General features: G+C 46.5%; 2 protein-coding genes across 8 annotated transcripts in view; both read right to left on the reverse strand.

Annotated features, from left to right (window-relative positions):
• Positions 1–305: 305 nt before the first annotated feature.
• Vash2 (vasohibin 2) lies at positions 306–38,990 on the reverse strand. Of its 5 annotated transcripts, none has more exons than XM_076941616.1 (10): positions 38,886–38,990; positions 30,920–31,319; positions 23,405–23,493; positions 19,443–19,499; positions 18,722–18,796; positions 12,640–13,021; positions 11,021–11,136; positions 7,589–7,645; positions 6,841–6,897; positions 306–2,834 (listed from the first exon to the last, which is right to left on the reverse strand). In XM_076941616.1, the coding sequence occupies exons 2-10, from the start codon at positions 31,193–31,195 to the stop codon at positions 2,765–2,767; spliced, it is 1,179 nt and encodes a 392-aa protein (XP_076797731.1). In that variant the 5' UTR covers positions 31,196–31,319; positions 38,886–38,990; the 3' UTR covers positions 306–2,764. The 5 variants fall into 5 exon arrangements, with proteins under 5 accessions (XP_076797731.1, XP_076797730.1, XP_076797729.1 ...); XM_076941615.1 differs by lacking the exon at positions 38,886–38,990 and adding an exon at positions 31,885–32,045; XM_076941614.1 differs by lacking the exon at positions 38,886–38,990 and adding an exon at positions 31,453–32,014.
• A 13,140-nt stretch (positions 38,991–52,130) lies between these two features.
• The window catches only part of Flvcr1 (FLVCR choline and heme transporter 1), a 22,583-nt gene continuing 3,678 nt past the window's right edge, over positions 52,131–71,035 (reverse strand). Inside the window, exons 2-11 of one of the 3 annotated variants that reach the window (XR_004607749.2) lie at positions 70,292–70,442; positions 65,175–65,315; positions 62,858–62,925; positions 62,297–62,400; positions 61,660–61,770; positions 61,316–61,421; positions 60,839–60,950; positions 60,066–60,133; positions 59,771–59,900; positions 52,131–54,955 (exon numbers count right to left, since the gene is read on the reverse strand). Coding sequence is in view for 1 of the 3 variants with exons in the window: in XM_034513623.2 (XP_034369514.1) it covers positions 59,829–59,900; positions 60,066–60,133; positions 60,839–60,950; positions 61,316–61,421; positions 61,660–61,770; positions 62,297–62,400; positions 62,858–62,925; positions 65,175–65,315; positions 70,292–70,442 (933 nt within the window). In the remaining 2 variants the exon portion in view is untranslated. Of the gene's footprint in view, positions 54,956–57,457; positions 59,901–60,065; positions 60,134–60,838; positions 60,951–61,315; positions 61,422–61,659; positions 61,771–62,296; positions 62,401–62,857; positions 62,926–65,174; positions 65,316–69,636; positions 69,764–70,291; positions 70,443–71,035 lie in introns of those variants that run through there. The other 2 variants (XM_034513623.2, XR_013112999.1) reach the window with 2 other exon arrangements.

A 71,035-nucleotide genomic window follows, 5' to 3' on the forward strand; every position in this document is an offset into this window, starting at 1 on the left:
AATATTTTGGTTAAAAAAAAGTTGTAAGGCATAGAGTCCTTTGTACTTTGTACCTGTAAGCTGTAATAAATTAGTACATTTGCATATTTATTGGGCTTTGTGGTAAGTGTGCTGAGCTGTAGACACTGACCTGTCACCTTCCTCAACTCTTTGATTACCTTTTCCACCATTATCAGTTAGGATGAGGCTAAGAGACAAGTGATTGATGTGAACAAAAATGAAGTAATATTTAACAAAGTCTGGAAGAGGAAAGAAAATGGTCAATATGTTCAATAGACAAAACAGCAACAAAACATATAAAGTCCTTCAGTTTCCAGAATGGTTTTATTACAGTTCCATGCTGTGTGTGGACACGTGATAAGAGAGATTCGAGCCTGAAGCATGCACTTGTGGTGTTCTGTAGAATACCATCAAGTCTTCATGTTCTTAGAAAAATACTCACTAAAACAATCACGGCTCTTCTGAAATATTTTTTAAAAATGTATTGGCCAGATCAAAGTCTTAAGAGAATAAACAAGAATCTGAAGTGTATGTCAAAAAAACTGTACAAGGTTGCACATAAAAGTCTAGCGTATGAAAGCCTTGTCTAGTGAGCTGAAGGGCTGCAAAGGCTTCCCTTTGTTTATCCATGTCTGCTGAGGACACCCTATGAAACAGCTGACTCAAGGACAGGGGTGTGCTCACAGTCCCCATGTGTGTAAAAAACACCTAGGCCACCTTTCACAACCAGCAGCAGTCAGCTTGGATCTTGTTCAGCTCTGTGCATCTTGCCATGGGGCATAAGGATAAACCTGTTCCTGTCAGCTCATAGATTCATCTTCACCACAGCCAGGCTGAAAGGCCAGGCTGAGAGGGAAGACGTATTGCATTCATTTTTGCTGCCTTCTTATTCCAATAAACTATTGCATTAGAATGTCGGTGTTTCGGGGGTCTTCCTTCTGTTTTGGAAAGTTAGTGTAACTACAGGCAGTAAACTTGAGTGACAAAGAGCTTTTTAAATGTTTGTGACTAAACTTGCCTTGAAAAATGGACCTAAAAATCAGAAAGTAGTTGTGGAAGAGATTAAACGAAGTATCTCAGCTGGCTGCCAACTGTGGTTGTCCCACTGTTTGGCACTCTGTTCCTGTGAGCTGTCCTTGAACACAGGCAGCTGCAGGCACTTGGCCTGGTGGCTGCACTTACCAGATTGCTTCTTGGAACATTTAAATGCACACAGCCCTGAGGCTGACAACGGGTAGCATGTGAGGACATGTGGAGAAAGGATGCTTCCTTGGGTGCTGGGTGTCAAACCAGAGGAGCCTCTGAGCACATGCCCAGGCCCCATAACTCTCCTTGAACTCTGATAACAGGATTCTTGAAGAAAACCATTGAGTTCCCAACTTGAAGCTTACACTTTTTTAGTTTCCGGGTCCTGTCCTCTAAAGGACACCAAGTTTTTCCGAGAAAACAACTTTTCATTAATAATGCTGGCTTTAGAGTGGAGTAAGGGTTTTTTTGCACACTCTTTTGCCCTCCTTATGGCCCTAGGTTTTCCTGGCGAAGACTCAGTGAGCAGACAGCTGACTTCTTAGAGCTTCCCAGTCACAGCCAGAGGGAAGCATGCTGAGCTCCTGGGGCTGGCCACTCAGCTGAAGCTGGTCCTCTGCTCTCCTGAGTTGGCATCGTCACTGCACTAAGACTTGAAGCTGTGCTTCCGCCGTTGTGGTCTTCGAGGAGAAGCTGCGCTGTAGTGGCCACAGGCAGGCTCACTCTGTTTCGGGGCCTAGGTAATACTGAGGCACAGCACTGGGCTGGAACTTTTCCTTTAAGACAGGCTTGCTCCTTGAGGTCCTGGTTTCCCCCAGTGTCTCCTAATGCCATGAAGTGGTACCTAAAGACAAGCTACTGAAAAACAGTCCATCATCACATTTGCCTTCATCTGAGACAGAGAACACATTAACAACAAGGAGCCACTAGGAACCAAGGCTGAGCAGATGTCTGCCCTCCTGTCTGGGAAGTCTCGGCACTGCTGTGTTTTCGGGAGCACATGGTCTCTTGTGCTTTTTGCTTGCCTCAGAAAAGGCTTAAATGTTAGCAAAAGGATGGACTAGAGCTTCACAGAAGAAAACCTGTCAGCAGATGCTTTAAGAAAAGTGACTCCAAGATCCTAAAGTGTTTTCCCTTATTGCCAGAATTTCAGTGCTTCCAAAGCATTTGCATATAACAACTTAAATCTCATCTCATGTGTGAACCAGAAAAGAAAAAAACAACAACAAAAACCCTCCAAACCATCAAGATCCCTATAGGAAAACAATACAAATAGAATATTAAAAAACGCATTAAGATTGCATATCTGATGCCAAAATGTTGAGGTAATATCAACTGCTTAAAAAAAACCCACCCATCTTTGCTTGTTATTGCTGAGAAGACAGTAATACTGGCTGAGTTGCCTACTGTACCAAAAAGTGGGAGTAACTCCATAAACGGTTACTACAGCTGAGGCAGAATGTCCAAAGCAAGCGGAACAGTCGGCAAATGGAAAAGTAGAAAACTGCAGTCAACATTGTTCTTGAGATCCTGAGTGAGGGAGTCAGTCAACCCAGGGGTTTGTCCGGCACTTCAGCCCAGTCATACCTACTGCCCAGTGAGCTTTTCCAAACCCACTCAGATTCTATCTCCAGGTAAATCCTTCAAAATCTTAACTCCACACGTTGCAATTCCTCCTGAAGCTGCTGGGTAAAGTGCAGAGAAGAGCACCAATAGAAGCCTTGCCAGCCTGGCTTGGCTAGATCCGGATCTGATAGCCCACTTCGTTCAGAGTGCTGAGGTCAGCCACCTTCTCGGTCAGAGCAGGCCTAAGGGTAAAGGCAGAAGGATGGTAGAGAGGGACTGGCATACAGGAACGAAGTTCTTCAAGGGCCTCCAGTGTGGTTAGCTAACCTTTCTGATACTCGCCTGCTCCCTGCACCCACACTCTTGGCTCTCAGGTCTTGATCTACCTTGACAGGCTTTAGGTTCTAAAGGCTTTCAGTGAAGACATTTAAAAGCATCTCTGTTATCAAACGAGCCTTTTAAACTTGAACTTTGTCACATTAACTTTGTAAAACTAAGACAAACCAAAAAACCCTCGAAAATAGACACTACAGCAAAGTTAATCAGACTCTTTTTTTTTTTTTTTTTTTTTTTTTTTTTGAGATGAGGTTTCACTGTTTCCCAGGTTACCCCTGAACTCCAGCCTGAATCTCCCATGTTTGGATATTATAGGTGCATAGCACCAAGTTCAGGGCTACAACTTTTGAAACCTAGTACCTCTCAGGTCCTAACAAGTCACATATCATACAGGACTAAGCCAAATTCTTTTGGCAACAGTGAGCCCAAGGAACACAAGGAGACTAGGTTTTGGTGGACATTCTCAGTTACCGCCGAGAGATGGTTCACACTGTAGGTTTGAATGTGTAAAATCAAGGTGCATTGCCCGCTGTGGTGGCGCACACCTTAATCCCACTCAGGAGGCAGAAGCAGGTGGAGCTCTGAGTTTGAGGCCAGCCTCGTCTACAGAGTAAGTTCTAGGACAGCCAGGGATATGTAGAGAAACCCTGTCTCAAAAAAAAAAAAAAAAAAAAAAAAAAAAAAAAAAAAAAATTGAGGTGTACCTTTCATAAATCACTGAAACCACACACAAGACTACCCAGTGCAAAGCATCTTTGTGAGGAAACTCCTACAGCACTTGGCAGTTAGCTGCCCAAGTAAGGACTGTAAGGACACCAGTTAAGGTACTGGCAGCTCTCCAGGATAACACTGTGTAAGCATTCTGAAAGCTTCCAATATCTGATGAACCCCTTGTCACTGTGGGTTGACATGACCAAGACAGTAAGTGGGATTTAGGACGCTGGTGAGTTCTACTTCAGGAGTTCTGTCATCTTCACAAGAGCATCAACAATGTCTTTAAATGACATCCAATGACACTTTATCTTAAGTGCTAAAAAGCGAAAATTCAGGTATAAGAAAGTTCTTAAACCTTTGAACAATTTCTCTCTAGCAAATTGTTTCCTCTTGACAGGAAGGTAGTCTGGCTCTCTCAACTGGACAGCAGACTCCATAGCTCAGCAACCTGTCTCTCTTAAGAAGAGCTTGACCATCCTAAAAGACAACTGTCCTGTGGTAGGCAAGCACTGTGCCACTGAGCCCTCCCCAGCTCCCTTTTGGTTTTATATTTAAGATGAAATCTCAGTTACCAGGCAGCCCTTGAACTTGGAATCCTCCTGCCTCTCAAGTAGCCACTAAGAAATTCTGACATCTTGATCTATGATTATTCTCTATGAAAGAACTTCACAGTGGTCACTAAATCTATCAACTTGCTACTTGACCCCACTAAAGAACTTGCATCTTAGTCTCCTGTGGGTGATGGCACATATTGTGGGTGGTGGCACATATTGGTCCCCACCACATTTGTGTGTCTTCTCCTGGTTCCTGGGACGTGCACAGTGATGCACAGTTGGGATATAAGTGGACATGCGCACACTCCACTCAGTGGTGTCAGTGAGCTCAAGGCCTTCAGGGTGATACTGATGTGGTCCAGTCATGCCCTAGAGATCTGCTACTTTAAATAGGACCACTGGCTACAAACCTTGGAGAGTGGCTTCCAGGGTATACCTGAGGACCCTTCGTGAGTTAATAGCCAAAAGAATAGTGAAAGCAAAAAAAGGAAACATGGCAGTAAAAAAGAAAAAGTTGGCCTTTGGAGAAGCTGATCCCAGTGAAGAGATGGTCTTCTCAGCCATTTTTTTTCCCCTGTAGATGTTTGTGTGAGGATAAGTGTGGAGGTCTGTGTCGACGTGTGCTCATTGCATATGGAGGCCAGAGGCTGACCTGTTATCTTCCTTAATTACTTCACTGAATTTTATTTTCTTGAGATGGGGTCTCTCACTGGACCTTCAGCTTGTAGACTGAGATAAGCTGGCTTCCAGAAAGCCTCACATCACCCTGTCTCCCTTGCCCACACAGTGGGCTTACAGTGTGTGTGCTGCCATACCTGGCTTGTCTCATAGTATCAGGGATCTGAACTCAGGACCTCAGGCTTGTGCAGCAAGCAGTCAATTGAGCTGTTTCTCCAGCCCCTCTTTCTAGTGACTGCCTCAATATAGTCTAAACTGGTCCTGAACTTGAGGACACAAGTTATCTTCCTGGCTCCCACCTCTCAAGTAACTGGAAAAAAAGTGGATTCGCTACCACATGAAGCTCCCCTGGCTTCTCTAACCTGCTCTTGAGCTAACCCCACTCAAAAGGCACTGTGGACAACCATGAGAAAGGAGCTACTGGGGGAATTGACCCCCAGGGTTGGGAAGGAGTTGGCTTAAGTTGACAGGAGCATTGAAACACAGATGGCAATCTCCTCCCCCACTTTCCTCTAAGAACCCCTGGTGGGTGGAGTTGAGAGGTAAAGAAGCATATTGTAGAAGGTGTGGAAGGTACTTACCAAAGGGGGACGGAGTCGTTAAAGGCATTTGTCACCAAGCATGACCCACATGGTGGAAGGTAAGAACCCACAGGTTGTTCTCTGCCCCTCACTTGTATGTGTGTTCTTACACATATAAATAGTGATGATTATAAGATCAAACCTCTGAGGGAGCATTGACGAGCCCCTGGGGAGGGAAGGCTGCCCTCCTTTAGAAACCTGATCTTAATTGAGGCTGGTGAAGTCACTCTTACTGTCCCACTCAGCTGACTCTGGTGTCAACCCAGTGACACAGATGTTCCTAAAGGGATTATTTAGGCAAGTGCTATGACAGAGAGGAATGGAGAGCTGGCAGCGGCCAGCCGCTAGCAGAGTGGTAACAGAAGCCCCTAGAACTATGTTTGGGTCCCAGCTGACAGCCTCGGGCCAACTGCAGTTCTTTTTCTCCCTGAGCACTCAGCAGATTTAGAAACAACTTGCTGGCCTTGGGTAAAGATGAGATAACAGCATGACAATGGCATCCAAGAGACTTTCCTGATGGGGACCAGCTCAGCGAGCCCATCATCTAAAGCCACTGGGGTATGGTCAAAGTTGTCCCTTTTAGAAAGCAAGACTAGTTGGCTGGACCAAAGCCAATCTGAGGAAGGCTATGGGCAGAAGAGAAGAGCCTTTTTGTTGACATATGTCTGGGAGCCAGTGATGCTGGTCTAGCCTGTGGTTATGGCAGATGTATGTGTCTGCAGAGGGAGGAATTTCTATGTCTCCTGTGGTCCCTGCTCCCCAGTCTTTCTTTTGCTTCCTTCCCTCTCCTGCATGGCTGCATTGAGTCCTTCCTTCCTTTCTTAGTCCTGCCCCTCAGGAGCCAAGGTATAAGAGGAACTGGGGAGACTGTCCCCTCCTCGTTCACCTCAGTCCACTTTAAACAGAAGCCTCCATAGATACCCTTTTGAGGCTCCTCCTAACCCCCAAATGCGGATAGAGAGCAAAGCAGCCAGGATTTCTGATACAGAGAAGAGTGTGGTTCCAAGGCCACCTGGAAGGCCCTTCCCCACAGTCCCCACTGAAAAGAGTTAATGAGGGGCTCCTGGGAGAAAGAGTAAATGAGGGGCTCCTCTCCTGCTCAGCCAGGGAGAAAGGCTATGGATATGGGCCTGAATCTGAGGGCCTTGGGAGTTGGGTATAGCCACCCCACCTTTTTTGAAAAGTTTACAATATACTGGCCTATGACTGCCCGCCCCTTCGATAAACCTCTGGGGGGCAGGGTGGGGTGGGGGTGGCAATAGGGAGGAGATGGAAGGGAACCTGGGGACCCCACTCCTCCTGGTCCTTCTCTCCACTCTCAGGACACTCTAGTGTCAGGAGGGATGGGATAAATGGGGCCCTGGCACCCGCAGCTTCGGACTCACAAATGTAGCTGTCTACCAGCTGTCCTCCTCGGATGCAGATGAAGGTGCTGGTCTTGGCTGCATGACAAAGTAGTAGAGATTAGGGTCTGGGGCAAGGGAAGTCAGTTCTCTTTCTGACTCCTGTGAGGGTGACTCAGAGGCACCTCCCAGATTGATTTCAGTGAGGCCTGAGCATGGGACAAGCCAAGTTTACCTGGAGACCATCTCAGTCAGAGGTCCACCAGGACTGGACAAGTCTGGGGTCTGACTGGCCTTCAACAGTTTCATCTTGCCACACTGGTTGTTAATGTAAACTCTTTGCCTTGGTTCATAAAGCCCAGTGAAGGGAGGAGTCTGCTGCTGAGTGACTTTAGGGACCTCAGGTTGTGGTCCCCACCCAGCAGCTGAGGGACTGTCAAAAATAAGAGCTCAGATTTCTGTCCCACGCTGCTGGTTCAGAAGCTCCAGGGAAGGGTGATCCCCCCCCCCCCCCCCCCAACACACACACACACATTCTGACTTAGAACAAGGCCCCTCTGAGAACCAGGATCCAACAGCCTGGGCCTTGCTCAGTCTGCAACCACGGCTGTCTTTTCCAGACAACATGACTTCCTTCCTGTGGCACAAGGCTTCTCTGCTTGTTTGTCTACCTGGAGCCCTTCTAGCCCCTCCTTGCCCCTAAGCCTGCACTGTAATATCCCATCCCTCTGGCCCTGGCTGCCCCAAAACCTTGCTTCCTGAATTCACCACTTTCTTTTTGAACCTTCACCTCTTGCTCCTGGTTATTTCCACCTGGTCTTCAAAGACAGTGTAGTTCTCTTCAGTTCTGCAAGGAAAAAGCCCAGAGGGAATACACTGCGTTCTACAGAGTACTTCAGGAATCTACTCTAATTCTGTTCCTCTTCAAAGTAAGGAAACCAAGGCCCAAAGAAATGGTTTGCCCAAAGCCACATCCTGGTTCACTGGGTCTCAGCTCAGGGCTCATCCTATGTGCTGTCCTCCTGGCTTTCCCCATCTCTCCCTTCCACAGGCTTAGCCCTGTCATGCCCTGTCACACTGCTCCAAAGATCCCCAGAGTCCTCAATGTCATCTGTTCCTCCTCCAAATCTCACTGTCCATGCTGTTTTTGAGTTGACACTTTTGCCACTGGATCACAAGTCCTTACCTTGGTCCTCCTGGAGCTCCCATCATGGGGGTGAAATGAGCCATGGGGCATGAAGGCAGGAGGGTGACAAAAATGAACCCCCTCTTCTTGGAGACCATCCTTCCTGGCTTAGGGCCACTACCTGCCCTCAGTCTTTCTCCTCACTCCCAGGCTGTCCAATGCACCAGGTGGGCAGAAAGGTCAGTGGTTTCCCCAGAGTAGGGCTGTTGAGGTCTGGTCTTCTGCTATGTGTTGTGATACTAAATACTGGTCCCCAAGGCCTGGCTGCCCCCAGGGATGAGAGAATCCCCATGTAGACCCAAGTAACACTTAACTTTCCCCCCCCCCAAGTTATCCCTGATTGATGAATAAAGATGCCTACAACCTATATAGTTGGGCAGAAGAGAGATAGGTGGAGTGTTTGGTTCCTGAGCTCAGGGTTGGAGGAAAATTACAAGGAAGAGAACCATGAGGAGGGAGAAGGAGAGAGGAGGACACCATGGAGTAAAGGATCATAAGAACTGTCCATGTGGGCTGGCCATTGGAGTTACGAGCAGCCCATGTGGAACAAATCATAACTCAGGTTACTGATGGGGAGGTAACAACTAAAAGCTTAGAGGGTAGATATCTGCCCAGCTCTAGTATTGTTTAAGACTTATTGTAAATATAAAAGTTACATGTCTTTTATCTGAGAACTGAATGATCAAAGGTGAGGTGGAAACCCTAAACTGAGAATAAATATTTATTACAACATGGGGCGGGGGGGGGCTGTCTAACACTCACCACTGACAAGGGCAACAGCACACATAGAGCCAGAATCTCCCTCTTGGCCATCCCTGCCTTATCTCCGAGTTGGTCTCTGCTTTCTCTGCACCCCCCCCCCCAAGCTACTCATTGCATTCTTCTTTTCTCACCAATGAGCCACTGTTTGAACTGTCACTTCTGGGTAGGAACCTTCAGCTTTAAAGCTGTCCTTAAGCCCTGGGTCTCCACTGTCGGCCTTTTCTAGAACATTCCTCCTGGGAGCCTGAGAAGCACCTCAGAGCCTGCAGTTTCAACTTATACTTTCCCCTGCCTCTACATCAAACCATCACCGTCAGACTCCTGACCTCGTCCCACTTGTCACTCTGCCCTGTTGCCTGCAGTCACTCAGTTTCTTTTACTAGTTAAGAACTTCCCACACCTCTGCCTACACTGAGCTCCTATGGGGCCAGGGAATCCAACCAGAAACGTTGACTCAGAAACGTTGCCCTGCCAATGGCTGTCATTCTGTGCAGAGATCATTGGCCGAGAGGAGCACTGCTCCTGTGTACTGGCCCAGGTTCTTTGGAGAAAAGCATCCCCTGTGGGCAGCTCAAACCCTACTGCTCATGGGAGCTTCAAAGGAACTAATGACTGATACCTTCATGGACAGAGGGACAATAGATCAAAGGACAGGCCTCCCTTCTGCTGCTGGTTCTGTGTCACTGACCTGTCAGGATTTCTCTGTTCACAGTTCTGAGATGGCAGCACAGCTGGAATGGGTAACTGAGTCAAGAGAGCTTGGGCTCAGTGAGGGTGGGTGTCAAGGTCAGAGGTGACAAAGTGAAGGTGTCAAGGTCATAGGATGACATGGTGAGGATGGGTGTCAAGGTCAGAGGTGACAAAGTGAAGGTGAGTGTCAAGGTCATAGGATGACGTGACATGCTGAGGGTGGGTGTCAAGGTCAGAGATGACAAAGTGAGGGTGGGTGTCAAGGTCACAGGATGACATGGTGAGGATGGGTGTCAAGGTCAGACACAGGCATTGAGGGTAAGACTGTGAGCTCACACATGGAAGCTGAGAAGCCACTGGCCTCTCTAAGAAAATGGCCATATGCTGGAGCATCCACATCTCAGCCTTTCTTGCCATGGAAATCCTGGACTCCCTACTCCTGGACATCTGTCATTTTAGCAAGTGTCTGCTAGTTGTCCATGCTAAACCTTGCGGGGGGTGGGGGGCAGTGGAATGTGGAGTGACAAGCAAGAATCTTCTTTGAAACACTTTGTCCTGTCCTGTTATTCCTAAACAGAAGCGCCCCTCTCTCCTATCACCTCTCTAGAGTCTAGGGAGTTGTGTTGGCTCCCTTACTGACAAGCTACAGGACTTGGGACCAAGATAACAAACTCTTTTTGCATTCAGGTCTCTTTATCAGAAGTGAACACAGCAGAACCTTCCCTTCATAGATGACAAGATGAACAGATTGACCAGAGCATGCTTTTGTGAACGTGATTTACCCTTAAGAAGCCACACCTACCATGTGACCTAGTTAGATATGTTCAACAATGTTGAGTGACAGGTGAGGAATCCTTCTTAGCCTCTTACAAATGCAAACTCTGGTTCCCTTGGGACCAGGGTCTGCTTGACCTTATGGCTACCGTGTGGCTAAGGAGGGACTCAACCAAGACGTATGTGTATTACCTAGTCCCTAGTATGCAAGGAGCCACTGTAACAACCCACTGTCATTATTTTAGCAAACAGCAACATTTTAGTGTTTGTGTGACTATGTTCTCGGGATTTGCTAGCTAGTCATCCCTGGTTACTCTGGAGCCTCTCAACAGCTAACTGTCATGTCTTATACGAGTCATTTTGAACTAAGGAGCTACAGCGGCATCAGTAGCCTGTGGTCATTAGCCAAGGGCAAGGAAGAACCTGGAAGCATCCCTGGACCACGACTGGCTGACAGCAACCATATCCTGCTGGCCACAAAGGAATACAGGTCTCTGAAATAGACAAATTTGAACTCAGACCCAGGAAAGTCACAAAAATGCCATGGCAGCGCCTAAGTAACTAAGTTGATTCCAGACCCAAGTTTCCTAATTCTGTTTCCAGTGTTCCGTTCTTAGGTCTTTCCTGGCCTCTCCCTCCATTTGTATGTTCAACTCATCCTCAGTAGAGCACCACCCAGAGCAGCCTGCACCATAGCACTGTTTATACACATGACCTGCGAATAAAGTCCCCTCAGAGAGGACTCAGCTTTATCCCCACAGGCCAGGACACCCTGCAAACATGTGCGAGAAAAGAGAAAATGGCACTCACGACTTGTCTCGCCTGCCCAGCCTCCTTGGAGGACTTGCTTGTCTCCTTCGTGGAGACAGGGACTTTCCCCGGCTTCTCACTTGTGTTGGAGAGTGGGCACTTGCAGGTTTCAAGATCTGAAGAAGACAGGAGGAATTAGCCACACTGGATCCTGAGGACACCCATTGCTCACCTTCCCGCAGCACAGCCCCTCAAACACAGCCCGTCCAAGATGCACTGGGAAAAGATAAGGGTCCCACTTCCTGGAGAGTGAGATGGCACAGCAGTCATCCCTTTTTCTGTGGCGGGAGGGGAGTCAACTCCAGCTCCTCAGCCCTCCTGGAGCTGCCATGTTTCTCACCCTGGGAGGCAAAGTCTCCTCTACAGTTCTCCAGAAACCAACTTCTGCTGACCCCACCTTCCACATTTAGTCAGAGTGGGCTCCAGATCACCACCCCAGGTCAAGAGTGAAGATAAGCAAGCCTGAATCAGAATATTCACTTTCTCTTAGTGTCTCCACAGGCCCCAGAGGGTCAGGGACAAGTGGGTGTGCTGGCACACAGAGGTGAGCTGATAGAGGGAAGAGTGGATAATGAGACCATCTACTCAGCTCTGCACAGTGAATGTCCCTCCTGTCTGTTGTGACACCAGATGGCAAAGGCCTTGCAACTTAGGCCATACAGATGTAGTGTGACTCTAAAAGAGACCATAAAACAGAGTGACTGTCTCAGCTGGAGATGTAACTTTCTGGTCTCTCATTTTTGGATCTTAGTTGATAGAAGGAATTGAGGAGAGAGACACTGCTTTCTTTGCAATATTTAAGATGGTTTCAGCTGTGGTTTGTGAAGCACCATTTGCCCCTCAGGGCCCTTGTGGGAATCAGTTCCAGGATCCTGAAGGGACACCCAAATCCATGGGTATTCAAGTCCCTTATATTTGTACATGACCCTCCTCTAGACAGAATCACAACTCGAATGACCTGTAATGCCTAAGGCAATGTAGTTGTTCACCTACACATTATTTAGGGAATAATAAGAAAAAAATCTTTATATTTTCAGCACAGCTGCAAGGTTTTTTCCTATTGTCCTTGACCCATGGTTGGCTGAAACTGACAGTGCAAAAATCCACCAGCAAAGAGGGCAGGCCAGCTCACACTCGGAGACTAACTGTCCAGTCAAACGAGGGTGCAGAGGTTTTGTTCCTGCAGTGGCCACTAAGCAAGAAACACTCCCTAGCATCTAGAAAAAGCCACAGACAGTGTGACTGTTAAATCCTGACTCTCAGTTTGATGGGATTGAGCACCTTCACGGGGAAACAGCTCTTTGAGCATGTCTGTGAGGAAGTTTCTCAGCTGGGTAAGCTGGGGTAGGAATCACACACTAATGTGGGCAGCGCCATCCCATGGGCTGAAACCAAACTGAATAAAAAACAAGAAAGTGAGCTGAGCCCAGCAGTGGACACAGTTGCTTCAGGTTCCTACCACTGTTCCTTCCCATGATGGAGAGCACCCTTGGACTGTGAATCAGAGTGTCCCTCTTCCCTCCCTTCTGGCTGTTCAGGTCAGGAATTTTGTCCTGTGTGTCAAGTAACCAATACGGAGAAGAAAGCCCCCACACACCATGTGCTTTTCCCAAACTCACCTTCATCCTCATGTCCCTGGCGTACTTCTCCAGCTCCTTCCTGATGTCGGTCCTCAGCATCTTGGAGACATTGAGGACAAGTTGCTTCCACTCGATGGGCTGGAAACTATGAGGCTCATGGGGGACGTACAGCCCAATCTTGACCTTCTTGACTGTGTGCAGGTATTTCTTGTAGGAGTCTTCAAAGTCAAAGACAAGGTCACTCAGAGTCCGAAAGGTCAGCGGCTTGTCCATCAGCTCAGCCCTTCGGCTCATGCCCAGTGAACCATAGTAACCATTGCAGTAGATCCCCAGCACGACATGGTGAAAGTAGTTTCCTGAGAAATAGGTTTTAAAGCTGATCGGGAAACGCTCAATGGAAGGCTGCCCATTGGTTAAATATCTGAGGCAAATGGAGTCAAGGAAAAGAGCGAGGCCTTAAAGATTCAGAGAGTGCCAGGCGTGGTGGTGCATGCCTTTAATCTCAGCACTTGGGAGGCAGAGGCAGGTGGACCACTGTGAGTTCAACACCAGCCTGGTTTACAAATAGGGTCCCAGGACAGCCAGGGCTACAGAGAGAAACTTTGTCTCAAAAAAACAAACAAACAAAACAACAACAAACAAACCACCAAAGAATTCAGAGAGCATGCCTTCCAGAATATGATACTGCTGCTGGGGCCAGTGAGTCCATTCCCCTGTCTCCAGCAGCTTGGTATCTAACCTTCTCAGATGAGTCCTCTACAAGGAATTTGCTGGGTGTCTTTGAGTATCAACTCTCTGATGCATTACCAAAACCAAGTGAATATGGGATAAAGAGAAAATCCACCATCTTCAAAAAGTTAAACGTAAATCAAAACAATAACCAGGCACCTTTTCTTTGTCTGGCTTCTACAGGGCACTCGGAGCTACTTAAGGTGTTTTTACTTGTGTGTGTGTGCATGGTGTGGTGTGTGTATATGTATGTGTGTATGCCTGTACATGTATGTGTGTATGTGCATGCAAGGTGTGGTGTGTGTGTGTGGGGGGGTGTACATGAGTGTGGAGATCAGAGATCCACCTCCATGTTCTACTGTGCTTACTTTTCAAACCAGGGTCTCTTGTCCTAGAACTGCTCAAACATTAAGATAAGCTGGTTAGCCAGTGATTCCCCAGGGATCCTCTTGCCTCTACATTTCCAGTACCGGGATCACTAATGTAAGCCCCAAGGCCTGAGATAAAATATATATATATATATATTTTCCCCTGCCTTTTGAGTTGTGTCTCAAGACACAGAAGCTCTTAGCGACTGCTCCAGAGCCATGCCTTCCTGTTGTCATGCTCCCAGCCATGATGGTTAAGGGCTCACCTTCTGAAACTGTGAGCCCCCAAATACTCTTTCTCTCCTAAGTTTCCTTGGTCAGAGTGTCTTCCCACAGCAAAAGAGTAACAGAGACAGGGGACCTTCAGATGACTTTTACATGTACTAGAAAGCTATGTCAGACAGTAAAAGGGGCTGCAGCTGAGTGGAAAAGCACTTGCCTTGCAAGCATGAGGCCCTAGGTTCAATCCTCAGTACCACCAAAAATGACAAAATGATATCCAATCACAGTGGCCCAGGCCTATAGTCCTAGAAGGCTGGAGGGAGCTCAAGGCCAGTCTGGAATAAGTAATAGGAAGACTATCTCAGAACAACAAAATAATCATGGGACTCTTTAAAACCTGTTACTAAACAAACCAACCCAGGCTGCTTGCTTGTGGTAATAGTAGATTTTAGCTTCACTTCCAATATCAAGTGTGTTTCTTCCCGTGCACCTGGACCATGACCAAACACCAGCGCACTCCTCCCCCAGCAAGGCTGGTCGCAGCAACTGTCCCTCCCAAATACGCAATTGCCATAATTCAGAAAGGAATTTTAAGATGCATGTGTCTGACGAGCATGGGAAAGTGTGCATACCCCATGTGCAAGTGGATGTCTAGGAAGGGACCCTGAAGTGAAGACATGTAAGACATAGGCTAGGGAGATAGCTTAGTCTGTAAAGCACTTACCTTGTTCAATACCCAGAACCCAGGTTTGTAATCCCAGGCTGAGATGGATGGATGGATGGATGGATGGATGGATGGATGGATGGATGGATGGATGGACGGACTGATGGGCGGACAGACAGACAGACGACGCCTATGAAACCATACCTAAAGTTATCCCTGGCTTCATTAGATAGAAAAGAAGGACAGATAACTAGAAGTCAGCCAAACCTACCAGGCTCCCAGCTGTCAAGGAAACCTTGTCTCCCAGGACAGTGGGAAGCTTTGGGAGACACTGACTGTGACCTGAATTACTCTTCCCAGGGGGAAAGCAGGACACCAGAACGCTGACAAAGCAAACCCAGAGATACTGTAAGTTTGGATGGAGGTCTGTGCCAAGAGTCCATTTTCCCTGAGTTGAACATGACAAGCAGAAGCTCCCACGCTTGTCACCTACCTTGTTCTTCTCTGAAATGTCACACAGGTAAGAACAAAGTAAAATCAAGGGCCTTGGCCCAGCGGGTTCCTAAATCTATTCTCTACAAGCCCCGATGTTCTAGATAATTCCAGGTACATGATGCTCAGATGTGTGACAATGCGCAAAGAACAAGGTGGCCCACACACCCCAGACCCATGCACCCCAGTCCCATATACCCACCCACACACCCCAGACCTACATACCCTAGACCCATATGCCCCAGGCTCACATACCCTGCATCCACACACCCTACCCCCACATATGCCAGACCCACATACCCGGGCCCACACACCCCAGACCTACATAGCCAGGGCCCACTCACCCCAGGCCCATATATACCCTGCACACTCAGCAGGCAGCCAAGGCGGCTGAGTAGAGCTTGTGTATCCAGGGATGGCACTGGCCTTGTGTCCTCCACTGGCCGCTAGCCAGCAGCTGCCTAGCCAATGGGTCCCAGAAAGAGGCTCTGCCTACAGCTATGGCTACTCAAGAATGGAGCCCTGAGCTACCTATTGCCCCCCCCGCCCCGCCCAGCCTGCCCTCCTGCTAGACTCCCTAACGTGTGTTTCCCTTTTGATGAGGAGCAAGAAAAGGCTTCCGAAAGACTCAAGTTGCTGTTTTCCAAATGCTAAGGTACAGATGGACAGTCATGCTTCAGGTCAGACCCCTATGTGCTCTGCAAGAGGCGGAGAATCACAAAAGCTCCTTGTCCTGTGGAAAGGTCCAATAGCAGGTGAGTAGCCCTGGCTTTAATACCCACCAATATAGACACAAAGTATACGCATAACTAAACACAAAACTCTATGAAAATCTGGGGCCAGGGGTGTAGCTCAGGTCAAGTACTGGGTGAGCACAACCAAGGCGCTGAATTGGGTCCCTCAAAGAGCAAAAAACAAAACCAAAAAGACACAATAGGGGTTGAAGAGACGTATCAGTTGTTAAAGAACTCGCTGTGCAGCCAGGCAGTGATGGCACACACCTTTGATCCTAGCACTCAGGAGGCAGAGGCAGCTGGATCTCTGAGGTCCAGGGGCTTGCCAGCCAGCCAGTCTAGCCAAACCAGGGTGCTCCAGGTTCAGTGGGAAAACCAGTCTCAAAAACTCAGGTAGACGGTTGGGGAGGTATCTTAGGTTAAAGCTCTTACTGCACATGCAAAGAACCCGAGTTCAATACCAAGAACCTACACAAAGCCAGGGACGGCAGATCACATCTGTAGCCCCATCAGTCTGTGAGGTGGGGTGGCGGGTAGGAAAATCCCTGGAAGCCTGAGGGCCAGATAGTTTGCTGTGCAGAGCAATGGACAACAAAGAGATCCTGTCTCAACTGAGGTGGAAGCTGAGGACGGACACCCAAGGTTGGTTGTCCTCTGACCACTACCCTCATGCTGTGGTATGTGTGCATCTGAATTTACACACATATATGTGTATACACTTCACACACACATACACACAAAGGAAGAGAGTGGCAAAAGGCATCCAATGTTAAACTGTTAACTCTGTTTTTTGTTTGTTTGTTTTTGTTTTTGTTTTTTTCTGAGACAGGGTTTCTCTGTGTAGCCCTAGATGTCCTGGAACTCACTCTGTAGACCAGGCTGGCCTCAAACTCAGAAATCCTCCTGCCTCTGCTTCCCAAGTGCTGAGATTAAAGGCGTGCCCCACCACTGCCCATCCAACTGTTAACTCTGTATCCATACATGCATACTCTGGTGTGTGCATCTGTACTCAAGAGCATGCACATACACAAATACCACACCTGCCCAAGAGTCTCAACAGACAGACTGGACCATCCCCTTGTCCCATCTGACTCCTCTCACTAATCCCTGTCTCCTTTCCTGGGTCTTAACCTACTCAAGTTTCCTTAAGTCTCTGTCCTGCTTGTTTTTTTATTGTCAACCTGACACAATGTTGAGCCACCTGGAATGAGGGAACCTCAACTGAAGAGTTGCCTCCATCAGACTGGCCTGTGGTTGTGTCTCTGAGGAACTGTTTTAATTGATTGATATGGAGGGACTAGGCAATTATAGGCTGCACCATCCCTAGAGGAGGCAGGTCTGGGCTATATAAGCCAGCTTTCTGAGAATGAACCAGGGAACAAGCCAGTAAGTAGCCTTCCCCGTGGTTTCTTCTCTGATTTCCTTCAGCGATAGATTCTGACCTGGAAACACCAGCAGAAATAAACCCTTTCCTCCCTGACTCGCTTTGGTCATGGCGTAGCTCACGGCAACAGAAAACAAAGGAGAAGGCTCATTCATGGGTTCTTTGTGTCCATCCAGGTAAAAGACTTTTGGAGTTCATCCTTGATCACCATTTTTCCTTCTCCTAACTTGTCTCCCTAACATTCACGTTGCCCAATTTGTGTTTCTGGCATAGATCTGCCCATTCAAAAGCCCCACATCCAAATATCCCATCCTGAACATGAGCCCAGATTCCATGTTTGAAATCCACCCAGTCTGTGTCTGAACTCATACCCCACAGCTGAGCCTTCCTGTCAAGACCTTTTCTTGGGCCATGGTATCACCATGCAAGACAGGAATGGCGGGATCCACAGTGCTGCAGCCTGGATGCCTGCCCCACCCCCCCCACCCCCAGCCCTTACTGCTTCTGTCCCAGTGCAGGCCTGTATCAAAGCATGCCACAGTCCTGTCACCCTTGATTCTTCCAGCTCTTCTCCATTTGTGGCTGACTCCCTGTCAACTTCTACATCTGGCTGTCTTCCAAGTCCTTCACACCCAAACTCCTGGCAGTTCTGGAAGCTACCTCTTCCAACCCAGCCCCACTGCCAAGGTAATGGTCCAGGTGTCACCATTCCCTTCTATAAGAACTCACAGTGGGCTCTGCAGATCCAGCCCAGCTGCCTCCAACAAACATGTCCTGTCTGTCCTTCAGAAAACTACTTTACATGCAGTGTCCAGGATGAGACCGCACCGGTCTTCAGCTTCAGAGCTTTCTGAAGGCCACTTAGCACAGCATTCAAGACACCAACAGCTTTTGTCTGGGGCTGGCTATTAGTCCAGCACCTTGTTCTGTGTCCTGCTTCCATGGCTATGCGCCCCCACCCCCACCCCCCAGCCAACTACAAGATCCAGCATTGCTCTGGCTCTGCTCTCACGTCAGTCAGGGTCATCACAGCCTTTCTGGACCAAATTCCAGGCTAAGAGCCAGGAATGCAGTGAAAATGACTGAGCATTAGAGACCAGACCCCTGTATCCCCAGGTTCCATCGTGACACACTGCCAGCACTTGCTCTTCTCCGCAACCTGCTCTCAGATTTCTCCCAATGATGGGTCTGGATATTCACCCCCTTGGCCTTGACTCAACTCTAAGTGTCTTTCTTATGACAGTGTCAGATTAATGCAAGAAAGGCCACACAGGCACTCTCCAAAGTCCCTCTGAATCTGAATTCTCCTGTGACTGCTGAATCTACAGTCACCAGCCTGGCATCCGTCCCAGACAGCATCACAGATAACAGGTTAGATGAAGCTGGTCCAAGGAGCCAAAGCTTGGGTGTGTTCAACTCCAGCCAGGTCAAATGAAGAGGGCATCTGACATTTTTTCTCCAAGGACACCAAAGCACAACTAGCTCCAGAAGAGGAACACAAAGGGACAGCGCAAATCTTAAAGGATACATGCCCAGGATGACTGCCTCCAGGCATTTGATAGGCAAGGATTCTCGGGTCATCTCCTTCGCTGTCTCCATTAACCTGTGGGACAGAGCACAGCAGATCATCTCGGAACTTAGGCAGTTATGCAGTCAGTTTGGCTGTCCATCAGTCCTTCAGTCTGTCTGCATGCCCACCTCCATACTAGGTACCGTGTAGGGATCCAGCAAGAAAGGGAACAGCTCGATTCCAAGAAGAACCCAAAGCACCTGTGCCCCTGACAGAACTGAGATCCTCAAGTCTGCACCCACCCCCAGTTACCTCAGAGGTCGTGGTGTGAGCACCTCCCAGCCTGGAAGCATGGACTTACAGGGACAGGTTTGCAGCCCTCTGCTGTCCTGCAAACCTGTCCTGCAGAGTCAGTCTGGTTCATTTTTGAGTCAGGGGCTGTCCTAGAACTTTTGATGTAGACCAGGCTGGCCTCAAACTCAGAGATCCACCTGTGTCTCAAGTGCTGGGATTAAAGCTGTGTGTCACCATACCTGGCCTGAGAGTCAGTCTTGACCACTAAACTTAGCTGCCAAGAGGGACTAGTCCTTAGCCCCACCCACTGCCAGGCCCTGGAGCATGTCCACGCAGACTAGAATCTAGAGCCCTAGGACACAGGGACAGGTTGGAAGAGGGTGCTGGTGGCTCAGCTCAGTGGTAGGAGAGAAGCCATGTGGTCCTCAGATCACATGTCACTTACCCACTCAGAGGTCGCATTTTCCTGATTTCAAAGAACTGGGTCCCTGTGTGGTTGTATCTGTGTGAAGCTTGTAAAGGAAAAGAACAGAAGTCCAGAGTCCTGGCCACACGGCAGAGGGCCACACAGATTCCCAACTCTCCATGATCTGGATAAGAAAGTACTTGCTTTCCTGGACAGTGTCAGTGGGGATCCAACAGCCCCTGACACCTCACCGTGCAGTCTAGAAATCCAGCTTCTAAACCGAAGCCTACATGCACCTCTAACGTTCGTAGCACTTCCCAGCAGGCTACCCTGTGCTCCAGTTATTTGACTGCATGTCTTTTTTTTTTTCCTCTTTTTTTTTTTTTATTAGATATTTTATTTACACTTCAGATGGCATCCCCTATCCCCATTCCCCCCCACCCCCCTTAGGAAACCCCTATCCCATGCCCCCTTTTCCTTTTTGCATTTATACATTTTTTTAAAAAAATGTTAATCATAGGCTTTATAAGTTTGGAATTGTTCAATCAGAGGTGTAACCCACTGACCGACCTAGATATAACAACTATCTTTGACTGGTGGAGATACATGAATGTCTGCCTCTCTGTCTCCCCCCTCTTTCTCTCTTTCATCACCTAGCTTCTCCTCTCCTTCCTCTTCTCCTCTTCTTAATCCTTTTCTTCCTCTCAGTACTCCTCCTACCTTAGCTCCTCCTACACATCACCCTTCCTGTTAAAATGAAACTTTTCTCTCAAAATACAATTAGAGCATATTATGCCAATTTGTACCAGTGAGGTACAGGATAGTCCTAATACCCAGTCCATCCTTTTGTTGACTAACCAGCTCCTCTTTTGACTGCATGTCTTAAGTCACATGCTAGACCAGAAGCTCTTGGGAGCTGGGCCCTTTCTTTTATCATCTTTGGATCTCCCATAATGCCTGAAGGAAGCTCAACAAACCCAGGTTAGCAGGTGTTGTTAAAAAAAAAAAAATGAGAGTAAGTAAATGAATTAACTGATGAGGGGAAGCCGGGTGGATAACCAAGGAAGAGGATGGACAGAAAGGGAAGAAAAAGTAAACAGACAGAAGGACAGATGGCAAGATGGAAGAAAGAAAAGGGAATGGATGAACAGACGGATGAATGGGTGCTAGGAGAAAGGTAAATGGTGAATAGGTGGATGGACAGATGGACAAAAGTATGGTTAGACGTGTGTGTGTTTGTGTATATGTTTGTGTATGTGTGTTTGTGTGTGGTGTTTGCATGTGTGTGTGTATGGATTATGGGCGTTTGTGTGTGTGTGTATGGATTATGGGCATGTGTGTGTGTATGGATTATGGGCATGTGTGTGTATGGATTATGGGCATGTGTGTGTGTATGGATTATGGGCATGTGTGTGTATGGATTATGGGCATGTGTGTGTGTATGGATTATGGGCATGTGTGTGTATGGATTATGGGCATGTGTGTGTATGGATTATGGGCTCACCGATGTATCAGTATACAGAAGAAAACATGGAAGAGTGGACAAATGGCAGTTAGATTTTTTCAACAGCACACAGAACTTAAGGAAACTTAACTCATTTCGTGCCTAGATGGCACTTGACATCACTAAGCAGATGGCACCACTATCCATGCCCTGTTCTGATCGACTGCCCACCTCTCCAAAGCTAGCAAGCCTGGTCCACCAATGGTTCAATCCTGTCACGCTTTCTGAGATACAATGTTGAATTCTTTTTTAATCTTAAAGAAAACTTGATTTATATGTTTTATTCTTCTGCCTCAAGCAAAATCCTATTTGTAAAAAGTCTGTGTTGGGAGGCTGCAGATGACTAATGATTATGTTGCCTAGAGCGCTATGCCCAGTCAGGTGCACAGAACCCACTCCCTATGTGTTCCAGTGATGCTTGCTGGGCATTTCTAAAATAAGATATTAAAAATTCTTAGTGGTGAAAGAAAAAAAAAGAGGGCTTTTATTGTGAAGTGGCACTTTTTTTTTTTTACTTTATCAAAGATTTTGCTCAAACAGTGGGGTTTCCAGTATATTTAAAGCAGAATTCAGTTTCTACAAAGTAAGATTAATCCATACTTAAGTAATGAAAAGTTGTCTAGCTATGTTCTCTAAGTTCCTTGTAGCTAATAGCTGAGCTTCTGAAATTTCTCTCTAGCCTTCCCTGTCTGAAACACAGAGCTCTTGGGCAGGTTTCCCATGCCTAGCAAAGCTATGGCCTCTCTTTCCAGACACAAAGACCAGCATTCCCATTCACAGCCTCTTGAATTCTGTGCCAGGGTAAGGCAGAGTCAAAACCATCAAAAAAAAAAAACTCCACTGAGAGCTGAACGAATGTATAGTTAGGAATGGCCTCAAGCAATCACCATGTGCTGGCACCCGTGTCCAGAACAAGACACCCAGACACCAGGTCTGAAGGCAGAGAGAGTTTCTATTCTGCCTCCCTTGATGATGGCTCCAAAGACCTAAGGACCTGGTCCCTGGTCCCCTGGTGTTTTTCATTGCCTACCCTGCAGTCAGTAATCTAGGCTAGCGGCCTTCATTAATGCATCAGAGAAAAGGTAAAAAGGGGGCCCCTTCAAGAGCCATGATGACTGAGCTGAGTTTATGTGGCAGGTTTTATATCAGTGTGAGAAAATGATATGCAAAACACATGCAAATTTGTCCCTACTGATGTGGCGCGTGCCAGCTCTTTCTCCTTGGGAAGGCCTCGTCCTAGATAGACGTGAGAGCCATTCTAACTTTAGGTCACCTGGAATGTCTGGTGATAGTAACAACTGAAAGAGACACAGCTCCTAGGGCCTGGGTCTCTTTGGGAAGGTGTTTGCGTCCCTCAGCCACCACCAGCAATCCACGTGGAGTCTCACTTTGGAGAAGAGAAGCAATATTCAATAACTCTGGTGGGGCCTTGGGCTGCCAGCCTCTCTCTGGAGAGAGCTATCATTCCCCACTGAGGCAGCTGGACTCCATGGAGATGATGCCATATAGGAAAGAGGACTTAAGAGGCAGAAACTGACAGGCTAATAAAGTAATGGATCTTAGTGAGCAGAGTAGGTGCTGTTCTCCAGGGTGCTAGGTAGCTCTGGGAAGGTGCTGCTGTCTGGTCCCTTCAGGAGACAGAAGTGTTCTTTCCTGCAGCAGAGAATTCAGGAACCCAGGCACCATGCTTCCTTAAGCACACTCATCCTCAAGGCTGAGGAGAAGCAAGCAGAAGGCAAGCCAATAAGCCTGGACCTCTCCTGGCAGTCAACCCAAGCACAACATCCAGAGTAGCACACTGGAGAGGGTCCCCATCTCACTCCTGTGCTGGTAAACACCAGAAGCCATGTGTGGCCACGACCTCTGTCTGCTCCTTTGTCCCCACAGTGCTGCTTCTGAGAACCTACAAAATGGAACTAACCAACCCTGACTGTAAATAACTCAAGGGCACTGAGGCAACCAAAAAAAGCATGTGTGACTGAACCCTCAGGCTTCTCAGTAGCTCTTTCAGTTGGAGCTGAGGTAGGGGTCCCACTGGAGAGCTCCCCAAACCCTGCACGTACAGCTGGGATGAAGTCACCTACCTGGCTTGCTGGGATCATGAGAGACCAGGAATGTGTTAAAGCAAGTGAGAGATGAAAGAGAAGGAAGGTCAGGAGAGGAGGAGATGCTGGTCATGTAGAAAAGGAAGAATGGAACAAAGAAGTGGAGAAAATAGAAGGATGGAAAGAAGGGATGTTAGGGGACACGGGCAGGGAAGGGGGAAAAGAGAAGTTACAGCCTGAAGGCAGACCAACTTCACCTCTGAGGGACAAGCCCTGGCTGTTCTGGTCACTGCTATCACAGGCTGTAAGCTCTTACCCATGGGTGCTCTCCAGCACCTGTGCTCACCAGCCTTAGAGCTCTGGACGATCAAAGGCAACAGATATGCCACCCAGCTTGCAATCACCACTCCTGTCCCTTGTCTGGGGTGCTCAGCCCCTGGCTGGAAGGATACTGTAGTGTCTTCATGTAATTCTGGATGGCCTGGAGCCAGTCTGGGATCGTCATGGACAACCTGTAGTTTGGGACCTGGGGAATTGAAGGCTACAGCGAGACAGAGAGAGGGGACTCATGTTATCAAGGGGTTGCTCTGGTACAGCTCCTGGAGCAGGCATGGGGCTGAAACCAAGTGACAGCCACTCCCAGGAGCAGACACACACTCAGTATAGTCACCTGTAAATATGGTACCTTCCCCATACCATCTGCCCCCTAAGATAGTTGCTCCACCATTGAAGGACCCTCTAAGCTCCCTCCAGATATACTCCACTCTGAGCTATGGTTCTCAGTGGCCCTCCTGGCATTAATTGTAACGCAGTTGGCCTTCTCTATGGGAATGTAACTCCCTTGTTGAGGCCAAGGACCATGTCCTCTGGAGTCTCCCACCGAGAATGGCCCAGAGTGAACCCCAAGATGCTTCACTGATTCTTAATTTTTTATCTCTTGACCCATTCTGCAGCATTGGCTTATAGTGACCCTTTCTATGTGTTCCCCCCTTGAACATTGTTGACACAGGCCACGAGGCAAATGGCAGAATGGCACACCAGCCATAGGCATCGTTTTCAATACTGCACTCTTCACACTTCCACCACTTTCTCTACTTAGTTCCTTTCTTGAGTTCGAGATTAAGTAAGGCCCTTCTCTTGCCTCAACTCTTCCCTGGTAAGTGCCATGCCCCTGCCTCATGAGCCTTCTTATCCTAGCCTCATGGCAGCCCAGACAGCTCTCCCAAGTGCCTGCAGTCAGCATTAGAGCAAACCACTCCCAAGACACGAGGACGCCAGCCAGCCAGGGACACATTAGGGTTTGTTTATCCCCCACTGACTCATCTTCTCCATGTTTGTGGTGGGCCAAGTCATTGGTGACAAAGAAACTTGTTCCCTCTCGATGCAGGTTTGAGAGAGGAGGCTCTTCTAGGTCTTAGCTTCTCCATCAGAAGCAGATAGAATGAGAAGCAAGATTAGCCTCATCCTTGGAGAAAACAGGGCCAGCTTTGCAGACGGAAGGGGAAGTGGCTAGAAAGCAGACCTGTGGACTGCCTAGCTGGGTGGCAGAGCCAGACGCCACCTAAAGACTTCCTGGCTCTCCAGGCACAGGCTCTGCCATGCAGTGACAGATGGGCATGGCGCTCTGAGCACAGGGTGGCAGGCGCCTTGCCATTTCTGTGACTTTGGCTGCATTTACTGAAAAACCTTCTCTGCTGATAGTTTCTTCTCGGTGCCTCTACTCAGCCTTGACTTTGAGGTGTTCTAAATTCATAGAAACTGTCCCTTCAGCTGGAAGGGAAGCAGTCACACTTGGCACATCAGAACCAAGGCTCTATGGTGTGTGTGAGCACATGCGTGGCTATGGGGGCACACACACGGGCCCGACTGTTCTGCAAGCTACATTTTCTCTCTGATACCTCAACTCCAACTCCCTGCCTGGGAGAGTCACTTTGGAGGGGAAAAGACTCCAACGTGAACATATGTTCCCATGACTTCATTCTTTCACCTCTCCCCACCCCCAACACACAGAGTTAGCAAGAGAGAACAGACACACACACTCCTCTCTCTCTCTCTTTCTGTCTCTTTCTCTCTCTCTCTCTTTCACACACACACACACACACACACACACACACACTTAAACAGTTTCAAACACACCAACTCACACATTGAATTCTCTGTCCAACAAACACTAGCAATTGTGAAGACTTCCTTGGGTTTTTCACATTAACACTCACATGTCTACCAAACCTCTGTAAGAACCGACCAGAGGCTTCAGAGAGGGGTGAGAAGAGAAGTTAGGCAGAGGAACAGACCCTTCCTCTGCATCTCCATGTGGTAAGCTCTAGGCCAGGTACAAAGCAGGAAGCATGGGAGCAGGGAAGGAAAATCCCTTGGAAGAAAGGGACATCCCATCCAAGAGAGGTGGAGAGGAGAGGGGCGGGACGTGAGAGCGAGCTCCCATACTCGTAGCCCATGATTTGGCTCAGAGTCCACTTTGGGAGCTGAGCTGACCATGGAGTTATTTCCAGCCCCCTCCATCCCGGGGAGCTCACAGAGCAGGGTGTAAAGCAAGACTCAGAAAGCAGCTGGGCCTCAGAATAGCAGCCAATGGCGCCCAAGGGATTTAGAAAAACAGCTGCACCATTACCTCAGCTGCCTGTGGTCACACTTGCTCTCAAGCAGGAGGACAAATGTAAGCGTTCCCCACATGGGCTGTAGCAGGCAGGGCTGTGGTGGGGTGGGGTGGGGGGAACCAAGGTGGCTCACTGCAAGATATCATCAGCTTCAATTCACCGTGATGTCAGGCAAGCTGGTAGGGGCTCAGCCCGGGGCAACTTCGAACAGCACCTTAGGCAGCCAATGTTCCTGCTGGATCTGGGTATAAGCCAGAGGGCCCTCCCCCTGAGGGGGTTATGATGAGACATATACCTTGGTTCGAATGGTTCGAATCCCTGCTCTGTCTCCTACCAGCTATGGACTTGACAGGACCCCAGAGCTTCCACTTGCATCCAGATAAACAGCAACACTGCCTCTTCTGCCCTTGGAGCTGCCGTAGGACAATATGGCCTGAGAAGGCAGCATGGCGGGCACAGCACATGGGCACAGGTATAAGCTGGGCCATTATCCATCACTAACATGCTCCCAGGAGCTGGACTAAGACTCGGGATCAGCAGCACACAACCGTGAGGTGTTGCTTCTTGAGGACATCTCCCTACCCAATAGGAGATAAGAACTCCGTTGCCAAGTTGAGCACATGCTGCTGAGGGGATGGTTGGTGTCCTTAGTTCATGGAGACTCACAGGCAGTGATAAGAAAGTTCATTAGGCAGTCATGAGAAAGCAGGGTCAGCTCAGAGCCTCTGAGTGGACAGAATGAATAAACAAAACTCCATCCTGACACAGACAAAAGCAGGCACATACTGGGGACACACTGACATGGGGTGAATCCTGAAGTAAAACAGCCTCAAACCAGTCAGTACTGGGGCCCAGGAGACAGCCCAGCAGGAGGCCGTTGGCTCAAGCCTGATGACTTGAGTTCAATCCCCAAACCCACATGGTGAAAGGTGACCAACACCTGTCTGACCTTACATGTGTGTCTAGAACTTTCTATCGCTGTGACAAAGCACCTGAGGTAACAAGCTTATAGAGAACAAAGGTGGTTTTGTCTCACAGTTAAAGAGCTCACAGTCACTTGTAACTCAAGGTTCATGCTTTCATGGAGAAAGCATGGGAAAGAGGTTTATTCACCTCATGAAATTCAAGAAATGGGGGGGGGGGGGGGGAGCCAGTGTTCTGATTCTAGGGCACTCTGCCCAGTGACCTAAGTCCTTCCTGCTAGACCCCACCTCCCGAAGAGCATCATAGGCTGGGGCCTTCAACAGGTGGGGCCTCTGGGGACATTCAGGAACCCAAACAATGATAGCCATACACCCGAAATGGTTGAAAGGTAGGTAACGTATCCTGTACTTTACCATAATAAACAAGGTCACAACAAGTGTTTTACTAAAGGAGAAATGCAAATAACGACTCTCTGGAAAAAGTGAAGTTCACTGAGAACTTAAATACAACCTAAGGCCCTGTGAAATGTCACCTCCATTCTTCCTGTTAGTTGGCTTACTCTGAAAGGCAGATCCATGTGCTGGCCAGGAAGCCTAGGGAAGTTTAAAGGATTTGGAAGAAGAGGGTATGCAGTGAGCAGAGAAGAAAAATGAGACCACAGAGTCTGACAGCCCGCCTCTCCACTTCCTCCTTGCCAAACAAGAGAGCTGACAGAAGGCAAGAAGGAGGCCTGCAGGTGAGCACAGTCCTGTAAATGGCATGCCATAAAAGAAGGAAGGGAAGCCAGGCCTGGAGCAGGGAGGCAGGCAGCAAGAGGCCCCAGCTGGGGCAACCTTTAACAGGAACAAGGAGAAACGGAAACATTTCTTTCACTGCACAGGCGGCAGAAAAAAGAACTCCTGGAAAGGGGTGGGGGGAGGCTGCAAGGGGCAGCCACAATTCCAGAATGGCCACAGGCTCCTGCATCAAAGAGCCCCAGCCTGTAATCTGGGACAGAGGTCCTGGAGTCACACTTTGGGAGGATTCAGACAGACAAGAGGGACAGTTCTAAATCCAGGACACGAACGGAGGAAGCATCCTGGGAGCAGAGGGTTGCAGGGGCAGAGCCTGTGGAGAGTCTCAGATCTCTGCTCACACTTCAAGTCAGCTCTCAGCCCTCTAAGGTGAACTCTTTCTGAATTTGGAGTAACACACACAGGTGGGGCCTGCAGGAAACCGAGTGGTGTTTCCTGCTGAGGGCCCTGGTGTCCTGCCTCAGCAAAGTTGACCTCTGGACACTAGGAGGAGGCCCTACAGCCAGACCTAGAAGGGCCAGTTGCTCCTTCTGCACCTGCCTCTCTGTCACGCTCTGCCCATCCTGTGTAACCCCAGTGACTTTTGATCTTTTTCTTAAAATATCCCAGTAAACGCCTGGATTGTCAGGTGCTCGCTTGGCTCAGTAACCACTCGTGGAGAAGAATGCCAACGAAATTTGGAAATTCTCCAACGAAATTTGGAAAGAAGATCTCAAGTGATGCTCACCTCTACCCACCCAAGCTTTCAGGCAAAACTTACTATGGTCCATCACAGAACGTCCTGGACACAGCATCCACACTCACGGACCCTGGGAACTTGCTCCAGATACTATCTTGCCTCAGTCCACATTTTGTTGCTGCAGCAATTACTCTTGTCCAAATTCACCAATCTTCCTTCACCACTCACTGTCCCACCGCCCTCCGTTGGTGCAAATTCCTCACAGCATGGTGTTGGCTTGGCTAAAGGAGAATGACTTGGCCCCAGGAGAGACTGCCAAGCCCTGGAGTGGAGAGGAACAGCGTCTGACAGAGCAGCTTGACATCAGCATGCCTGTGCCTGGGCAGGAGCCAGGGTTTGGGGGATATTGAGGCCAGGAGGTGCCAGTGAGGGGGATAGGGATGGAGAGCCAGCTATTGAGCCTCACTGGGAAGGGTGGAGCCGGGAGGTCCAGCCTCAGCAGAGTGAATTTGAGACTAACCTAGTTAGGCCACATAAGAACCTCTCAAAAACCAAAACCAAACAAACGCCAAATAAGCAGGAAATGGAATCATATACAGTCTTATTCAAATTTAACGACCCCTCATCACCGGGGGTAGTGGGACATGCTATAAACCCAGAATTCAGAATGCTGAGGCAAGAGGATCATAAATTTGAGGGCTAGCCTCAGATATAACCAAGACCTAGTCGAAGAACGGAAACAGGGTTGGAGAGATGGCTCAGTGGTGAAGAATTCCCAGTACCCATGGTGACTCACAGCTGTCTCTAACTCCTGTTCTAGAGGATCCAACAACTTCTTCTGACCTTTTTGAGTACTCACACACATGGTGTGCAGATACAGATGCCGGAAAAGCAACCATACACATAAAATAAACCCTCAAAATTTAAAAAATAAATGAAGAGGACCAGGCAGGAGGGAGAGAGGCAGAAATCTATGAGTTAGAGGCCAGCAGGGTCTATATAGCCAGTTCCAGGACAACCAAGGCTTTAGTGTGAGATCCTGTCTCCGAAAACGAACAAACAAAACACAAAATTAAAGCAGACAAGTGGCTGCACTGGGCTGAGGGAGTCCTGGTTTATCTGCAGCTGTCAGGAGGTGCTTGGTTACAATGAAAATACAACAAGATACATACAAGAAAAGGAAATGTTCTTTTTCTTTTTTTAAACAAGGTCTCAATACACATTGCAGGTTCACTTTGAACTCACTGTGAGGCCCAAGATGGCCTTTAATTTATAATCTTCTTGCCTCTCCCTCCTAAGTGCTAAGAGTACACCATCTTTCCTGCCTGGAAAATCCTTTTATAAAAAGGAAGCACTCAGCTACAATCCCGGGAGCATCAAGTTTTAGTCTCAGGGAGTGGAAACCTATGTTCTAAACTGCCTCATGGACACTTAGAATACTGCATCTGTGGCAAACCAGCCACAGTCCTAGAAAGAGCAGACATGTAAAAGAAGAGGAGGAAAAGGAAGAGGAAGAAGAGGAGGGAGGAGGAGAAAAAGAGGAGAAAGAAGAAAAAAAGAGACAGGGAGGAGGGAAGAGGAGGAAGCCACAGAGAACAGAGGCAGAGTCCCACTGTCTCGTACCCTGCCTCCCTCTCAGGAGGACTTGAGAGACATCTTCACCAATAGTCAGATACAATGCTTGTCACACGGAGAAGGGCTCCTGCACATGGAACTGGGGTAAGAATGAAGGCACAGTGAGCAAGGTGCAGGATTCAGAAAGCCAGCTCAAGACAGTGGCATCCAGTCTCTGCTCCCTCTGCCCAACTCTTCCATGTTTAAGGATTCTGGTGACTCAAGGTAAGCAGAGAAAGATGCTGAAGTCAGAGCCAGGGCTGCCCATGTTGCAGAGCAGGGGTCATTACTGCTCATGTTCCCACAGACAAGCTTCTAGCACAGGCAAGCTCCTGTTTGGACAGAATAAACTCCCTGCCTAGAACAAAGATAAAACACGATGAAGCAGGAAGCAGAGAGCATCCTCCACTTCCCCCAAGGGCACCTGCAGGTTTGCATGCTCAGCTATCGCCAGGCAGGACTGGGACTTACTGCTGCCATGACTCTGGGATATGAGATTCCTGAATCTTGTCAGGAGTCCGCTCAGCAAACAGGGTCCCTAGGGTCCAGGGAAGCCATCTCCACGGCCGCACACCTGGCTTTCATTTTCTATAACAGGACACTCCCACCAGAAGACGTGTCTCTCTGTAACCATATCCTCCGCCACTGAGCCCAGTTGCTCCCTGGCTGCTCTCCAGAGTAAAAAGAGAGCTTCACTTGGTGTCTCCCTTTACCCCGGAGACTAATTCATCCTGTGTCCTGGAAAGTCCCTTTAAGTCACAGCCAAAGGCTTCTTTGGCGCCAGGTAGGCTAGTAAGAGACAGGTCAATGTTCTCTGTAAGTTTCAGAGGTAAAAATCAAAAATCACTGTCATAAAAAAAAAAAAAAAAAAAAAGAGGAGGAGGGGGGAAGAGAAAGAGGAAAAGGAGAGGAAGCTGGTGATGATGAAGATGATTGGCAAAAACTCTAGAAATGATTCACACTGAGACGTCTGGCTGATTGATTACAAATTCACTCGCGGCTCCATAAATCCTTTACTAGGAGGGAAGGGGGGAGTAAAACACGCATGGCGGCTAAGCAGTGTGAACCCTGGGGTTCTATGCTCTCTTGGAGTGGCTGGTGTTGACCTGGCGACATTAGCTTTTGATGAAGATATTACAGGAACTGAGTACATAATGGATTTGGCTCAGCCTAACCTCAGAGCCAAGCCAGCAAGCCCCCTGCCTGCCCCTGTTGGCAGCAGAACAGGGAGACAGGACTCAGTAACTGGACATAAGGTCCCTTCTCCCTGCTCTTGCCCGGGCTGAGCCGGTCCCATCCCGCCCATCCCGCCCTCCCACCCTCCGTAGCCAAGCCACTGACCTTAGCCAGGAAAGCAGCGTTTCGGATGGAGCCTACCATCTCTCCCCCTCTGGGGTGGACCTTGGCCACATGCAGCCACATCCGCTCCCAGGTGTGGCTGTCGATCGGGAACCCGCTCTTGTTCACGTGGAACAGCACCCCGCCGTCTTTGTCCTCCTCCTCTGAGCCCCCGCTAGTGGCGAGGCTCACGGGCCGTGCATGGCTGCTCCGGGACCGTGTGCCTTTGGTGCTTTTGGGGTGGGGGCAGCGGTGAGTGTCGGCGGCGGAGCCGGTCATGATGAGGGGTACGCGGCGAGGGGGCGGAGGACACGGGCACGCCGGGGATCAGGGCCCCGCGGGGGTGGCCTTTAACTCTCGTGGCCGCAGGACGCGCGAAGGGAACCCCGCTCACCGGCCGAGCCTGAAAACAGAGGAAACAGCAGACACTGCGGCTCAGTAAGACAGACATGGGGGTTCCCGCCCACCCCCCGTCTGGCTGCCCCAGACCCACCCCTCAGGACTAACGGGAGGGAGCCTCCAGCCACGCCGATTACCTAAAGCAAGGCGGCTGGAAAGACGCCACGAAGCCTCACACCCAGCTGCACTCGGGGATGGGGAGGCATGCAGGGAACGCGGGGTGAGGAGGGGACGGGGTAGGAAGAAGCAAGACAGCTGTGTAACAAGAAGACTCGAGGGTTCCCTCCAGCTTCACGCATCCCTGGGTCCCCAGATGTGGTGGACTGCCACCGACCCAGAGCGAGCGGGCACGTGAGCTCCCGGGGCCGGCGCGAGGGCGCCGCAGCAGCCTCCGCTTGTTAGGGAGGCCTGGCGTCTTCCCGGAAGCCCCCCGAACCCTGGCGCGCGAGGGGCGGCTCCAGCCGGGGTTCCCGGGCAAGCGCAGCGCCGCCCCTTCCCGCGGGTCCCGCGCGGGCACCGCGAGTGGCAGCTGCGGGCCGCCAGGACGCGCGCGGGGCCGGGGGACCCACCTCGGGCCGGCCTCATTGCTGCGGAAGGCTGTTGGAGCTGAGGCGGTCGTCGCCTCATTCCATGTCCCATTCTCGAATGTTATTCTGTGACATATAACTGAGTCACCCGGGCAGCCGCCGATGTTCCGAATGCGGCCATTGGACACCGCAACAAAGAGGGGCGGGTCCCGAGCTTGGGACTTTACAACCCGGAGCTGTGCAGCTCTGCGATTGGTTCCAGGGTTCCCTGGCGGGAGGGGATCCGAGTTAGCGAAGCTGGACTGCCACGCGAAATCCGATGCTGCGGTGTCCTGGGAGCCCCGCGGAGCGGGAGCGACTGTCCAGGCACTGAGATCCAGTTTCCCTTGGGTAGAGGCGCAGCAGCTAAGGCCAGGAGATGTGATTCAGAGGTAGTGGATCTGGTGGACCAGCGTTCATCGAGGAGCTGGGCACAGTGACCGGGTCCTACACAGGGTTCTGGGTGGCTCTGGGAATGGCCAACCTAATGCTTACCTAAATCTTCCAAGTTTCTCCCTAGATTAACAAGTGGATACAGCCTTGCGTCCTCTATTAGTAGCCGTGGGTAACAAGGTTCCTCAACCCAAGCTGCTGTGAGACACAACAGGCCAGTCAAGCCCCTTCTGTTCTGCCCTAGCAACTGGTTTGTAAAGGGATGCTTGAAGACAAGGGAGTGGCCTTCCCATAGATTCCCCTCCTCTTCTTTTTCTTTGTCTTCTTCATCTTCTTTTCTCTCTCTCTCTCTCTCTCTCTCTCTTTTTTTTTTTTTTTTTTTTTGTGGTGTCCCGGCACCTAGGCTAGCCTCAGACTTGCTATGTAGAGAAGGATGAACTTGAACTCCTTGGTTCTGGTCGTGTGTGTGTGTGTGTGTGTGTGTGTGTGTGTGTATGAGTGTGTGTGTGTGTATGAGTGTGTGTGTATGAGTGTGTGTGTGAGTATGTGTGTGTGTGTGTGAGTGTGTGTGTGAGTGTGTGTGTGTGTATATGAGTGTGTGTGTGTGTGCACATTTATCGTGAGGCTGGAGTATGGGTTCAGTGAGTTAAGATCACTGTCTTTACTGCAGACCAGCACTCTGGGTTCAGCACTGGTTCTCAGCTCCAGGAGGATCACACAAGTTGGGCCTCTTGAGCACCTGCGCTCCATGCTTGTGCTGACTCTGACATATATGCAAAGACATGTATTTTTTTGTTGTTGTTGTTGTTTTGTTTTTCGAGACAGGGTTTCTCTGTGTAGCCCTGGCTGTCCTGGAACTCACTCTGTAGACCAGGCTGGCCTCGAACTCAGAAATCCGCCTGCCTCTGCCTCCCAAGTGCTGGGATTAAAGGCGTGCGCCACCACTGCCCAGCTACATGTAATTTTAAAATATTAGAAGTAAATCTTTTTTAAACCTTTTACATTTTGCATTTGTCATGTGTAAGTGTGTAGGTACTACATGTATGGAGTGTGTGTACCTGTGTGGAGATCAGAGGACAAAGTGCTGGCAGCCAGTCTCTCCTTACACCATGTAGGTTCCGTCAAACTAAGGACCTCGGACTTGGTGGCCAGTCAGTACCCACTGAGCCATCTCAGCAGCCCAAAGTACCCTTTTCTTAATGACAGTATCTTCCTTCTTGCTCCCTCCCTCCCTCCCTCCCTCCCTCCCTCCCTCCCTCTCTTCTTCCTTTTATTTTGAGAAAGAACGAGCCGAGGTGGAAGAAGCCACAGACTGCTGACTCTGAGGTCCAATAAGTCTAGGTTTGTCTCTTCTGAGTTGTGTAACCCAGGACACACAGTTCATCTGCTCTGAGAGGAAAACCAGAGCCCCTCTGGCTCTTAGGTCATGTAACTGAGACCTGCTTTCGTAGGAACACCTAGGAGCCTGGCTGTTATAGCCTTGCTGTCAACTCCAGGTCAACTGCCAGCTTCGAACAGGTGAGTCGGCTGTGACAAGCATGGGAAGCAAATCTCCCAGCTGGACACTATGGGAAGAGCCCTCCCCAGGGCCAGTTTTCGGCTGCTCAGCTATATGTGGGGGTTGGGATGGAAACCTCTATGAGGCAGGCAGAGTGGGGGCCAGGATCAGCAGAGGACCAGGGAGGGGACCTAGGTTCTAAACCTGCCAGGACAGAGCCCCTGGCATGGGGCGATGGAGTTAGCACTGAGCACAGGAACTAACAGCAAGCAGCCCATGTTGGAACCATCTCAACAGTCCTCTGGCAACAAGCACATCTGGAAAAGAATCAGGAGACAGAGGACAATGTGTACCCATTCCTAATTAAAAGGGAACCTGCCTGTTGGCTCATCTCAAACATCCTTCTCTCCTGTCTGCAGTTCATCCTTAAGTCCATCTCTCTCCCTTCCACTTCCTTGGTTCCCAGACCAGAGAAGAACGTCAGGGCAGACCAGGATTTGACCTTCCCACCCCCTAGAGAACAGCTCACACCTGTGCTCAAAGGATAGCAAAAACCAGGCTCACCGCCTCACAACCACATGGCTGCCCACAGACGGACCAAGTCCAGCCAGGTCTGCTCATCTTGGTCAACCAGGGCCCGAATCCTGCTTTGCCTGTGTAGAAACCCCAGACACCAGAAAGAGACAGTGGTCACCTTCCCACTTTGAAGTGCCCTGCAATTCACTGACAGTGGAGGGCAGCATTTGCTGACAGTTCCCAGGATTCTGGTTGCTGTTTTCTCTTTCCCACAACTGGGAAGATAGGCACCAAATGCAGCACCTTTTCCAATAAGATAGATGCAGGCTCCTGAGTGAACTTGCTGTCCAGGAGCACAAGGCTTCTGTACTGAGAGCTGTACTGAGGAGCAGTGGGAGAGAACAAGGGCCAGTATCCCATTTAAAGGATGTCCTCGCTGGCCTAACTTCCTTTTGTTCCACCTGTAGTGGGTTGGAATGTGGAAATGTCCCCTGTGGACTCATGGGTTTGGATGCTTGGTATCCAGCTGATGGTGCTGTTCTGAAGGCTGTCAAACCTTTAGGAGTTGACGCCTCTCTTGAGTAAACAGGTTATTGAGATTAGGAACTAAGGTTTTATAGCCCGTGTCTACTTCCAATCTGCTCTGTTTCTTGTTCCTCCAAGATCTGAGGTGAGGGTCTCAGCTACACATTCCTGCCACTGTCGAGCCATCCACCACCATGATGGACTGTAGGCCATCAAACTGTGAGTCCAAATAAACCCTTAGTGTCAAGTCATTGGTCTCTTAGTCTCTTAGTGTCAAGTCATTGGTCACCACAATGAGAAAAGTACCTAACACAGGTACCCATCTCCTAGACAGTACCACCTCCCCACAGCAACACTGTCCAGCAACCAAGGCTTCTAGGGACCTAAGCCATAATATAAGAAAACCCATGCAAAGCCTGCTGTGTGTCCACTGGTCTTCACTGGGAATCTGAGACACTACACAAGCAGATTTGGAGACATCTGTGCCTGCCATATCTTGTTGTCTTGTTAGTCAAGACTGAGAAATGACTGTGGTTGCTCAGCAAAAGGAACAAACGTGAAATAAGTCACAAGCCTATGAAGGGGAACGTAGCTGAGAGGAGCTGGGAAGGAGGTGCCTGCCACACAGGGAGAACCGGCAGGGTTTCTTGCACTGGTAGCATGGGGGAAAACTCACACAGTGCTGCATAGAATTCTGTGTGTCCCTGCATTGAATCTGATGCTGATGGCCTAACCCTTAGCACATCAGAGTGTGACATTTGGAAATACTGTCTTTGAGAGGTAATTATGATAAACTGACAAGGGGGTTGGGTTTCTACCAAGGATAGGAGGGAAACATTTAGATGTGAGGACAGCCAGGTACATGAGGAAAAGCATGTAGGGATTGGAGCTACATCCCCACTGTGAAGGGATTTGGAGGAGCCAGAAGAAAGTTGTGGCACAGACTGGTCACTGGCTGTGCCTTCAGAGAGAGCTGGCCTTGCTGAGGCCTTCAGCGTCCCAGCAGGAGGATTCGGTCAACTTCTGTGTATGCCATGCTGGCCACAAATCTTCCTCGATGCAGCTCTGATAAGCTACATGGCACTTGGGCATCCAGGATGCTCCTTCTGGGAGCCGGCTGATGAGGGAGATATCCACTGTGCTGAACTGGAAAAATCAACTCTCCTGCACAATACCAACACTAATATCATGTAAATCAGGAGATTCAGCAAGACTGGGCTAAGACAGTAAGAGAAAACATGAGATAAGAGGCCCACCTGTATTTCTGTATTTTCTTTTGACTTTTCAAAACTCCCCTTCCTCTGGGAAGTTCTCTAACCGTCTGGGTTGAGTGTGAACTGTCCCTCTCAGGTTCACATTTTGAAGGTATGGTCCCCTGGATGGTACTACTATGTAGGGACATGCCAGAGACATAAGAGGCAGAGCCTGACCGGGGGAAGTAGTCCACGGAGGTGTGCCCTTGGGGGCACTCCCTGACCTGGCCCAGTTCCCTCTGCTTACTGGTTGCCCCAATGAGAGGTTGCTGCTCCCTGACCCTTGTTCTTCTGTCATGAAGCACTGCTTCTCTTAGCTCAAACAATAGAGCTGGAGACTGTGAACTGAAATCTCCAGAGCTGTGAGCAGAAGCGGTCTCCCTCCTTTGAACTGTGTCTATGTTTTGTTTTGGTTTTGGTTTTGTTTTTTTGACAATAATGGGAAAACCAAGCAATGATCTGAAGCACACAGATGACCAACGATCCGGACACTGCTTTGCATTGCTCCCAATTGAGCTGAGAGCGGGTCTTGCCATACAGAGGACAAAGGCAGTATCCACCAAGGGCTTGGTCTATGCTGAGCGCACCCTCCACGTGTAACTCATTAATGTTCACAAAGACCCTGTGGGCTTTAAAGTAACACTAGGAGAGCTTGTGTAATTTGCACTAGGTCCAGAGAGCAAACCTGCAGTTTGGATGTTGAATGTCTTCCCTAAGGCTTCTGGGTTCAATTATTGGTCCCCAATTTGGTGCTGGTCTAAGGTGGTAGAGACTCTGAAGTGGGACCTCTCAGGAGGTTTCAGGTCCCTGGAGACAGGTCTTTGAAGGAGAACTGTGAGACCCTGCTATCACACTCTCCTGATGTCATCCCCAGAGGTCAAAAGCCTGTGTTCCCAGTAAAGTTCACTGGCACCTCCCAAAGGGTGACCCAAATATGCCTCCTCTCTTTATAAGCTGACTGTCTCATTTGTACATCGCAGTAACTGACTCAGGAAATCACAAAATAGTCCTGCTGAGCCTCTACTCTGAGTGGTAAAAAGCACAATTATTTTTTTCTAACAATTTTAAACTATGCACCTGTTTCTACACTGAGTTTTATTATTTGTCTGTCTGTCTGCCTGTTTTGTTTCAAGACAGGGTCTCTTCATGTCTCTCTGGCTGTTCTGGAACTCACTACGTAGACCATTATGTAGAATGGCCTCAAAATCCCAGATTGACCTGCCTCTGCCTCCCAAGTGCTGAGATTAAAGGCACACACCACTTACTAGCCAGGGTCTCATTAACTTTTTTTGAACCAGAGAGAAAAAGGAAAGGAAAAGAATTAAGATGCTTTATACAGGCAAATATGCACAGACACACATACACTCATGCACCCACATCCTGCCCGGGCCCAACTGTCTGTCAAAATCAACTTCACAAGTATTCATGTATGCTTACATATATACACATACACCTACATACGTACATATGAACAGACATATACATTTGGATGGATGGATGGATGGATGGATGGATGGATGGGGCAGAGTCCCCCCAAGCCACCATATCATCTTTCTTGCTCTTTTTTTGTGGCCTTTTTATACCTTCTTAGATAAAAGTTCTTTAGACAATTATTGCATAGATGAAATGTTACACAAAATGGGAGTTACAGAAGGATGCTGATATAAGTTCTAAGAAGTATTTCGATCTATAAGCCCAGTTTCATATGGTCTTGCCTTATAATGCACACCTGTGGTTTCATCCTTGGACCTTAGTGCTTTTCCTTGAACACAAATTTGTCCCAAGCCTATTTCTCTTTTTAGCGTAACTATGAAAAGCTCATTGCATCTCTTATTATGCAGCCTTTACTTACTGTTATGAGGAGTGGGCACATTCTATTCCTGATTTTAATTTTATTACATCTTTCTAGCAAAACTAAAACTATCTCTTAAAACTTTCTTCCTGTCAGGCAGTGGTAGTGCATGCCTTTAATCCCAGCACTTGGGAGGCAGAGGCAGGTGGATTTCTGAGTTCGAGGCCAGCCTGGTCTACAGAGTGAGTTCCAGGACAGCCAGGGCTACACAGAGAAACCCTGTCTAAAAAAAAAAAAAAAGAAAAAGAAGGAAAGAAAGAAAGAAAGGAAAAAACTTTCTTCCTAAGATTACTTAAATCAAACCAGGAATTCTATAAAATCATTAATTCATCTAAACAGTATTAATTCATGAAAGTTCATTTTTATGATGGTCTGCAGGAAATCTGTTCAATAGAGGTGGGCTTATGCCCAGGGATTATTATATTAGTTTAATAATGACAGGAAAGGCATATCAGCTGCAAGAAGCAATCCTGAGATGAAGTCTCTTTGAGACCTTGCCTCACTGAGCTCACCCATCTAAGACCATGGAATGTCTACCTCCGGGAAGGCCGGCTGCTAGCCTTAGCCCATCCTAGTTGTCTCCTGACAGGAGAGTAGCCAGTAGCATATGTGAAGCCATCTTGCTGCCCCCCCCTTGCTTTTTAGATGAGTTACATCAAATTCTGAAATAGTAGTTCTCATACAAAATCTTTGAGAAAATTCAAAAAGATTAAACAACTTGTATAAAGTGACGATCATCAAGTATCCAAACTGGACCCAAATACAGACTCTCTTAATCTAATTTCCCCCATCCCCTCCTCTCTCTCTCAGGATTGACCTTAATTTATGATTGTGTTAGTCAGGATTCTCTAAAGGAACAATCAATAGAATGTATACAACACATACACACACACACACACACACACACTCACACACACCACATATTAAGCAAGCCTGTGTTAAAATAGCAACAGCTGCTGAATCACACCTGAGAGGCTGAGAATCTGCAAGTTTCCTGGTTCTTGAGGCTGGGAGCCTCAGCAGTCGCCATCTGGAAAGCTGCCGTCTTTCTTTAGTTCACTACTAAATCCTGGAAACATTGGTTCTGATCTCAAGGCAATGGGGTAAACCAGCTCAGTGAGGGGGACGACCAATGAGAAAAAGGCACATCTCTTTCCACCACGCCCTTCGTATCTGGGCTGCTACCAGGTGTGGCCCGAGGCCACAGCCATGGCCGTGGCCACGGCCACTGCGAGTCTTCCCCCAGTGACCACAGTTCTTCAGGTGGAACTCCTACCCCCTTCCTCCCATAATTCTGGTTTGTGGCAATTTGACATCAAAACTAATCATCATATTGACTTTGCTTCCTCAGTTTCTGACGTACTCTTTTGTTCATTTTCAGTGCCGAGGCTCGAATCCATTGGACTTCCTCTTGAATCCAGTGGGCGCCCCAGATCTTCTTTTTGTGTTCTGGTGTGTGTACATGTGTGTGAGGGTGCGTTCACCAGTGGACACATATGGAGACCAGAGATTGGTGTTGAGACCAATTGCTGCTTCATCTTATTTTTGAAATAACAGTATATTATTTACTTGTGGTGTCCGCGCATGCCTCGAGAGTGTAGAGGTCAGAGGATAATTTTTACAAGTCGGTTCTCTCCTTCCACCAAGGGGAGGGGCAGTGTCCTAGTGCTTGAATTTGGACCATCGGGCTTAACTGCAAGCCCCCTCAGAAAGTTTATTGTACCATTTCTCTGCCCCTCACCCCATATCTTATTTTTGAGTGTCTCTCCCAGAAGCTGGAACTCATTGTCTCAGCCAGACTGAGCACCAAGCCCCACTTTTCTCCCCCCCACCCCCACCCCCAAGCATAGGGGTTAGATGTAGATTAGGCTGGCCTCAAAATTATAGAAATCTGCAAGCCTTTGCCTCCCCAGGATTAAAGGCATATGTCCCAATATCTGGCTCCATAGTATCTCACTTTGCTCCTGGGCATCTGGCTCTGTTCCTCCTCTTGTACAGCAAGCACTTTATTCAATTTATCAGCAGGGCATCTCTACAGCACCCCACTCCTTTTGCTTTATTTTAGCAAGAGAATAAAAAAAAAACAAAAGGAATTACTAATCACAGGCATTTCCTGGCTGTCCTTGTCAAAGGGTTATGTTGTTCCTCACAGCCCAAGGCTAGGCACTGAAAAGCAACAAACTCAAAACCCACCATTTCCTTCTCCACCTTGTCCCTTGTGTGGGGGTTGCTGGAGGTGGGGTATGAAGGAGAGTCAGAAACTAAAATAGGAGACTAGGACAAGGACAGAGGTGGGTCCCCCAAACCTACAGGCAGCACCTGGGACCCGGACACCAGTCTTTGTAGGGTCCAGCATTGTAAGGGGCTTTGAGGACATTTGGCTAGAAAGAACAAACACAAGACTTTCTTGGATGACACTCCTGTTTGCTTAGGGAACAAGGTCACCTACAGTGAAAGGACTGCCTTCTGTTACAATGGCCACCTGTGAGGAGCCTGCTGGCCTGTCCCCACTCTGTGCTAATGGCCCTGTGCCCATCTCTCCCTTGGGAAGCAGCCCCCTTGCAATCACAGGTGTACCTGGATTTACAGTCCGGTTGCATCTCACCAAACCCTCAGAAATAAAAAACCCTGTGAGCCAAAATCTCCTTGAGGGCAGGCAAGATTGCTCCATGGGTAAAAGTGCTTGCTGCCAAGCATGACAGGCTAGCTTTGATCCCAAGGACCCACACAATTAGAGCTGACTCCTAAAAGTTGTCCTTTGACCTAAACACACTAAATAAATAAATAAATAAATAAATAAACAGGATTTTAAAAGTGTATTTGATTGGATGTGATGACTCACACCTGTAATTCCAGCACTCTGGGGGCTGAGGTAGGAAGAGAGAGAATTTTGAGCCACTCTAGGATATGTAAAAAGACCCGGCATCATAGAAGAAAAGAAAATGTACTGAATACTCCTAACCTATCAAACACCCACCTATCCCAGCTCACCTCAAAACAAGCTCAGAACACTTCCTGAGCCTGCAGCCGGCAGCACCATCCCACACAAAGCCTGTTTGTAGTAAACTGAGCCACCTGTGAATGTTTCCTCTTTCGAAAACTACTAGTCCAATAGCATCCAGCTTACACACGTTCACAGAGAACTCAGTTAGATGGTGCACCAGGAAGCAGCTGGTGTGTGGTGAATTGTCTCTTCCTTAGCCATAGCTTGGAGATGCTGCGGTCATGAGCCTTCCTCGCCAGCTGTGCTCCATCTGTATACTTGTCAGTTTCATTGTCTGTTACATGCTTAAAAGAGAAGGATTTTTTTTTTTAAAGTTTCTAACGGACTAGAGAAGTGGCTCGGTCGCTAAGAGCACTGGTCGCTCATCCAGAGGACCCAGGTTCCATTCCCAGTACCCACAGCACAGCTCACAATGGTCTGTAACCCCAGTTCTAGGGGCTCTGATGTCCTCTCCTGGCCTCTGTGGGTACCAGGCACAAAAAAAATGGAGCATGGGCTTACAGGTAAGCAGAACACACACACACACACACACACTTTTTAAAAAATGTTAAAAAGTAAAATGATTTTTTAAAAAGGTTTTGGTGTCTAGTTATTGTACATAGTTATGGGTTATATAAATAATTTCTCATGACTACTGAGCCCATTGACCCCGCCCACTGTGTCCCGCCCTCTCTCCCTACAGCAAGCCCAGTAGTCCCCTCTTCCCCAGGAAACTTCCCCCGCTTTTATGTCATATATAAGACTGGAATGGTCCCATTCCAGCAGCTACTAAAGGTCGTGCAGACTCTCCAACAGACTTTAGCTCAAGGAGTCTGAAGTGTGTGGGGTGTTCACTGAGACAAAGATGAAGGCAAATCTTATCTTCCCTCCCGGAGCCTTTATCGGTGTGCTTTGTTGTTGTTTTGTTTGTTTTGTTTTGGCTGCTTGTTTGTTTGGGTGTTTGTTGCAGGATATTTGATCACACTTCGAACCTTGAGATTGTGTTATTTACTGAAAAAAAAAAAAAAAAAAACTTCTCTAGTTGTGGTGTGGCTCAGCCTTTACTTAGCACACACCTTTAATCCCTCTGGCTGGAATACAGAGATGCCTGAGTACACACCTTTAATCCCAAACAATGAAGGTAAAGTTAGTTTGTAGATGGAGGAACCAGTGTTTGAAAGTGATGTCTAATTGACTGGCAGACAAAATGATGAACCAGACAAAGATTTGACAGAATAGGATACGCCCAGCTCTCAGGAGAACAGAGAGGAAAGGGAAGCTATTTGAGGGGCAGTGCAGAGAGAGAGGAGAAAGGGAAGGAGGTAGTTTTTACCTGGAGAGTTGTACAAAGGCAGGTTGAAGAAAGAGAACAAGCCGGACACAGGCGAAAAAAGAACAAGCCACAGAAGGGGAAGGAGCGAGAAGATTAGAACAGATTGCCAAAGTTAGGTTGAGGCCAAGCAGAGCAATTCAGGAGAGGCTAAGAGAGAGAAGCCAGATCGAATCAGTCAGCATGGAGAGAAGTTTTGAGCTAGAACAGCTGAGTTGGACCAGCCAGTGCTCAGAAAGAACTAGAAAGGGTGAGCTTATTCAGCAGTAAGTCTCAGGGGGTGAAAACATTCCAGGCCTAAATAAGATTGCACAGAGGCTAGAAGCTTCCAGGACTAGGCCTGCACACTAGGTTTGCAGACTGAGGCAGTAAACCTCGGAGACAACAATTACATCAGGTGAATAAAAGTTATCGTTACAGGTTTTGTCTGCTTTGGGTTTTGGTTTGTTTTTAAGTAAAGGACAGCAGCATGTCTGTATTCCAGAAGCCACGACTCGAGTGTGCTGTTTACCAGCTGTCAGTGTGCCATCTTCCAGGGCTGGCGCTCCCTTAGTGGAGCTGGCCGGGAGTTACCAGCTAAGACAGAAAAGACAGGGATGACAGTCGGGGACATCCACACCTTGCTAGGGAGCAGCTTAGGGGGAGTATAGATGAGGTGCCGAGGACTGAACAGGGGGAAAACGAGTGGGGAGAGGGTCAGCTGAAGTGGAGGAAGGCAGGCCAGGAACCACCCAGCAAGGTTGAGGAGGGTTGGCAGCAGAAGGCATTGGGACAGGAGCAGAGCATCCCCAAGAAACCGAGCAAATCAGAGCTATGTCTGTAAAATCAGGACTGCGCAGAGCTGAAGGAGGAAGTCCCATGGGAGGCTGCATTCTCTGCTGAATCAAAACTAAAACCACTGGGCAGATTGAGGAGACGTTGATAGGTGTGACTCAGAACTAGGTGTCTTAAACTGCATTTTCTGAACAAGTCATGAAGCTGCCATGCATAATATTAGGGCTTCCTGGGTGGGTGTAGCGTGCTCAGCTCTGTCACTAAGGAGTTGCAGAATCCTGGCCCCTCAGGGGTTTGGGCTATGAAATGAGGGTGGATCAGGTCCCCCAATGCTAGACTTCTGTTTTACAATAGAACCATCTGAAGGAGCTAAAAAAGAAAAAAAGTCCCAATGTCCAGGCCACGAAATCAAAATTGTCAGGGATGGGGTTCACACTCCTCAGTGTTGAACCCAGTTAAGTTTGGGACCCAGGGATATGTGTGGTCTCTAGGGGTCTCAACCAGCCCTGTGGTCCATAGAGCCTTAGGGAAGTGAGAGGGGTCACTGGGGACAGTACCCATGAGAGGCAAGGCAGGAAGCAGACACTGTCTTAGAGTCATAACATCGGATGAATTGGGATTTTCAAGTGGGCAGCAGATTACTGCACATTTCAGCAAGTTGTTTTTCTGATTTATTCATTACATGGTTGTTTCTTTGAGTACCTACTGTGTGTCTGGTGCTGTACCAGGTACTTAGGATCCAACAGGTCAGTTATCAGCTTTCGACTCCTGGGACAGACCCGGAACCAAATAAAAGGACTTAGGGTGAGGACCTACTCACACTGTGTTCCTCTAACATTTGGATTGAGCAAATAATCCTAGGGTCAGAAAAGTCCTGCCTCTTGATCCCAACCAAATCTAGTGTGTCTTCCCAGCTAGAGTACAGCTGTCACCTGGCAACTGGCCTGTTTGGGAAACTGACAGTAAAGATCAAATATCTCCCTCCACTAGAGACCTTCAGGATAGGACCTTGAGCACAGATGGGCCCGTCCTGCAGTCCAACTCTGCCTCATAGGGCCATCAGTTCCTCTTTCAACTACCTTCGGCATGGGGTGAAGGAGCTAGGACTTAATACGGGCAGAACAGTCCATGAAGGGCGTGAAGCGAGCTTGTTCTATTGAGGGTGACACAGAGCCCGTCAAGAGTAGACCGGATATTCAGAACCTTATTTCCGGCCAGAGAGGCTGTCATTTCCGGTCAGAGAGGCTGCTGATGTGTTTGAAGGTAGGGCAGATTCAGGTAGGTCCTGAATCTTAATGGCTTTATTTATTTATTTATTTATTTATTTATTTTCCTTATGGGCGTTGGGGGAGGTGCTTTGCTTCGCGCATCCATTCTAGCGCCAGGGGTACCATCCTCTTCAAGATGTGGCTCCGGAGGCAGCTCGTAATCGGCACAAGATGAGCAACATCAGGAGGGTGGCTCTTGAGGCCAGTTTGCACTGCAGAGCCTGGGAAAGGTGCCCAGGAGTGTGGAAGGGCCTCTCGACCTGCTGGCTTCCATCTCCCTATTTCAGGAACTCGGTACTAGAGGTAGCCATCGTATCTGGGATGACACCCCTCCTCCGTGACCTTCTCCAGTTTCTTCTCTTTCTGTTCTCTCTCCATGGCGTCTGTCCACTACTGAGGCCTCCTGTGTGGAAGAATGCTTGATTGTTTAGCCTCCGAGGCCTTAGGTGGAGCGTCCTCTTGGGCTCCAGAGATGAGGGCTGTAGTGAAGGGAGTTGTGGGTAGATGAGGGAAGGTACCTCTTCCTGTGAGACCCTAGGCTAGGAGAGACTGCAGGGCCATCAGCTTCTACCTGAGCAGCAGTGGCCACATCACCCAAGAACCAGTTAGAAATGCCAACATTCAGTCCTGGCCCAGGTCACAGAGGCAGATGCTCCGTCCAGAAAGGTGAGTAACCTGTCCGAAGAAGGCACAGAGCATCCATCTCAGAGACAAATCCCCCACTAGGGTGCAGATAAAAAAATATTTCTCGCTGCCACCTAGTGCCCTAGGAAGAAGGACAGTCCCACCTCTGGTTCTGGGATCTGAGTTGGGGTTGCAGAGGCAAGACACAGATTAGGTAAGGGAGTAAGAGGGCCACAGAGTCCTGCCTGGAGGGTAAAGATCTGAACTGGAGTCAGATCTAAACCCAAACCCAAAGCCCTTTTCCGGGAGAGCAGAACAACCTGTGCAGGAGCCAGGTGCAGCAGGCCGTGATGGCCACATAGGGTTGGATTTCAAAATGCTGCCTCTATCCTCAGTGGGACTTGCTTGGCCTCTGTCAGGGACATGTGGCCCCTGGGGAAAAGATAGGCAGGGTAGGTACAGAAGGGGTGAAAAGTGAGGTGGTCCTTCAGGGTGCAGTCTTCTCCCTCCCTCCTAGTCGGGCACCACACAGATGGGGTGGAACCCTGGGCTCAAGGAGTGGAGAGGGTCCAGAGACAGAGGGGGTGCCTGCTGTAGGCCTACATGCCTTCACTGCCTGTTTTCACTGGGGAGTCTGGAAGCACAGTGGGAGAGAGGCCTGGAAAGCAGCGTCTCTGAGGCATGCTGCTCGGAAGGCAACTCCACGTGACCTCATTTAAAGCACTCATACTCGACTCCCAACAGGCAGATGACGAGACTTAGCCCAAAGTCATACCCTCCTAAGAGACAGATATTTATCCTAGGATCTAAAACCAAAGCCTGGAAGCTACTCAAAATATCACATGCCATTCTCTCTTCCTCTGAAGACTTAATCCAGTTGGGCCTGTCAGTCACCTGGCCAGGAGCCCACCTGTTCCTTCCCATTCCCTTTAAGGGATGTACTTTCTTTCTCAGGATCCCTCTCAGTACAGCTGCTTGCAGTCTTACATGAGACATGGAGCATGTCTGCTTCTAGTCTTAATTCAGGACATGCAACTCTTCATTTTCTTTTTGTTGTTGTTGTTGTTTTTGGGTGTTTTTGTTTTTTCAAGACAGGGTTTCTCTGTATAGCCTTGGCTGACCTGGAACTCACTCTGTAGTCCAGGCTGGCCTCGAACTCAGAAATCCGCCTGCCTCTGCCTCCCAAGTGCTGGGATTAAAGGCGTGCGCCACCACCGCCCAGCTAGCTCTTCATTTTCTATGTTTTTACATCTCTGTCTTTTGAGTCCCGGCCCAAAGCCTGCGTGTGCTTTCCCAGACACTCTGGACTTTCTTGCTCTTTCTTTGAAGCCCTCCACTTCTACCATTTCTAATCTCTTCTTGTCCCTGCAGCCGCCAGGCCTTACAGCTTCCCAACCCTGTTGTTTGTCTCCTAAACTCAAGTTTTCTGGTTCGTTTTTAAAACTCATTCATTGCCGGGCGGTGGTGGCGGCGCACGCCTTTAATCCCAGCACTTGGGAGGCAGAGGCAGGCAGATTTCTGAGTTCGAGGCCAGCCTGGTCTACAGAGTGAGTTCCAGGACAGCCAGGACTAAACAGAGAAACCCTGTCTCGAAAAACCAAAAAAAAAAAAAAAAACTCATTCATTAGTGAGACTAGGACCCCAAACCCACAAAGAAACCCCTGGGCTCCCTGGGAACACCTTGGAGCTTGTTCCGGCTTCATTGAAAAACCTGATGCTAATCACTCCACATGCACATACACACATGCATGTATAGATGAACATGTATGCATGTGCACAGCACGGGGGGGGGTCGCAGGGAGAGAGGTACAGTGACACAGACAGAGTGGCAGAGAAAGGAGATGTATTCGTGTGGCCACATTGGGAAGAAGAACAAGAAGAAAGGTCAGGTGATGCCCCAAGCCAGTCTTCCGAGAAGAGGTGTGCATAACTAAACAGCCAGGGTCAAGGTGTGCCCCTCCTCCATTGCTGATCTGAGGCAGCGATCTCACATGCCAGTGGCCAGATCTGTACGAAATCCCTTCCTTGGAAACACTCTGGCCTCAACCTTTCCTTTCCCCAGCATTAGATTTTATTTTTGTAGGGAGGTCCATTGTTTCAATAGTCTGACAGCTGCAGAGAGTGTCTCTTTAGACTATCTCTTTCTTGTCAGGACAGTAATAGGATAGATGGTGTCCCCAAAGGGGTAGAACAGCTCAGGCATCAGGAATCCTAGCTATGCTGCTCAGCCATCTGAACGTGACATACTAGGCTACAGATACCCCATGGTGTCCAGAGTCCACCACATGGACAAACTACTGAAGACTAAGAGAGTTCTAAACGTAACTCTTCACGGTGGGGCCTGAACACAAACACAACAAAAGTTTTCAGCACTGATCTGTCCTCAAAAGGTGGAAGAAACATTAGCTTGGGAATCTGACTTGGGAGTAGTCACGGTTCACTGAACTCTTCCTTCTAGAAAGATCCTGAGGGCAAATTAGAGACTCATTATCGTGACTGGCTGTCGTCATCATGGTAACTGGAAGGTCACAGAGTCCTCCTCTCTACGCTTGGCTAATCACTGACTCGGATCCCTGCTGCGAGGCAGGAGGATGGGGTGGGTGGAAAAGAGGGACAGCCTTCAGGGCAACTTTGGCAGCTAACAGATGGCTCAGGTCACCTTCTGTCTTGAGGGTCTACATAGGCCTAGCACCATGAATCAACCTGAGCAGGCACCTCCTGGATCCCAGGAGGCAGATCAGAGGCAAGTGTCTGAAAGCCAGCTCTGAGCCCTCACAGCCTGGCATCAATCCAGCTCCAACTTGAAGCTGCCTCTGTGGGATACTAAGATGGATCAGTGCCTGATAATGCTGGCCTGAAGCTGGGGCTACTATTGGCCACTAGCTGCACTAGGCTGACCTGACAGTCCCTCTCTCAGGAACTCCCAAGACTGGGATCCTTGTCTTGACTTCCTGCCATTATGATTATACAACGCGTGACAACATGGTAACCCACTTTTTGTTCAGTGGTTACAATTAGTGAGAATCCAAAAGAAGGAGAAAACTTAAGATAGGGTCTCACATATCCCAGACTCCAATTCAGTTGAGGATGACCTTGAACTTGTGGTCTTTCGGCCGCCACCTACTAAATGCTAGGTAGAGTTATCATTGTGTGCCACCTTGCCCTGTTTACAAGATGCTGAGGAACAAACCCAGGCTTTCCTGTGTGCTAGGAAAACACTCTACCAACTGAGCTACGTGGCAGCCTTCCAAAGTTTTTCTTTTTTCAATAAGAGGCATCAGGGGTTACATGTGCCAAATTTGAGATGGAAGTAGTGGCACCAGAAAACAGTCCAGAGGCATATGCCCACTGTTCAGGTGGCTGTTAGGCTGGAGATGCAGGCGATACTGAAGAGGAACCCGGGGAGATTTGGTTCCTCACGATGCTACCAGCTCCAGCCTGGAGTGCATCTGAGGCCAAGGTCATAAAAGAACCTGCACTGTACCACAGTCGGTCTCCAGACCAACAGCCAGGAGCACTGTGTTGTCCAACCTTCTGGGTGATTCAAGGTACTCTGCAAGAGGCAGAGGCAGGTTAATTCCTCCAGAAGGGACTCCAAGATTTTAGAGGTGGCTTGCGTCTTTTATAGCCTGTTCTTTCTTTGTCTCAATGAGCTTCTCTCTCCTCAAACAGTTCATAAAATGACCAGTAGAGGACATGGTTTCCCAACTGCTGGAGTGAAAGCTGCCTGCCAGGCTCTTCTGATAGCATTTATCTGTCTCGGGAAAGTTTGTATGTAGTTGTAGTTCTGACAGATGGATTTCAGACCCAATGTGTCTGGCCTCACCATCCCCTACTGCATGATAGGACTATCTTTTGTTTGTTTGATTGATTGATGTTTTTGTCTTTTGGGTTTTTTGTTTTTGTTTTGTTTTGGAGACAGGGTTTCTCTGTATAACAGCCCTAGCTGTCCTGGAACTTACTTCATAGACCAGGTTGGCCTCAAACTCACAGAGTGCTGAGATTGAAGGTGTGTGTCACCATGCTCAGCTTATACATTCTTATTTTCTGTGTATGGTTTTTTTCCCTGCATGTATATCTGTGAGCCACATGCATGCAATACCCATAGAGGCCAGAAAAAGATGTTCTGTCCTCTGAGGCTGGAGCTATGAGCCACCATGTAGGTTCTGGGAATTGAACCTAGGTTCTCTGGAAAAGCAGATAATACTCTTACCTGCTAAGCCATCGCTCCAGTTCTGACAGTAGGACTAACTATCTGTGCGTTATTGCTTTGGCCAATACCAATAACCCGGATTGCATTTGAGGCTGTTACCTGCCTTTCCTGTCTTATTGAAATGGAAAGCTAAGAGAAGGTCTTTATAGTATTTTCTTTTGTTTTAAGACATGTTTAAGAAATGTAGAATTGCTGAGATGAATTGCTGGGGGTAAAGAGTTTATTAAAGCATCACAGACAGAGAGATAAACAGTATGATAGCAACTCTGAGGACAGGAACCAGGGTCCTGAGGCACACATGTGTGGAAGTGTATATATATACATATTATAGACAAGGCTGGCCTCAGACTCACAGAGATCCACTTACCTCTACTTTTAAGTGCTAGGATTAAGGGTGGGCACCACCATGCCTGGCTTCTGTTTTTTCTTTAGTCCTGTGTTATAGGTTATACAACAATCCTAAGAACCATTTTTTTCCTGATCACAAAAGCATCTGAGGTTTGTTCCTTTGGTGCCCAGGTCCCTTGGCCACCATCTCCTGAGTGCATACATCACCAAGTCTTCTGATCTTATTTTGTGTGCCTCATGTGACACTTGTCCCTGCACTCACATATGGAAATGGCTGATACTGTGGTCTATTTATTGACAGCTGTTATAAACAAGAACAAATCAAGATACTACAACACCATGTCTAGACTGCTTCTTATCAGCCAGACTGCTTCTTATGTGTAGTTATCACCAAGTCTTATTGGGGCTGTTTTGCCACAAGAGCACAGTGGGCCAGCATCACTGAGAGGCAGTTATATGCCTTCTGCTCAAAACGAATCCTCACAAGTTAGTAATATTAATTTTTTTTAAAAAGTGGAAACTGAGAGGGTTTAAAGTACGTTCCTAAGAAGATCAGGTTCAAAGACTCTGGCTTTCTAATGTTTTCATAACACATTTCATGGAATACCTAAGAATGCTTCAGAAGCAGCTGAGGCTGTAAGATGATACACACAGCATCATGAAGCTAGCTACCCAGGGACTCACAGTATCAACTATTACATACATATGACCAGTCAGCTTCATAATACAACAAAGTGCCAGAGGTGACTAGTCCCGAGGCTGTGTGTCTAGCATCTGAGGTTAGTGATGGAATCATCTGGGCTCCAAAGGATTTATGTAGGCCTTTTTAATTCCAGTTTGGCTACCTTCAGCACATGAAGCCTCTCTTGAGATGGGTCCACTTCCTACATGCATCTTTCCTAGGGTATGTGCTGTGGTTTGGGCATCTCCAATATTCTGTGATCTCCATGCTACTTAAGTATCATCTTAACTTCACAAAATGGCTTATATGGCTTCCTTGCAGGGATTATAATTCTGCCACGCATTGTCTAGGCTTTGCAACTCTCTGAAATCATGAACTAACTCTTGTGAACTTCTCAACCTTGAGTCTTTCATGCTTGGAAAAAACAAAACAATAACAAGAGGACAATGATGTCAACATTGTTGCCATCTTGTGATGGACCTGGTCCACTTGGACCTTCCAAAGCATATGTGTGTGTTGTCTCTGGAGGAGACATTTTCCTAGGTGGTTGCTTTCTAGGAGTAGGGAACCCCTTCCACATTCTGAGCTGAGCTTTCTCATCACAGTAACAACCCCACTCCTGGTACCAATTGTATATCTCCGTTAGATTTCCTATTGGTGTGCAAAATACCTTGACAAAAGCAACTTATGGGAGAAAAGGTTTATTTGGGTTCACAGTTGGAAGGTACAGGCCATCATAGCAGTTCTGGTAGCAAGAGCTTAAGATAACTGATTAAATTGTATCAGCAATCAAGAAGCAGAGGGGTGGGACCTGGAGAGATGGCTGCTCTTTCAGAGGTCCTGAGTTCAATTCCCAGCAACCACATGGTGGCTCACAACCATCTGTAATGGGATCTGATGCCCTCTTCTGGTGTGCAGGTGTACATAGAGCACTCATATACATTAAACAAACAAATCTTAGCAGAGAGTGGTGAATACTTACTTGGTTAGCTTTCTCTTATTTATGCAGCCCAGGACCATAGGCCAAGGAATGATGACACCCATATATTTAGAATGGGTCTTCCTTTCCACCTCAGTTAATCACATCAAGGTAACCCTTCATAGGCATCTCCAGATGTTTATCTCTTTGGTGATTATATTACAGAGCCTGTCAGGTTAACATTCAACGTAAGTTAATGAGCATAGAGATCATGGCGAGCGGAGCATGAGGCAGCTGATCACACTGCATCCATAGCCAGGAAACAGGGATGCACATGCTGCTGTTTAGCTCACTTATTCCTTTAACTCAATCTGGGACCTGACTCACCAGTGGTGCTACCCACATCTGAGTGATTCTCTCATCTTCAATTAAGCTTTTCTTGGAATGGCATCACAGATACACCCAGAGGTGTGTTTCCTCAGTGATTGTTAAGTCCATTCCAGTCAACAAACAGTCAACATCACAATTGCATTCCCTAACACCTCAATACCTGTTGGGCCTTGGACGAGGTAACTCCATTTAACCTGTTACCTTCAGTCACGTAGGACAAAGGTAGAGGGCGTGATTAACAAGTCTCTACCTCCAGAGATTTAAATATTAATGAATTATCAAAAGGCCAGGGGCGTAGCTAATTAAGTTATTCCCTCCCCTTTTCCCTTCCCTATAAAATGAGACTCCCCTGGCCTTTGGCGGGGGAAGCGTGTACCACTTACATCCATTAACCATGTCATGAACAATAAAGCTTTGGAAAACCGGACTCCACGTGTCGCATGGTCTCTCTGCCTGATTCCCAGCTTTTGGAACCCTGGAACCTTGCTGGCCCTTGCAGCCGCCCGGCCCGCTCACTGACAGCTGCGTGAATGTGGGACCCTCCGCTGGCGATGTGGGAAGCCCGCCCGGGACCCTGATGCCGGACCGCCCTGGGACCCTGCTGCTTGACTCCCTCCCCCCCCCCCGCCCGCGAGATTTCTTCCCCACAAATACCCAAACACATTTCTTTATTTACTTCTTTATTTTTGAGAGGAAAAAATATGTATGTATAAACATATACCTGGACACACGCACTAAATCCTTTTTTTACCATGTTCATCAACTTTATTCAAATACATATTATCAATATCCCAGAAGTATGTAACATATTCAAAAAAATAATTTCATGCTATCAAAAGGAGATGCTCACTTTGCTCCTGGTTGTCTTCATTCCAGGCCACACAGACAAGTGGCCCAAACCATGTGAAAGCAAACAAGGTTAAACAATTGCGGTATAAAAATGGCTGTCTCTACTAGACATCCTGAGGGCACCTTCAAACATATAAGATTTAGTTGTAAGATACAACCCAATAGGAACTGCGATAGTTAAAGCTGTGCACAGCAGGAGTGTCTTCAGGGTTGAGCTAAAGCTGAAACATGTTCAGTGTTCACTTTACCAAGTCATTCAGTGGCGTGGCAGCAGCAGCTACAGGTACACGCCACCAAACCCAGTCTATGTTGTGCAGCATTGAGCCAGGTACACTCGTACTCTACCAACTCTGTTACATTCCCCACCCTGAATACATTGCTTTAAATAATAGCATTTTATTTTTGTACTCCATCATCTCATAAATAAAATGTATTTAATCCATCTCTAAAAGTCTCCATAGTTCTTTAACAGCCTCAACACTATTCAAAAGTCTAAACTCTTTTCTGGAATTTACTACTATCTTCCTACCCCCACGCCCCACCCCCACACATACACCAGGGACCAAACATGAGTCTTTATTGGCTTGGCTATTTGAGGGAGATGAAGTGGGAGTCGTGGGTGGACTTGTAGGGAATGAAAAACTCATCCAGGTAGTAGCCATTGACTCGGTTTGATCACCTGGTTGAAGCTCTTGCCATTGTACACGCCCACCGTGTTGCCTACCATCTCTGGCAGCATGGTCATGTCCCTCAGGTGGGTCTGCACCACCTTGGGCTTCTGCATGGGTGCCGCTTCCTTCTTGGCCTTTCTCAAGTGCTTGAGTAGTGAGTGCTGCTTTTGTCGCAGGCCACAGTTCAGGCTCTGCCTCTGGCAGGCACTGTACAGCTGCGTCAGCTGCTTTTAGGACATGTCCAGCAGAGGGTCCAGGTACACGCCACTGTTAAGTGAACTTGCAGAAGGTCTGCTTCTTCTGTTTCACTTCAGGCATCTCGGTGGTTACTTGGAAAAGGAAGTGTTGGCTGTGCCTGCCTAATACTACCTTTTAACTGAGTCCTATAAAACCACAAACAAGTTACATACATCTAAGCTACAATGGAATCAACATCTCCATTCCAAAACGGAGGAATAAGGACGCCATAAGGAAAGACTAAGGCAAGACCATAACCCGGAGGGGAAGGCACCAAATCCTGCAGCTGTGTTCTGAATCTGGGGCTAGTGACAGAATCACTTGGCCTCTAAAGATCATGGGAAGCTCTGCCTCTCTCTTGAGCCAATTAGATGCTGCCTATAGCTTTCCCTGGCAGAAATCCCATGGTTCTGGCATCTCTAATATCCTGGGGTTTGCACTGCAATTGAGGCTTCACTTTGAGTCTCATTCAGTGGCCTCACAGGATCTTCTCACAGCCTGACTGCCACACATTGTCTTTTGTCAGTGGCTGTCTGAACACACAAAACTCTACAACTCCCTTTCAGTCTTGAATTCTTCATACCTGTAAAACCAGTACCAGAGACAGCACTACAAACTTTTACAGCCAGCCGAGGGTGTAGGCCCCCACTGGACTACAATTGCACCGTGTTCTGTGTGCTGACCTTGGGGAAATACTGACCTGGGCAGTTTTGGTTTTAATTTCATTTTTTAAAAATGAATTAATTTTGTTCTGACAATTTCTGACTCCCTTGAACCGCAGTTGCCCGCAGTTGCAGCAGCTTCTGAATGATGACGCTGGGGAAAACTTGCTTAGGGAGTTGCTCTCTGGGAGCAAGCAAGTCCTAAGGCTCCGGGGCTTAGCTGGGTGCAGCATTGCCCTTCAGGCGCAGATGCCACTGTACAGAGCAGGCAGGATACCTTCTGTAATCATGTCAATCGCTCTCTCAGTTACGGCCTCCCTGCCAGTGCGTACCTAGACTGAAATCTTAAGATTCACAGTGCTCCTTTACTCCTTCAACTGCAGTCTCTGTCTCCCCTCCCCCCTGTTCCTTTCCAGCACAGACCTGAGTCAGGATCATTAGCAGTACTGAAGAACATTCAGAACTATGCTCTTTTGAAGTTTCCTTCGCCAAAGAAAGTGCATTACATTTTTTTTAATGTAATATATTTTTTAGATTGTTTTATATGCATTTCTGTTTTGCCTGTATAATTCGTCTGTGTGAGGGTGTCAGATACCCTAGAACTGGAGTTACAGGCAGTTGTGAATGCTTGAAATTAAACTGGGTTCTCTGGAAGAGCAGCCAGTGCTCTTAACCACTGAGCCACCTCTCCAGCACCTTAATATAATATTTTTATTAACTGAGAATTTCATATATTTGATCATCCTTCTCATTCCTGTCCCAGCTCCTGACCCACCTACCAACATCATGTCCTCTTTTATTAAGGTCTATTACTTGGCCTTATGCAATTCTTAGATTACAGGCAGAATGCAGCCAGAGTCTCTGTTAAATACTCCACGATCGGCCTCTAGCCTGAGTCCTTGCTCCCCTCTGGAATCTCACGAGCTGAGCCTTCACTGTTTGCATTGATCAGCATCGCTGTCTTCCAAGCTTCTACTGGCACAGCCCTATAAGCGCTGCTGATGGCATTCGAAGGCTTACATAGAAGAAAGGCCACAGTCACGGAGAGCATGGCAGCAGCAACAGGAAGCTGGCTGATCAGTCTCACCTACACACAGAAAACACAGAAGTAGGTCAAGACTATCGACCCTTAACCCAGCAACACACTTCCTCTAAAGACACTCCATAACGTCCCAAACAGCACCAGCAACTGGGACCAAGTGCTCAAATTCATGAGCCCATGGCAGTCATTTCTCATCCAAACCACAACACCGAGCTTACTTAAAACAAGGGTTTTCCCTAAATCTGATACCAGCACTGTAAAATAAACAACTATTAAAAATCCCTCATCAGGAAATACATTTCGATTTGCTTTGGAGTTTGTTACTGAATTACTACTGCTTTCTTTTGTGTCATTCTGTTTCCTTGATTTGTTTTTAATTTTGATTTTAAATAATCATTAAATTTCTGAGACAAGGCGTCATGTATCCCAGGCTGGCCGCAAACACCCTGTAAAGCTGAAGATAACCATGAAACTTGACCTTTCTGCCTCTCAGATGCTGGGAGACAGGCATGAACTGTGACGCCCGGCTTATTTTTATTCTTTCAAGTTTTCCACTGCTGCAAATATATAAGAAACTACACCTCTTATAGCTTAAAAAGTTTTTAAGGCTTGGTTTTTTTTTTTGTTTTGTTTTGTTTTTGTTTTTGGGATTTTGTTTTTGTTGTTGTTGTTGTGTGTGTGTGTGTGTGGTTTTTGTTTTTTTTTTTTTTTTTTTTTTCCAAGACAGGGTTTCTCTGTGTAACAGGCCAGGCTTTCCTGGAATTCAATTCATAGACCAGGCTGGCCTCAAACTCACAGAGATCCATCTGCCTCTGAGGTATGGACCACCACACCCTGCTAATTTATTTTTTTAAATTTGTGTGTATGTATGTATACATATGTGCTGGCCCATGCATGCACATGCTACAGATCATGTGTGGCAGTCAGAGGACAACTTGAGTGAGTCAGTTCTCCTCTGACCATGTAGGTCCTGGGGATTAACCTCAGGTTGCCAGGCCTGAGGCACCTTACCCACTGTGATGGTTTGTATATGCTTGGGCTAGGGAGTGGCACTATTAGGAGGTGTGGCCTTGTTAGAGTAGGTGTGTCACTGTGGGTGTGGGCTTAAGACCCTCATCCTAGCTGCCTGGAAGTCAGTCTTCCACTAGCAGCCCTCAGATGAAGATGTAGAGCTCTCAGCTCTGCCTGCACTATGCCTGCCTGGATGCTGCCCTGCTCCCACCTTGATGATGGACTGAATCTCTCAACCTGTGAGACAGCCTCAATTAAATGTTGTCCTTGTAAGAGTTGCCTTGGTCATGGTGTCTGTTCACATCGGTAAAACCCTAAGACACCCACTGAGTCATGTCTCTTGCCCTCCTCCAGGCTTTACTGACAACTTTTTAGGAGAGAAATGCATTTACTACAGTTCAGCCTGGCTAGGGATTTTAAGACTCAGACATTTGCTGTGGATTTACCTGCCCTACACATCTTGTTCCCTCTTGTCTTCTCTGCATCCTGAAAAGCCAAGCCAGGTGTACAGAATTTCCTGTTTGCTTTCCCTTGTTTGGGCACCTCTAATGCTGCCCAGTTGAGCGACTGTCTGCCCAAGATACTTGTAGTCTATCCATGTGGCCATGCCTGGAAAACCATCCTGATCAAGAGTATGTATGGTACACAGAGCATTGGCGTGCCCATGGTCCACAGGCAAGGAATCCCAAGTGGCTTCCTGATAGAGCCTGGAGTCTCCCTGGTCTTCCTTTCCTGCTTCTAACCTTCTGACATTCAGCTGCACCAATCACCTCAATATTCTGGTTGGACTAAGCCAGGAATGGGCCAATTAGACAGCATCTACATATCTGATGAAGTCAGTGTTTGCTCTGTGCTCTCTAATCAAGTCTTTCTTGGCACTGTGCTGAAACCTCTCCACTGGACCCCCAACAAAAGTGCTGTCCATGAAGTCTTAGAGACAATGCTTCCGAGACCAAGTCTCCACTGTCTTGCTGACATCACCCTCTGGAAGTTTCTTTTTTAAAGATTTTTAAAAATTTATTTATTTTGTGTATATGGGTACACTGTAGTTATCTTCAGACACACCAGAAGAAGGCATCAGATCCCATTACAGATGGTTGTGAGCCATCATGTGGTTGCTGGGAATTGAACTCCGGTCCTCTGGAAGAGCAGTCAGTGCTCTTAACCTCTGAGCCATCTCTCTAGCCCTTAAGATTTTTTTTTTTTTTTATTGTTTTAAATCATACACATGTGTGGGGGAATGTGCACATGAGTACATGGCATATGGAGGCCACATGAGTGTGGTGGGTCCCTGGGACAGTTGTGACCATGCCTGGTGTGATATTAGAAACAAACACACTGCACACTCCTGACTGCTGAGCCCCTTTCCAAGCTTACTCTTACATTTTTTTAAGTGAAGAAAACATTTTATTTTCTATTGAGTACTGATAACAGTGGACTTGTTTCCTTCTATGGCTGACACTAAGATTATATGATCCCTTTCTAACTTCCCACACATACCAGACACCAGGACTTGTTTTTAAAAGATATATAAAATTAGCATTAAAAAATAAATTTATTTTAAGTATGAAATAATGAACAGGCACATAGAGAAATTATAAAAATACCAAAAACAAGAACAGGAATGAAGACACCAGACACAGGTGCCATTCCAGTTACTAACATAAACATTTTCAAAGATATTTCTTCAACACTCTCAAAAGACAAAAGCTATGTCACAACATTTACAGATGCAACAGCTTCTGACATCATCTGACTAAAGTGGACGCAGGTGATGATAATTACTACTTTAAACCCATGACACAGAATTGTATCAAATTCTTATCTGATATGTCAACCACACATTCACTTAAAGCACTGAGAATATCATCAATTCATTTTGCATTATTACATCATACTTTATCCCTGTTCCAAACAACAAAAACAAAACAAGAATACACTTTTCAGACATTAAGTATTCAATGTCTACCTGTAATTCGTTCAAAGCTTCAGGAACTAACATGTATATGATCATTGTAAACAACACTGTCAATTTAAAAACAGAAACAGTTGGGGGAGACAGTGCATTTTTGGTCATTTGTAACCTGTGACAGAAACACCAAAAGACGCTGTTGATGATGCAGATTCTCGTGAACTATTACAGACTGACGGAAAAGTTACAAACACACCTGAAATTGTCTCTACACAAGCAATCAGAATTGTCTACTCAGTATTCCGCAGGACTTTTCTCTAGCTAAATTTCTGTCTCTCCTTCCTTCCTTCCTTCCTTCCTTCCTTCCTTCCTTCCTTCCTTCCTCCCTCCCTCCCTCCCTCCCTCCCTTCCTTTCTTTCTTTTTGGTTTTTCAAGACAGGGTTTAGGTGTGTAGCACCACTGCCCCAATTCTAGCTAGATTTCTAAATTCCTGTGGTACAGTGATTTGGTCTACTTCGTGATGAAAGACAATATTTTAAAAAGATCTTTTAGATCAGTATGAATGCATTATTTCATGGATCAGGAAAATGCGTCCAGAGAGGGCGACGGATGCGTGCAGAGTTACCAAGGCAGAAACATGCCCAGGACACAAAACCAGAATTCCTGATCCTGAATAATATTAAGTTTCAGTACATTTTCCAGTGTCAAATTCCACATAATTTATAGTAATTTGATGAAAGAGAATAATATAATATCAAGATAAATCAACACATATTTTGCCTAAATCAAAGTTGCCTTTGCTTCAACCATATACATTACATGATTACCTTTTCTGTGTGCATTTTATATTATGTAAATTTTTGTAAAATTTACAAAATCAAACTATATAAATATTATGGTTGATCAAATGTCATGAATGTAAGCTTAAGAATCAAAACATCAAAGACATTTAATTCTCACTGTAAACAAGACACAGTGGTAGGCACTGTGAAAATACACTTGGTCCCATTCACCTTGTCCTGAGTGTGTAAGAGATAGTGTCCACAGAGTACTGACTACACACACTCTGTGGTGCAGCAGAACCTGTTCCCAGCATTCACAGAACATGTGCAAGGGCTGGTAGTCCTCAAAAACAGTAGTCAGAGGAAAGATCCTGGAAACACAGCAGCTAGCATTTCAAGGGCTCTCCACAGAACGAAGACTCGTGAGCTCTCAGAGGTTAGCAAAGACTTCCTTATCTTAGGCATCTTCAAGGCAAAATACAGATGTGATATAAGAAATCATGAGCTAGCCCATAACACAAATGGTGAAAGGTTTCTTCTAAGAAAGTGAAAATGGACAACGAGCATAAACTGCTATTTCAGGTTGTACTGTGTTAGCACTTATCTGTATGAAGGCAGCAAAGAGGGTCTCAGATGATCTGTGTGGGTCTCAGCTCCTTAGCTAACCAGAGTATCATAGATTTAATCTGTGCATAGAACGGTTTTGTTTCTTTGTTTGTTTTTGTGGGACAGAACAGGTCACAATACACTGTACAACAAGCGCATATATACGAGATGGGAATCTTGACCCCAGCCCTGTCTGAGTGGGTCCCTGCTTCTCCCGGTATTGTGCACTCACTCTGTGACCCTGATGTGGTCGGTACGGTGAGGTAATAACTGACTGGGAATGTCCTGGATGTTTATGTGTGAATTACACACTCTTATGTTTCTTACAGGAACTAGACCCCCATAACAAACCAAAGCAACCTGAAAAAAATGTCATGACTGTTACTTTCAGGTACACAACACACAACTGAAAATACACAGGAGTACATGAATGGGAGTGTTAGCACAAGGTAAGCAAGGGCATTTTAAGCAAGATTATTGCTTAAATTAACACAAAACAAAATAATATTCAGAATTCATCCAATAATTTTCAAGTGTCTGACAACTCACACAGCTGCCCAAAGATGATACCACATCCCCATGTTGAGAGGCAGCCATGTTCCTTTCTTCAGAGTGAAGACTCCCACTGTATAGACACCATCGCTTTTGGTTTTTGATCTATCAGACTATCAACTGGTACCTGTAAAAACAATTGACAGTGAGGAAATGTACCACACCCTAATTATGCTATTTAACAGTCAATTGTTGAACTGGCTATAAAGAAATGTTATTGATTAAACAAGAATATTTTCCCATTTATCCCCCGTACACCCAGAGTACAGCCATAAAAGTATCTGTTACTTACAGCTTTAATGTCACTGTTTGTAAGCCCAGCATTTATGTTGTGTCTTTTCAGATCAGACTTGATCAATGCTAAAACAGAAGCACAGAGAGTTACTATAAGCTGATACCTTCTTCTTTTATCTTATAACATTTAACACAAGTTACATAATGCTGTAATATTCAACAGCACTACGGCAGCTGAGAAAAGACCTCAGCCTCTGACTTAATTACAAGGCACCCATCAGCTAACAAATACAGGATGTGAGTAATGGGGATGTAGTAATCAGAAGGAAAATGGAGGACCTCAGAATGTCCTCATTTGGGCAGCTGAATGGATGAGAGCACTAGTTAACTGAAATAGAAAGTTCGAGAGCAACAAGTATGTAAGATGGGAGTACAACTCTGGGCGGGAGGGCTACGACGTGCATGTTCAAGTGAAGGTGATGAGAAGCATACACATACATACAGATGTGGTAAATAATTGATATGACTTTTAAAAAGGTTTCAAAAAGATTTATGTATTTATTTTATGTGTGTGTGCCTGCAGTGCCAGAGGAGGCCAGAAGAGGGCGTCAGATCCTCTGGAACTAGAGTGCTGTGAGCTACTATTTGGGCGTTACTATTTGGAACTCACTCTGTAGACCAGGCTGGCCCTGCCCCCTGAGTGCTGCGATAAAGGTGTGCACCACCACCCTCAGCCTTCATCTCATTTTTAACCCCAGAGTTCAAGAAGCCAAGAAGCAGCAATGCACAAAACCGAATACAGACAACATGGTACACACACTCAGCACTTACCTGTTAAAATGATGCCTACGAACATCCAGGCACAGAGGAAAATGTTTCCTGCCTCTGGATAATAGTCCGATGTGAGCTTTCCTTGAGCCAATGTGAACAAAATTCCAAATATCTAAAATAAAATATATGAAATAATTTTTATTGAGTTTGCTGGTTTAAAGTAAGTACCCTTTCCCCACAGAACCCTCCTTAGTGGATTTTATGATCTGGCTTTTAGAAACAACCCCCAAACAGCAGGATTATTAAACCACAAAGTCGGGGCAAGCTCACTGCTCACTGACCATATACATACTAATCACCTTGGGTTTTGTGGTTTTGTTTGTTCTGATTTTTGAGGCAGAGTCTCATGTAGCCCAGGCTGGCCTCAAATACACTATATAGCTGAGACTGGCCTTGAACTCCTGGTCCTCTAGCCTCTGTCTATCAAATGCTGGCAATTGCTACCTGGTTAACTGTTTAGAGGAAGCAAAGGATTACCTGTGCAGCAGTGTTGAGGAGCCCGGAGGATGTGCCCTCAGACTCAGGGTAAGTGATTTCCACAGCAAACTCAAAGCCCAGGGGAAGGTAACCAGTCATGAAGAAGCTACAAGAGCACAAGACAGCAGGTTATGAGAGGGGCAGCCACGAGGACAAACGAGCTCATCCATTTTCACCAACCACACACCAAAATGAGTGTAAGCTTTACTGTTATAGTTCTGAGGAACAGCAGGTTTATACGTGCATAATGGAACTCTTAGAGTCTAAAACATCAAAAGGACCTTTGGAGGGCCTTTTAAACACTCCTTCAGAATCACGGAAGTAGAGTGTCACCTGTCACTTACCCAAGGATCCCGCCAGTAAAGAACACCAGGATGATGTACCGGAGCTTCAGTGTGAACGTAAACACGAGCATTCCGATGAAAGCCAGAATGTACACGATCAGAGTCGTCTGCCTAAAACAAAGGCAGAGCTGTGAGCGCTTCCCTCTGCAGAGAATGTGCAGCTAGCTACCACTCTCTCCTCAGGAAGACAAACCAGGCTTCCCATCTGTAGAAAACGCAGCTAGCTCAACAATATTTTTTTTCATAGCAAAGAACTATTTTTGTTTTGTTTTTGTTTTAGCTCACAATGTAAAAAAGGCAAGATAAAGTCTGTCAGGAGCCCAGTGTTCCTCAGGGCGGGCTCCTTTCAGATGAGCAGCCTGCAGAGGCAAAGCTAGGGTAGAATGTCTGCAAGGCAGTCGCATTTTCAATGGTGAAGCGAATGTGACCAGTAAAACAGAACACAGGTAGATCACTGCAAGATTTGCGCCAAGTCTTACTCAGACATGGTGGTACGTGCTGTAATTCTGGCAGTTAGGCAGCGGAGGCAGGATGGTGCCTGAGCTCCAGGCCAGCCCAAGTGACCTAGTGAAACTCTGTCTCTTCAAAATCAGTGTGTCTTTCCTTGCATGCTCTGCATATACCTACTGTCACTCACTTGTAGGTTTTGGTGTAATCCAGCCACAAGCCACAGAGGATGGAGCCCACCATTCCAGCTACCACCAGTGTCAGCCCGATCCTTCCAGCGTTCACCTCTTCTCCCTAAGATGATTTGCAGGAGATAATCAGATACCTCTAGTTCAAACTGGTAGTTTATCTTTCCATACAGTTACACAGTTAACTAAAGTAATCGTATAAAATTAAGCACAAAATAGGGAGACTCAGTACATGGGCTAGAGCTGGATTTTGGGGGAGGGTGGTTTATTGAAGGCATTCTATTTTAAAAACAACAACAACAATAACAACAGATATAAAACAATGAAAGATGGGGCGGGAGAGATGGCTCAGCAGTCAAGAGCACTGACTGTTCTTCCAGGTCCTGAGTTCAATTCCCAGCAACCACATGGTGGCTCACAAGCATCTGTAATCCCAGCACTGGGGAGACAGGTAGGACAGTCACTTCAAGTTCTAAGCCAGCCTGGTCTACACAGTGAGTTTCAGACTAGCCAACACTTCAATGCAAGACTGTCTCAGGGGAAAAAACACACACACACCTTACCTTACAATAGTACAATATTATTTGATTCAATAATGTTGAAACTGAATAAAATGCTCCAGTCATGATACCTACAAAGGAAAAAAAAAAAAAAAAAAAAAAGATTAAGCTCACCATTCTATGAAACAACATGGAATCCTATACATGTGTAATATGTAATGCTGTCAGCCTTCGAAGACTAAATTCCACCGCTACTCCCTGTCAGAAAGCGGACAGATGGACTTATCACTAGGTTTATTAGAGATCATGCTAGAATCTTGATCTCCAGCACCGGTGGATCAAAGGTGATGGAACCTTCAAGAGTTGGTAACCAAAGCAAGGAGTTGAGGCACAGCCGCTCCTCAGAGAAACTCATTTGGGTCTTACGGAGTGAGTCAGTTATTAGTTGAGGAGGCTTTTATTAAATAAGGCCACCAAACACATTGGTGTGAAGTCAAATTCTACCCCTGTCATGATGCTCCCAAGGACTCCACCAGAGACTGAGCAGATGGGGCTAACTGGTCTTGAACTTTCAGCCTCCAAAGACATGAGATAAACACACCTCTTTTCTTTATAAAATATTCAACCCTGGGTATTTTGTTGTAGCAACAGAAAATGGGAAATCGGATTTTGTAATACCACACCATTCTGATTCAGGCATGTGGATCATAAAGCACACCTGTGCACATGACAGCCATTCAAGCAACATTTACCCTGCATTTATCATCAGTCACAGTGGCTACAAAGTAAGACAGGGCTCAATGACAGAGGGTTTGTCTAGTGTGCACAAGGCTCAGAAAATTAACCCCTGTATAAGAGACTTACAAGACGACTCATACGAGAATAAAAGAACACAGGACAAAAATAAAACAGTTGATTATCAGGAATCACATATGTCATCTCAAAATCTGATGTGCCTTCCCTCCCAGGTGCCAGACTGCTAACCTACCCAAGGTCTAGATTTACTATTTAATCCCCTTTTACTATTAGATACATGAGCACACAAAGACGACAGAGAATAACACACTCTCTCATCACTGATTTCTGTCAGACATTAACGTTGTGCTGTCTTTGGTTTAGACTCCTTTTCTCACCTCTTTCTTTTCCAAAGGTTCCCCTATCTTCATCGGGTGTTTTTAATTTCATATGTGTATTCATGGACAATTAGAATTATTCTGCATGTAAACTTCATAAGTAGTATTCATCTATACATTGTTTTGCAGTTCCCAGGGACAGCAGTTTTCAATGTAATTCACTGGTTTTCTCTATTGTATAATAGTCCACAGTGTGAATATATTTCAATTCAGTTACCTGTTGTCAATAGATATTTAACATCTGTCGCGGCCCGAGCTGCCCCACGTTTGGGGGCCAAAATGTCTCAGACTGTTCTGCCAATGTTGGAACCTGCACTGCCAAAAGCCTTGGGGACTAACTTGTTAGCCTGCACTGCCTCAAGCTGCTCCGGTCTTCGGGTTGGGGTTCAGCAAGAGAGAGAATGAGGACGGATGCGAGGAATGGAGACCAGACAGAGTGTGATTCAATCCTGTTTATTCTTCAGTCTCTCTTCTTCTCTCTAAGTCCCAAGTCCTGAGTTCCTAATCTCTAGTTTCTAGTCCCTAGTGCCTCCAAGTTCCAAATTTCTTCTTCCAAGTGCTAAGTGCCTAATGTCTAATTCCAAGTTCTTCCTCTAAGTTGTACTCTTCTGAAGTGTCCGATTCCTCTGTTCCTAGTGTCTCTCTGAAGTGTCTGATTCTCTGATCTCTCTTCTGTCTGCCTCTTGCCTTTTATATGTCTCACTTCTAAGCCACACTCTAAGTCACGCTTTTAAGTCATGCCCTTAGGCCTTGTCTCTAAATCTGATCTCTAAGTCATGCCCTTAAGTCTCTAAATCACAGCTTTAAGTCTCACACACCCAAGGGAAGATCCTGGGTATCTAAAGCAAGATGTTATCAGAGTGTGCTCAGCTGTTGTAGGCTGATGTAATCAAATCTCTTGTCAGGGTATATGGCTCAAGATGGCTGCAAGGATGATAGCTGCCTTCTGTCGGCTCCCCACAAACATCCCTCCCAGGTTTTCATTATTTAAGATAGTTGATTTTAAGATTTTACTTTCAAACACAAGAGTGGGTTTCTCTACATATATCTGCAAGTACAACTTCTATGTTCCGGACTCAAAAAAACATACAGCACATTTTTTAAAAATCCCTTACATACTTTTGCTTTTAGCTCAAGACTTATGTTCATAACTATTCTATGGAGTTCACGAACTGGTCTCATCAGTGTTTCAATAGAAAGAGTCTATAGTGCTCAAAGGTCACCAATGGAAACGTAAGGCCACTTACCATAACTGACCAGCAGGAGAACAAAGGGGATGTTTCTGAACAGGTTCCAGATAGAACTCTTGTACGAGTACTCTGCAGGGGGGTTGTCTCGAAGAACCGCCTGAGCCTGACTCGGTGGTAATGGAGGCTTCTCCTTGAATGCTGCACACATGCACAGAAAGAATCACAGATGGCCAACCTACATACAGTACACCCACACACCCCACATAAATAAGTATATGCATCTTTCTCAATGAGAGAGTAGGATTCAGTTTAGGACTAAAGATGCAGTAAAAGTCTTTTATGGTGAAGGTCTTTTTTTTTATCTAAACTGACTTCTAAGTGACTGATTAATCTGGCATTATCCTCTTAGCTCTGCAAACTAAAACTTAGAGATTTGGCCAATTCATCTGAGCTGACTAACCCCAGGCAATGGACCACCTTTGCCCACTAACTGTTCCATTTGTAATTAACCAGGATCAATGTTTACTGTGGCAAGGATTTGACTTTTAAATTCAGTCACTCCGGAGATAGAAATACTTCAGTTCAGTGACCTTTCCAAGCATCAAGAGGTTTTTGTACAACCATGTCTCCATTACCACAGATCCCAGATGTACATGTCACCAGTCATCCGAGAGCTGATAAAAAATGTACACCTTAGAATTAACAAGGTAAATTCAACAGCTAAAAAGAAAGCATGTGGGGGAAATAATGTTTTCTAAAAGATTATAAGTTCAGCTTTCCCCCTCTACTGACCCCTCCCTCTCTCCCCTCAGAGCACTAACCATTACAGGACAAACATCTCCTCCCCTCCTTCTCTTGTCACTTTTCTCTTTTTCCTTCTCCCTTTCATAACAATTTCCTCTCCTTCTTGGCTGGAAGAGACCTATTTTATTTTCAGTTTAAAGTGGGTTAGGTCTGATATCTCAGGTTGTCCAGTGGAGTCATTTGGAAATTTAAAATTAATACTGATTTTGAGACTTTCTACAAAGTCTAATAAGAAGAATCTCCAGGAAGGAATATGAGACTCTACACTAAACACAAAAATTACTGGATGTTTCCAATACACAGATATGCTTGAGAGTCACTAGGAAAGGAAGAAGTGGTCCTTATAACTCCCACAAAATATAATGAGTCATTTCTCTATTTGTTGATGAAAATAGAAAATTAAAAGGTTTTGTTGGAAAAAACATTAAAAACATTAAAACATTAAAAAACATTATAATGTAACTAAAACCAAACTAAGTATACTTTTATTTCAGAGCTCAGAACTAATTGGAAAAGAGACAGAACTCATAGTACTTATTTGTAACATCCTTACATTGGGCAGACACAAAGCCTTTAGCTGCTGACATTCTTCCTCTTCCTTTCTCCCTATCTGATCCTCGCACTGTTAGAAGGCCTCGTGTCTGTCCTCAAGTCTCTCTGCATCCTAGTTGGGTCGGAGATAATTCTCTTTATTAGCATAGGTACAAAACTTTCACAGTAGGAAGTCAAGATTTTAGATTGTCAGTAACTGTAGTCACGAGTCTCCAGCAAGCCTTAAATCTCTTTCCTGGGTTTAATTTACTATAGCACAATAAGACAAAATGAACCAAAGAAAAATCCATACAAAATAAAAGTGATTCTCACCAATCTTTAACTCCACTGAGACTTACTTTCTGAATACAGGTGTCATCCTTTAGACTCAGAGAGGTAAAATGAAACCTGTACCTGGCACCTTACACATTTTTGGAGAGTCAGACTCTGTGCTACACGAAGAAAAAGAGGAATGAAAGCCATCTATCTATGAGTGTTTATTGCTGAGCAGCTATCTCAAGGCAGGAAAGAAGGCCTTTCTCTTTACATTTGAAATGCAAACTTTTTTCCCACCAAAAAATCTGTGCTAATAAAACAATTATTAAATTTAAATAGCATTACTCTCCAACTGACACTAGCCACTGAAAGCTTCAAGAGCACTGCATTCACACAGCTCCTTCAATGATAAAGAACCAGCCATCCAGGGCTGTTCAGAGCCCTACACAGTGAAGATCAGAGCCCTCTCATTTATTATATGTGGCTCAGACAGACACCATACACTGTCTTATTAGAAAGTAAGCACACTTGTGAATTCTGCTACTATCCTGTCTTACCATATGTCTCAATTGTTGGTTCTCATTCATTAAATGGAAAGAAGAGTGACAAGTTGCTATAAAGATCATACAGAATTATAATGTTATAATTATCAATTGCTACACAAAATGTATTGTGTCTTTTAAAGACTATTTAACGTGGGATGTGATGGTCACGCCTTTAACCCCAGCACTTAGGAGGCAGAGGCAGGTGGATCTCTGTGAGTCCAAGGGCAGCTGGTCTACACAGTGAGTTCTAGGACAGCCAGGGCTATGTAGAGATAAAAAAATAAACGATAAATACAATCAATATTCAGTTTAAAAAAATCAGACTTTGCTCAAGAGTTTGAAATACTTATAGACAAAGTAAAATGCACTTCACTTTACAGCCACGTAGACATCGTGAGTAGAGGAATCGAAAGGTACAATTACACATTTAGTCTACACATTCTTGTGTTGAAGTAGACTAATATTAAATGTTTTTACCTCTGTCGCTCCTGGTGTCGTAACCCAAGTTTTTAACTGATACACCTGAGTTAAACCATACAGTTTAGCGCTGATGCACACAAACAGATTTTACATTTTAAGGACATCATTATTTCTAAGAGGAAATTGAATTGAAACAAAAACGAAGGGCAAGTAAACATTAAACTGCTGTTTGCTGTAGAGAGACTTTCTGTGTACTATGTGGGAGCATCATCTGTTAATAAAAAGCAGATGGCCTATTAGCAAACAGGCAGGAAATAACAGTGGAAGTCCTGGTAGAAAGACAGGAACTCTGGGTAGTCAGGCATGAAAAAGATTTCACCCGACTCAGAGATGGACCTGTGAACTGAGGAGAGGCAACCAACCATATGGCACACCTAATAGAATAAACGGGTTGCAACTAACTAGATATATAAATAGCTTGCTCTTTAATTTCTCAAACTACAAAAGATAATAAGTCAAGTCACATCTATTTTATTGTTCTTTTTTCTGACTTTGAAAACTAAAAACTTATTTGTAACAGTTTACACGTAAGTATATATATTGTGTAAAAAATTTCAACTACAGATGTCATATTTAAATTTTATTTTTATGTCTATGAGTGAATTCCCTGCATATGTGTATGTGCACTACATTAGTGTCTGGTGCCCACAGGGTTCAGAAGAGGGCATCAGATTATCTGGAACTGGAGTTATAGTTGGTTGTGAGTAAGCTCCATGTGCATGCTGGGAAGTAAACCAAGTCCCCCACAAGAGCAACAGTGTACAAGTGCTCTTAACCACGGAGCCATCTCTCCACTACTTAATGAATTACACATATTTTTACTTTCAATCACTTGTATATGTGTGCTGGGTCTGTTAATATGAACGCAGTGCCTATGGAGGTCTGAAAAGGAAGTCAGATCCCCTGTAGCTGGAATTACAGGAGGTTGTGAGCCACCCAATGACATGGGATCTGGAAACACAACCTGGGTTCTCTGCAAGAGCAGCAGGTGCTCTTAGTTGCTGAGCTGTCTCTCCAGCCCTGTGTATAAAGAGGCCTTATATAGTTACTCATTTCTTGTGAGGAGACATTCACCTTAAAGATTCAGTAAGGTGGAAGCCCAGGGTTTATGTGACTGTATATAGATGGCTGCAAGAAAGACACTTCATACTTAAACATACTGTAAGTCCGAGAGCCATTTCTCTAAAGTGTACGTGAGCAGTATTTCCTTCTTCATCAAGCAAAGCAAACGTACCAACTAGAAAAGCAGACTGAAGAGGTTCCCTCACCAGCATAGATTTATTTTAAAACTTTTGTTAAAATACTAAAACAGTAAGAGAAAAAGTGACCTTTCTCGGCAGTGTGCACACTTCAAATACATCACTCGCTGATGAACTGCAAACCTAGAAACTGAGAAGCAACCTGCACATACTCAGATACTTCAGACCTACTGAGAGAACGTTCTGTTCATTAGCTAAGAAAAATAGCAGACGTGGGCTGAGCTTTCTATATCTGACCCTGCAGCTCACCTACCCAGGCAATCAAATGTTTCTCTGAAAACTCAACCTCATGTCTGGAGATCATAAAACATGAAGTTTTCATTGATATTATAGCCAAGGTAAATTTTTAATATGTAAATCTAAAACCTCTAACTGTAACACAGTTTAATTATAAATGTTTATTTAAAACAAATGGTGTATGAACTCCATAGTTCTTTTTGTAACCAAATCCATTTAAGAGATACTGAGTGCCTTATAGGCACTACTCCAGTTACAGCAGCAGCAATATATATTAGATACACCTTGCCTATCTTCTCCCCTGAAAGCAAAATTGCTTCCACTTAAACTTAAAAAAAAAAAAAAAAAAAAAAAAAAAAAAAAAAAAAAAAAAAAAAAAAAGCAGACCTTCCCAAAGCTTCTTCCAAGCTGGTGATGGCTGCTTGCAGCTGACTCTGACTGACTCCTTCAAAAGACAGGCCAGACGAGAGGACTCAGGGACGAATGATGGCAGCCAGGCCTTGCTGAAGTAGCCCTAACAAGCAGATAGTTGCCACAGTTTGAAATTCTGAACTTCTTGATGCTGCCCAGGATCATTCTATAGGTCATCATTTCTAGACCCAATTAGTTTAGAACTGGGAATCCCTGGGGGAATTCCTTATTATAAGGGAAGGAGGTAGCCTATCTGCGTCATTCCAAAGCATGACAGGAACTAGCTGCAGGCTAGGAAAGTACAAGATACACACCACACAGATGAATGTGGGAATGAAGCCAGGCACCATGTTTGAAATGAACACTCACCAAGTTGAGTTAGTAGGGAGATAAATGAGATTGATTAGTCTTTAAACAATTTAGAATGTTAAAAAAAAAAAAAAAAATCAAAATGCATAGTGGGCCATAACATATCCCTAGAGCTGTTCCACTCAGTACCCAGGCAAGACATTGCACAACAAGAACAAAACGAAACCAGCATTGGAGACACCATCAGCAGAACTTTTCAGGGTTAGTTATTCTCACATTTGTCATGCACTTATCTAAGCCTTAGGAGAAACAATTCACTTACCAATTACTGTTAAAAAAAATAAAAATGTGGAGACAAATGCTGTTCCGTAAAACATGGTGTTGATGTTATGAGCCAGGAGGCCTGTGTTATTCTGTGTGCCCAAGACGGGCACTAAAACAGGTGGCAACAAAAAGCCAACTGCAGTTCCAAGCTGTAAAATAAATAGTCCTGTTAATAGCTGTTAATAGGAAGCCAAGAGTAAATGTTGGCATTTAACAGAACATAAGGAAACTGTAGTATGTGTAAAGGTGCACTGTAAACCTGTTGGTCTGTTCTAGCGTCTTTGTCACAACTGTATTATTTCAAACTTCTCCCCTATATTTATCTGATATGGGACATATGACACAGGGGAAATACTTCCAAATCATATCTAATAAGAAACTAGCATCCAGAATAAAAGAACTTTTACAACACAACAACAAAAAGATAAGAATCCTAATATTAAATGGGCCATACGCTTGAAAAGACACTTCTCCAAAGAAAACAAAACAGCTGAGAAGAATATATATATGTGGTCAATACCATGTTGTTAAGGGACATACAAATAAAAACTACAATGAGATTCAATCTTGTATCCACTAGGATGATGAGTGTGATTATAAGGATAAAACAGTTCTGGTAAGAACAGAAAACAATGGGAGAAACTGTAGTGATACAGCCATTACAGACACAGTTGACAATTTCTTCACAAGCTTAGTACAGAACTGAAATATGATGTTTCGATTCCACTTGTAGGTGCATGCC

Source organism: Arvicanthis niloticus, chromosome 10 (genome assembly GCF_011762505.2).
Source record: "Arvicanthis niloticus isolate mArvNil1 chromosome 10, mArvNil1.pat.X, whole genome shotgun sequence".
In the NCBI taxonomy this organism is placed as follows: domain Eukaryota; kingdom Metazoa; phylum Chordata; class Mammalia; order Rodentia; family Muridae; genus Arvicanthis; species Arvicanthis niloticus.

What these genes read in the sequence shown, in the direction of transcription:
- Vash2 (XM_076941616.1), bottom strand. Translation starts at nt 31,195, where the DNA reads ATGACCGGCTCCGCCGCCGACACTCACCGCTGCCCCCACCCCAAAAGC. An exon ending in AATTACATGAAGACACTACA is followed by an intron (nt 19,500 to 23,404) that starts GTATCCTTCCAG and finishes AGCTTCACACAG; the next exon opens with ATACAACCACACAGGGACCC. An exon ending in GCTGGTAGACAGCTACATTT is followed by an intron (nt 2,835 to 6,840) that starts GTGAGTCCGAAG and finishes CTTTACCCTTAG; the next exon opens with GCCTGCTCTGACCGAGAAGG.